The sequence below is a fragment of the Musca autumnalis genome, unplaced genomic scaffold (genome assembly GCF_047663935.1).
Source record: "Musca autumnalis isolate F117 unplaced genomic scaffold, ASM4766393v1 scaffold_1, whole genome shotgun sequence".
Taxonomy (NCBI): Eukaryota; Metazoa; Arthropoda; class Insecta; order Diptera; family Muscidae; genus Musca; species Musca autumnalis.
Window position 1 is genome coordinate 270548091 of NW_027411644.1, and position 72089 is coordinate 270620179.

The following is a 72089-nucleotide window of genomic DNA, read 5'->3' on the forward strand; positions in this document are numbered from 1 at the left end:
TTGGCCATTAAGGAAGTGTGTCTCCAGCCACTTCATATGGTGCCATAGTGGATTTTTACACCCTTCGGGCTGTTTGCGCAAGAAGTATGGACTTGTCCCTGAAAAACTTTTACCATCGTAATTGAGGCAGCGAATGCAAGTTGCTTCAACAAAAATCAAAGTGATTGGATAGCAGGTCTTAAAGTAAACTTATCCGAAATTCTGTGTGGGAGTGGATGAGTGGACAAATATAGTCCATATTTTATTTTGGTAGATATATTAGGATGTGTTAAGTATGGATCAGTTCGGCCACACCCTTCAAGATTTACCGCACGAAACATTTTTCCGAACATTTTTGAACTTTTGTGGGGGAGGTACCTGAAGGAGTAGACCGATATGGCTTATCTTCGAACAAAATATTACTAAGGCGAAATTTTGGACCGAATCGGCAGATCCGTTCTAGAGTTATCTTGCGCTCCACCTCACACGGTGTCATAGGGGTTTCTTGCAACTTTCAGGCTATTTTCTCAGGAAGTATGGACTTGCCCCTGATGAAACTTTTACCGTCGTGTAGGGGGCGGTGATTACAAGTTGCTAAAACAAACATCAAAGCGATTCGAACTTATCCGAAATTTTGTGTGGGAGGTACCTGCAGGAGTGGACCATATTGAAACTACATCTAAGTCTGGTAGACATTTCAGACATAGACCAAATCGGTTACTCCCTTCAAGAGTTATCGTACGTACAAATTTTCCGAACATTTTCGAACTTTTGTGGGGGAGGTACCGGAAGGAGTGGACCGATATAACCCATCTTCGAACTTAAACTAAGTTCGGACAAAATATTACGAAAGCCAAATTGTGGACCGAATCGGTTGATCCGTTCGAGAGTTATCATGCGCTCCAGCCAGACAGACAGACAGACGGACGGACATTGCTCAATCGACTCCAAATTGTCTGAAACACATTTCGTCCAAACATACTTGGAGTCCAAAACCATTATTTCGATGAGGCACATTTTGCCCGTATGAGTGTGTTTATACCCTCGTTAGCATAAATGCTGAGGGTATAAAAACTCGTTTTTATACCCTACAATACATTGTAAGGGGTATTATGTCTTTGTGCATTTGTATGTAACATACAAAAGGAAACGAAATAGATCCATAGTTCCTTTTGGGGATATACATATAATCACTTTCTAAGTCGATTTATGAATGGTCGTCCGTCTGTCCATGTATTTTTGTTCGCAACGTACAGGTCGCATTTTTTTGTCCGATTCATCTGAAAATTTGGTAATATAATTTTTTACGCTATTGTTTTTGGTGAAAATGAGTTCAGATTTGGATACAGCTCCCATATATATTTTCGGTCGATTTGACGTATTTTCTACATATGTACGTCCGATTTTGATGAAATTTGGAATGTGTGATTGAATTCGGTCTAAAAACAAATGTGCCAAATTGTATCGAAATCGGTTTAGATTTGGATATAGCTCCCATATATATTTTCGGCCGATTTGATGTATTTGCTGCACCAAACACGCTATATATGTCCGATTTTGATGAAATTTGGAATGTGTGACTGAATTCGGTCTAGAAATAAGTGTGCCAATTATATCGAAATCGGTTCAGATTTGGATATAGCTCCCATATATATTTTCGCCCGATCTTTCCAGAGATATATAAAACAAAAGGAAAGGAAACGGGAAGGAAAACAAGTAAAAACAGCGTTAAGTTCGGCCCGGCCGAACTTGTTATACCCTCCACCACGAATTGTATTGAAGTAAAATGGAACAATTAGTTTTCTTTGGTTTATGAATAAGACTAAATACAAAATTTCAGCAATTTCGGTAAAACGATGTGGCTAACCTTCAAAATACCAAATTTCTGGTGGAAAAAAGACTAAATACCAAATTTCCGATATTTCGGTAAGATAATGTGCCTAAAACCTTCAAAATACCGAAAATCAAGAGGTACGCTTCTATGGGGCATATAGGAAGATGTGGACCTATACTGATAATCCTCTTCTGGAATATTTTATAACCCCATTGACGTACCAACCATCAGAATTACGAAAATCGGGAGGAACCGTTCTATGGGGGCTATATGGAAACTTGTACCTATACCGACGAATTTCAATTGGAAAGGTGCTTACCTCCAATGTAGACCAAATATCAGCCATTTCGGAGGGTTGTTGGGACCACAAATTTCAAAATATAGCTCATGAAGAGAGTAACCTAATTGGCCATAACTTTGGGCATAGTAATATTTCTAAGAGACATATATCAAGTTCGAATACGGACTATATCGGCCCACTCCTTCGAGTACCTTCCACACAACATTTCTGAAAAGTGCAGTTTAAGACCTCCTCTCGAATCGTTCGTATTTTATATACATATACGTTTTTTTCAGGGGCAAGTCCTTACTTCCTGAGAAAATGGCCCGAAAGCTGTATAAACCCGCTATAGCACCATGTGTAGTGGGATGGGGGACACGACAACTCTCCAACGGAAACGGAACGGAAATTTGACAGTCGTAACATTTGGCGGAAAATAAAAACACGTTCTGAGATAGGTCATATCAGTCCACTCCTTCGGGTACCTCCCCCACAAAAGTTCAAAATTTTCTTGTCAAATGGTGCGTACGATTACTCTCGGAGGAGTAAAATACAACTAAGGCCAGCATGTGTAGTGGCTGGTGCGCAAGAAAACTCTAAAACCGAATACTGCGTTGGTCCACACTTTGCATATCGTAATATATCTTCGAATATTATATGAAATTCGAAGGTGGTGGTTATAGGTTCACTCCATCGGGTACCTCCCCACAAAAGTTCGAAAATATTCGCTAAAATAGCATGCGCGATAGATATCTCATAAACGGAGCAACCGATTTGTTTCAAACATTGGATTTCGAAATATTCAGCCCGATCATGAACGTAAGCTCCCCGTGAGTTTTGTCTCCCTGTCGTTGCAACTTAAAGCAGAAAGTGAGAAAATTCACGGGGAGTTGATATTCCTGATAGGACTGATTTTGTCCAAAATTAGGATATGTTCAAAATTGGACCACTCTTCGAAAACAAAAATTTCAACATTCAAATGTGCATATGGTTTAGGGTCTGTTCGAGAATCCTTTGGAAAATTTTACGGAAGGTACTCCTAGTGGCCCAGTTTACAGTGATATGTTTTTCGAAAGCAAGTATGTACATGTTTCCTGATATATTGATCCAAAAGTTTTAAATTATATTATGACCAACTACAATGACAGGTGGAATACTCCCAAAATAAGGCCCAGAGGAATACTCCCAAAATAAGGCCCACTTCCAAAATTGACTATGTCAACCCATCCCTTTAGGTCAAACCCGTTCGTTGGTATTGATATGGTTACGAAGTTTTTCGGCAAATCACACACACGCGACCCGAACGCAAAGTAAGAGAGCAAATGTTTTGATTTTTTTACTTCAGTCTTGTACTGAATGTCATGCAAGCAGGTTGATGCCGCTTTATTTGTTTTTTTTGGGTACACTGAAAAGATTTTATATTTATATATTTTATAATTTATTATATTTAAGTTAAGACCCTAATGTAAAAATATAAAAAAGAACGAAATCGCTATCATTATTTAACTTTTAGCAATCGCAGTTTTAATAAAAGAAACTGAAGTGGATACATTTGACTGTGATTCACTGTATATTATTTTTAATTTATTCATACAAAGCGAACGCGCCAACAATATATTTTTTCTATTTGAAAATTTTGCCTTTTTAGGCGAAGATCATTTTTAGTATTAATTTTTTTAATTTATTAATCGAGCTTTTTTATGATCTATAATGCAAATGAAAAAGGAAAGCCGACGATTCGAACCCACACACCCACCACTATGTTTGGCTCTGAACGCTAACACGCCGTGACAACTTTTTTCCTGTGTTTTTCATTTCGTACTCAATATGAAAATCATCACCCTGTTCTGTTCTGTCAGTGTAATTTTACCCACACATAAACAATTTATGCGCTCGCTCTTCTTGGTCGGCTATGCTTTAGGTGCATATCCCGCAAAACTTTTGAACTTTAATCCAAATCCATATATGGTAAAAACCAAAAATGTTTTACAATCGATAAATCCGAGTTTCACCCTTTCAGAATTCGCGAACTGTTAACATATTCGATATAGTATAACTAAAATTCTTTAAAATAAAGTATTTTAGGAGGGATCCCATAATGTCGGCCATTAAAATTAATATTCGTGGAAGCTGTGTTGGCAGCAATGTAGAAAAATGGGTTCAAACCAACAAGTTATGCTCCCTTCCGATTTCTGACTTAACCTTACATTTTATAGACCTATGCCCAAAGAAAGACACAAAGAACACTTCATGGACAACATGGCACTAGTGTATGATTTTTTGATATATCCACTGCATCCATCTAAAATGTATGCTGACTTTTTGAAGCCGGAATTTCGGATTTTTTTTTAATTTTTTCAATAATCCGGACGCGCAACAATATAATATTCAAAACTCGTAGTAGGATTATAGAGCTCGTGATTTTACGTCGTTTAATGTATATCTCATGACTGTGCTCCTTACAGTATCCTAGTAATTGGAGTCTAAAGCCCAAAATTTGATGCGTGAATTTTCCTAAAAAACATATTTTTTGGGTTTAAAATTTACAAGTGTCATTCCATTTCCTTTGAACCCAGCGTGAATTTATTTTTTTTCCGTGATTCCGCGATTGAATTCATCCACTAAAACCGCTGATGTAGATACCTTGGAAATAGGAAAATCAGCAAAAATATATTTTGACAAATCCGCGTACTAAATCGCGATTTTCTTTAAAAAATTTTACATAAATGGAAAAACGCGTGTCATAAATTACAGAGATACGCAAGTAATATGGGTCTTTTACGCATAATAGAATGTGGAGGCACATTGCGCTAATTTTTACCCACTTTAAGGTTTTTGGCATTGTGAGAAGCAAATGACAGCACACAATGGCAGCTGAGTGAAACATCGAAATATGCATAGATATTGAAAGAGATTGATTCGCTGTATCCAAAATCGGATGCGCATCTACGGACTTAAACTAATTCGCGAATAACAGGCTTTTTAATTTTCATATTGTTTGAATGATTGTAATTTCAATATTACACTTAATTTTCTATCCTTATAAGTTATCACATTAAGCAGTTAAGCTTTCGCGATGGTAAACCATATTTCTTGATGAAGTTTTAGCGGTATACATTAATTGTATTGTATGGGATTTTAGTTGGAGAACTCCCAAATATTTTTTTCTAATTTTTCGAATCAAACCAAAAAATATATTTGCAACAATATTTTCCAACAATGAGTTGTTTCTCTTTTGTTGTTGTTATAATATGCAATTTATAAAGCCAATTTTTATAATTTTGGTTTCATATTTTTTACGCCTTGTCTAGATTCTGTACTTTTTAATTTATTTTTAGAGGTTTATACGGACTCTGAGGTAATTTTGATTTGCTCCCAGTTTTTTTTTTTAATTTTTTTGATATTCCGCGAAAATAAAAACAAATTTTAGAAATTTTGGTACATCTACGGGTGAATATCATATCGTGTTACTGATATATGCATACATTTTCTCAATACAACAAATAAGAAATTTTAAAACATTTTTTCTTTATAAGAGACTAAAAACCGCTATAACTTTTACGCGCATCGGCCAACTTTGTGAACGCGAACAGATATAACAACAAGTAAAAAAGTATCAGTCGGCTTTGCCGACAGAGATATACCCTCAGCCTGAATATATTGAAACTTTTTTCCCAAAAAACGTATGTATTTAGGGGGTTTTAAAAATTTTGGGCGTTTGAACCGACAAAAATGTTGATTATGATTAAAGATCAAACGTTTTGCGGAGGAGATACAAAAAGGAATGGATCGACATTGACCATTATGGAAGTGGATCTCCAGCCACTACATATGGTGCCATAGGGGGTTTTTACACCCTTCGGGCTGTTTGCTCAAGAAGTATGGACTTGCCCCTGAAACAACTTTTACCATCGCAATTGAGGCATCGAGGCAAGTTGCTTCAACAAAAATCAAAGTGATTCGAAAGCAGGTCTTAAAGTGAACATGTATCCGAAATTTTGTGTGGGAGGTACCGGATGGAGTGGACAAATATAGTCCATATTTGAACCTGATCTATATCTGGTAGATATATTAGGATGTGTAAAGTATGGTCCAATTCGGCCACTCTCTTCAAGAGTTATCGTACGCACAATTTTTCCGAACATTTTTGAACTTTTGTGGGGGAGGTACCAGAAGGAGTGGACCGATATGGCTTATCTTCGAACTTAAACTATGTTTGGACAAAATATTACTAAGGCCAAACTTTGGACGGAATCGGCAGACCTGTTCGAGAGTTATTTTGCCCTCCAACCTCCTCACACGGTGTCATAGGGGTTTTTTGCAACTTTCAGGCTATTTTCTCAGGAAGTATGGACTTGCCCCTGATGAAACTTATACCGTCGTATGGAGGGCAGTGAATACAAGTAGCTAAAGCAAAAATCAAAGCGATTCGAGAGATGGTCCTAAACTGAACTTTTCCAAATTTTTGTGTGGGAGGTACCCGACGGAGTGGACCGATTGAGTCCATATAAAAACCTGATCTAAGTCTGGTACACGCTCCACGATGGGCAAAGTATGGACCAAATCGGTTAGTCCCTTCAAGAGTTATCGTGCGCACAAATTTTCCGAACATTTCCGAACTTTTGTGGGGGAGGTACCGGAAGGAGTGGACCGATATAGCTCATCTTCGAACTTAAACTAAGTTTGGGCAAAATATTACGAAAGCCAAAATTTGAACCGAATCGGTTCATCCGTTCGAGAGTTATCGTGCGCTCCAGCCAGCCAGACAGACAGACAGACAGACGGACGGACATTGCTCAATCGACTCAAAATTGTCTGAAACACATTTCGTCCAAACATACTTGGGGTCTAAAACCATTATTTCGATGAGGCACATTTTGCCCGTATGAAAGTGTATATACCCTTCATAGCCTAAAGGCTGAGGGTATAAAAATCGTAGTTGTGCTCGCAAAAAAAAATTTTTATTTTTTTTTTTCAAATGGAATTGTAAAGGAAATTTGGTTTTTACCATATACCCTCGTTAGCATTAATGCTGAGGGTATAAAAATATTAATTTTACGAATCCCATTTACAAATAGGACTTAACATTTTTGTAATTAGACTTCTTTGGGGGTACAAAACTTTTCACCTAGAATTTGTCGGTATGGGTCAACGCCTTCATATAGCCCCTACAACATTTTAGTTAGTTCCATTTTGGTAGGGTTTGCGGTAGAGCCAATAATGAAGGCCCAATAAAGACCAAAAATGTAGATAAAAACTTTAAGATATGCAGGCTATACCAAAACGAGGACCTACATATGGGGTAGAAATGTTTTTTTAGACCCTCGAAATCCCGAATTACAACAAAGCGTCACTATATGGTGGCTATACCAAAACGTGGACCAATACCCATTTTCTGTACCGAAAGTAAAAACTTGTTATACCCTCCACCACAAAATATTCTGAACTAAAATGAAATAAATATATTTCTTTCCTGTCCACAATTTCAATGATAACCTAATTGCCTACATTAGGTCAACAATCCATCCAAAAATGTTTGCAATCTATGGAGAACCAATTTTTGGTGGAGAAGTTTTGTGGCCACTGGGAAGCTCAAATTTCAAATTGTTACTGTTATATGTGGGATATACCAAAAAATGGACCTATGCTGAGAATTTATCGTGGGGACGTTTTGTAACCACTAACGTAGTATGCGGTTAGCCCACATAGATCTCTGTTGCCAATTTTTGGTGGAGAAGTTTTGCGACCACTGCGAATCTCAAATGTCAAATTATCGCTGGTTTGGTTAAAAATTCTAGTTCATACTCTCGGAATACTAAAAATCCCGAGGGGCTACACCAAAATATTGACCTATGTAAACTATTTTTGAAGGAGAAGTATCGTGTCTGCAGGGAACATCAAATGACAAACAACAGGTAGTTCGGTAAAAAATATCGCTGAAATCCTCAAAATACCTGAAATCGGGAGGTAAAGTTATATGGGTGATATACGAAAAAAATTACCTATGTTGAAAAATTTTGATGGAGAAGGGACCATAGCACATAGGTTTCAATCAGGATATTTTTGGCCAAAACCCTATTTTTGAAATTGCGAAATTTTAATTTTTTTTTTTTTTTTTTTTTGCACTGAATAATAAAAAACACATCAAGTCATCTGAAAATAATTAGTTTTTGTAAATAATGTTAGTATTCGTTGATTGGTGCAGTACCAAAGTTAACACATTCTTATGTAAAAACAAAACAGACTTTGTGCTGTAAAATATACAATTTTTGATGTATTGCGTCGCTGCATAAATATACAGAAGTGAGACCAAAGTTATTATAAATCGGGAAGCTGTTAATGAGTACTTTTATAATATTTACAAAAAGAACGATGAAATTTGTAAAATTACCGTAATAAAATCAATGTTTTTATATACATTAAAAATAATATTTTACAAATATTTTTTAAATATCTTTAAACTTTTAAAAAATGTCCAAATATGTCCACCTCCAAATCGAATTTGGAAGATAGCAGGGGGTCTGTACTAATAACTTCAGAAGTCAAATCGTGCTCAAATTTGCCACAGTTAAAATAAAGTGGATTTTTCTATTTTAAGATGGCAGAATTTTTTGTAAATACCTGTTGTGACTGTACGTAGTATCCAATTTAAATAGAACGGTAATGCCCACATCTATCAACCGATTTTGCTTAAAATTCATATTTTAGGGTTTCAGAGTGTAGAAAACAAGTATGTATAATTTTTTTGAAAATAGGTCAATTTTTTGTCATAGCCCCCACATAAAAGTACCGTCCGATTTTAGATATTTTGTGGATTTTAGCGAAACTTTACGACCGATTCGGCTGAAATTTGTTATTTTGACCTCTTGGAAGATATGAATCCTTCGTACCAAAAATTATTAACATAGGTCTATATTTTGGTTTAGTCCCCACACAACGGGACCACCCTGTTCAACAAATTTTGGCAGTATTTGGTCATTTTGGTCGATAAAACGTAAGAATTGCTGTTTGTACACATTTATTATAAATAATAATTAATTTTAATACAAAATGGAAATAGTTTTGGCCAGAAAATTTGGATTTGGGACCATTGTGCATAGGAACCTTGAATGTCAAGTTTCAGGTAGTCCGACCAAAAGATGTAGCTAAAATGCTCAAAGTACCGAAAATCGAGGAACGGTCATATGTGGGAGCTATTCCAAAACATGGACCTATTTAGACAATTTTGGGGGAAAATTGTTGTGATGAAAGTGAACCACTAAAGGCAATTTACAACTAGTTTGCGTACAAATTGTGGCTAAAATCCTCAAAATACCGAGTTTTCGTTATATGGGGGCTATACCAAAACATGGACCTATGTTGACAATTTTAGGGAAAAAATTTGTATGTCCACTGGGAATCTGAAAAGTCAAATCAATTCAGGTGGTTCGGTAAGAAATTTATTAAGATTATCAAAAATATGGAAAATTGGAAATAATTAATAAGAAAGTCCCCTACAATTCTCAGGGGGTAGAGTATTAGCTTAATTCAATAGCAACACCCCAAAAGATAAACAAAACAACAAAACAATGTCGCTCTCCTACATTGACTTCCATAAGTTCTACTTAACAAAATATGCAACAAACCCAAAGAAGCCCCTCCACACCGAAAGCAACAGAAGAAAAAAAAAACATTTTTCTTCATACCTACTAACAACTTGATATATATCTCTGCCCTTTCCCCAAATTCATATTTTCCTCCCCGCCCCCTACTTTTAATACTTGTACCTGTGACTAAAACTATAACTAACAGAAATAGTTTTTCAGAACTAATATATTACCATAACTAAGTATTGGGCGAACAGAAATTTCAACTAGGTTCTAGTAACTATCATAAAACTATCACAAAATCGGATTCTTCTTTAAATGGCACGCCACGAGTGACACACACGTTGCTTTCAAGTGTGTGCGTAGTATCCACATGTGTTCACTTGGGGGAGGGGGGAAGGGGAATCTCCACGTTTGTTTACTGCAAATGTTATTATTTTCTTCTTCCTTTATCCGTGGACTTTTATATTTTCCATCCCCATAACGTGCACATGTGTGGGGTATTTTTATGGTATCTATCTGGCCAGTTGAAAGAGAAAGTATTGTGCGCGCGTCCTTATATGGGATAGAAAACTCACTCCCATTTTATTGTGGATACAATCACACAAACCCAAAATCATTTTTGTACAGGCAAGGAGTTAAGGAAAGCAGGCGTATTTGCAAAGGAGAACTATGAATATTTTCTTATAGTTTATTTTGTCCTCTTCATGTCCTTTCTCCAAGTATTCTGTAAAAAATTTTTGTTCTATTCTCAAGGCATTTGTGGTTTTCTATAAGAAAACCTTGTTGTCTTCTATAAGAAAACCTTGTTGTCTTCTATAAGAAGACCTTGTGGTCTTCTATAAGAAGACCTTGTGGTCTTCTATAAGAAGACCTTGTGGTCTTCTATAAGAAGACCTTGTGGTCTTCTATAAGAAGACCTTGTGGTCTTCTATAAGAAGACCTTGTGGTCTTCTATAAGAAGACCTTGTGGTCTTCTATACGAAGCCTTTGTGGTCTTCAATAAGAAGACCTGGTGGTATTCTATAAGAAGAACTTGTGGTCTACTATGAGAAGACCTCGTGGTCTATAAGAAGACCTTGTGGTCGTCTATAAGAAGACTTTGAGGTCTTCTATAAGAAGACCTTGTGGTCTTCTATAAGAAGACCTTGTGGTCTTCTATAAGAAGACCTTGTGGTCTTCTATAAGAAGACCTTGTGGTCTTCTATAAGAAGACCTTGTGGTCTTCTATAAGAAGACCTTGTGGTCTTCTATAAGAAGACCTTGTGGTCTTCTATAAGAAGACCTTGTGGTCTTCTATAAGAAGACCTTGTGGTCTTCTATAAGAAGGCCTTGTGTTCTTCTATAAGAAGACTTTGTGGTCTTCTACAAGAAGACCTTTTGGTCTTCTATAAGAAGAACTTGTGGTCTTCTACAAGAAGACCTTGTGGTCTTCCATAAGAAAACCTTGTAGTCTTCTATAAGAAGACCTTGTGGTCTACTATAAGACGACCATGTGGTATTCTATAAGAAGACCTTGTTGTATTCTATAAGAAGACCTACTGGTATTCCATAAGAAGACCTTGTGGTCTTCCAAAAGAAGACCTTGTGGTCTTCTATAAGAAGAACTTGTGGTCTTCTATAAGACCTTGTGGTTTTCTATAAGAAGACCTTGTGGTCTTCTATAAGAAGACCTTTTGGTATTCTATAAGAAGACCTTGTTGTCTTCTATAAAAGGACCTTGTGGTCTTCTATAAGAAGACCTTGTGGTCTTCTAAAAGAAGACCTTGTGGTCTTCTATAAGAAGACCTTGTGGTCTTCTAAAAGAAGACCTTGTGGTCTTCTATTAGAAGACCTTGTGGTCTTCTATTAGAAGACCTTGTGGTCTTCTATAAGAAGACCTTGTGGTCTTCTATAAGAAGACCTTGTGGTCTTCTAAAAGAAGACCTTGTGGTCTTCTATAAGAAGACCTCTTCTATAAGAAGACCTTGTGGTCTTCTATAAGAAGACCTCTTCTATAAGAAGACCTTGTGGTCTTCTATAAGAAGACCTTGTGGTCTTCTATAAGAAGACCTTGTGGTCTTCTAAAAGAAGACCTTGTGGTCTTCTATAAGAAGACCTTGTGGTCTTCTATAAAAGGACCTTGTGGTCTTCTATAAGAAGACCTTGTGGTCTTCTATAAGAAGACCTTGTGGTCTTCTATAAGAAGACCTTGTGGTCTTCTATAAGAAGACCTTGTGGTCTTCTATAAAAGGACCTTGTGGTCTTCTATAAGAAGACCTTGTGGTCTTCTATAAGAAGACCTTGTGGTCTTCTATAAGAAGACCTTGTGGTCTTCTATAAGCAGACCATGTGGTCCTCTAAAAGAAGACCTTGTGGTCTTCTATAAGAAGACCTTGTGGTCTTCTATAGGAAGACCTTGTGGTCTTCTATAAGAAGACTTTGTGGTCTTCTACAAGAAGACCTTTTGGTCTTCTATAAGAAGAACTTGTGGTCTTCTACAAGAAGACCTTGTGGTCTTCTGTAAGAAGACCTTGTGGTCTTCCATAAGAAAACCTTGTAGTCTTCTATAAGAAGACCTTGTGGTCTACTATAAGAAGACCTTGTGGTATTCTATAAGAAGACCTTGTTGTATTCTATAAGAAGACCTACTGGTATTCCATAAGAAGACCTTGTGGACTTCCAAAAGAAGACCTTGTGGTCTTCTATAAGAAGAACTTGTGGTCTTCTATAAGACCTTGTGGTCTTCTGGAAGAAGACCTTGTGGTTTTCTATAAGAAGACCTTGTGGTCTTCTATAAGAAGACCTTTTGGTATTCTATAAGAAGACCTTGTGGTCTTCTGTAAGAAGACCTTGTTGTCTTCTATAAAAGGACCTTGTGGTCGTCTATAAGAAGACCTCGTGGTCTTCCAAAAGAAGACCTTGTGGCCTTCCAAAAGAAGACCTTGTGGCCTTCTAAACGAAGACCTTGTATTCTATAACAAGAACTTGCGGTCTTCTTTAAGAAGAACTTGTTGTCTTCTATAAGAAGAACTTGTGGTCTTCTATAAGAAGACCTTGTGGTCTTCTATATAAAGACCGTGTGGTCTTTATATGAGAAGACCTTGTGATCCTATATATGAAGACCTTGTGGTCTCTTATATGAAGACCTTGTGGTCTCTTATATGAAAACCTTGTGGACATCTATAAGAAGGCCTTGTGGACTTCTATAAGAAGACCTGTGGTCTTCTATAAGAAGAACTTATGGTCTTCTATAAGAGGAACTTATGGACTTCTATAAGAAGACCTTGCGGTCTTCTATAAGAAGACCTTGTGGTCTTCTATAAGAAGACCTTGTGGTCTTCTATAAGAAGACTTTGTGGTCTTCTATAAGAAGACCTTGTGGTCTTCTATAAGAAGACTTTGTGTTCTTCTATAAGAAGGCCTTGTGGTCTTCTATAAGAAGGCCTTGTGGTCTTCTATAAGAAGACCTTGTGGTCTTCTATAAAAAGACCTTGTGGTCTTCTATAAAAAGACCTTGTGGTCTTCTATAAAAAGACTTTGTGGTCTTCTATAAGAAGACCTTGTGGTCCTCTATAAGAAGACCTTGTGTTCTTCTATAAGAAGACCTTGTGTTCTTCTATAAGAAGACCTTGTGGACTTCCATAAGAATAATTTGCGGTATTCAGTAAGAAGACCTGTGGTCTTCTATAAAAAGAACTTGAGGTCTTCTATAAAAATAACTTGTGGTCTTCTATAAGAGGAACATGTGGTCTTCTGTAAAAAGATCATGTGGTCGTCTATAAGAAGATTTATGGTGTTGTATATGAAGAGCTTGTTGTATTCAATAAAAAAAGGACTTGAAGTCTTCTATAAGAATACCTTTTGGTCTTCTATATGAAGGATTTGTGGTATTTTATAAGAAGACATTAGAATATTGCAGAATTCCCCATTTTAGGAAGGCTTTTTAGCGTTGCATAAAGGACAACACCATATCTCCTCCATATAGAAAGCCTCTCCTATCTTCCTTTGATTTTTTTCCATTCCCATCTGTTTGATTTCCTTTCATAATAGAATTCATAGTCTCAAATATCTTTCAACAAATAAATATTTTTAATGGGCTCTTAACTTTTAATTTTTCTACCAATTTAAGAAAACATCCGGTCTTTTTCTTACTTCGTCCCTAGAATGAATGGTAAATCTGAATACCCTAACAAGGTGGTTATAAAAAACCACGTACACAATGAGTCCATTAACATGTCCTCCCAACCATATTCCAATGAGGGTAACCACAAGGTATCTTTTTTTTTTTGGGCGGGGGGACACAAATACATTTTAAGTACCCAAACGAACAAAAAACTCGATACCACATGCCATCAGAATGGAACCCAAACAAAAAGGAAGTCCTTAAAAAATCATGCATATGCGCAAAAAATGAGGCACCCTCAGCAATTCAAATTTTCTTATGGTTTTTTCTTCTTCGAAGATCATCATAAGCAAATGAAAACAAAACAAAAAACAACAGGCTCATAAAAAGAGAAAACATTTCCGCGATAATATCAACATATGTATGCATGCATAAAAAAGTTAAACCACTACCACTCTGGAGAAATCCTTATGAAATACCAGAAAAAAATCCTAAACAAAAGAACAAAGAAACTAACCACAAAAAAAAACGAAATTAAAGAACAGATCCTTTCACTTTCGACAGCTTGTGCCACGAGCTCTTCTTTCACTTCTACTTTGGTCAGAGATACTCCTCCAACAATGCAACACACCACCGTCACACCATTCATTGATCAGATGTTGCACAAGACATTCATGGCATCATAGTTAGGGGTGCTTTTTTGTAGAGGGAACATAAGTAGAAACCATCAAACAGGCGCTCCCTTCTCATCGGCATAAAAAAATCAACTGACGTCCTCACATTTTCACTTTCATTCATTACGATTAAAGACAAAGGACAGACAGCCTTACAGATCGTTTGTCCATCACAAAAGATTAGAAACAGAAACCTGAAGAAAAAAAACAAATCATTGTCGACCCAAACGCCAACAACACTCATTTGAAAGTGAAACGGAAGAAAGGCGAGTTCGTCGCCTTATTTTTTATGGATATAATTTTTTATGCATCTTTTAATTGTATCGTGCCAGAGCGGATTATAAAAAAAACATTCATGAGCATTTCCATTTATTCCTAGCATGAATATGTGGTAGCACACAAAAAAATGTTGAAAGCTGTCATGCGTCATTTGGATCGTTTCAGCGATTTTGGGATTTTTTTTAATGTTTTTTTTTTTTTCAAATATAATTCAAACTGTGGGTGTTTTTCAAAAACTAGCACGAGCTAAAATAAGACATTTGGTGCAAAATTCGGTCATATTTTGGGTTGTTTACGTAGTGTATGAATTTTTAATAAGTCAACATATTGAGACAAAATATTGATCAAATGGATTGGGAAATGTGTTACAACAAATATATATTATAGCTGCCATGAAATAAAGCATGCATTTGGTCGGGGTCTCCAGCTTCACCCCAGTGAATGAAAGACATGCAACAATTTGGATAAAAGTTAATTTGTTCAACGACAGCTTTATTTGCGCTCATGCTCCCCAAAGATATATTTTACGAGCGCTTAGGAGAAACATATGACCGTAGCCCTGCTAATGACATTAAAATTATTCTACGCGATTTAATGTCAAAATTGGAAAGGGGAGTATCTTTGGTCCAACAGTCGGAAAAATTAGTCTCCACCGTGAAACGTCTGACAATGACATCAGGCTGATAGACTTCGCTGCGGTAAAAAAAAACATTGTAGTTATGGCAATATCACACCATATGTATGTTGTCACTTTGGGTATACTAAAAAAAATCATATGGTGTGATATAGCCATTAGCAGTACCAGATATAAGGATCTCGACATTCATAAGGGTACCTGGTTGTCTCCAGATTAAAGAACAAGAAATCAAATTGATAACGTTGTGATATATGCATGCTGCTCTTGAACCAACTTTAAATGGAAGGTGCCTTACACCTGAGAAGTTTTTGCGGATTCTAAAACTACAATGTTCATAGACGAGAAAAAACAAAAAAATCGCCGGAGCGCTTTTTAAATAAATGGTGATTGATTCAAGTTTACATTTTTAGGTTTTCATGATTTTGATTGGATACGGTAGTCCTGTCAAAAATGGGACTAAACAAGTAGAAAATTATCAGTCGGCTTTGCCGACAGAGATATACCCTCAGCCTGTGTGAATTGAAACGTCCATCTATTGACAATATCGAATCTACGGATTATGCATTTTGTAGCTCTTTTTTAAATTTGCCGACAAACAAGTAAAAAAGTATCAGTCGGCTTTGCCGACAGAGATATACCCTCAGCCTTTGCAAATTGAAACACTTTTTTTCACAAAAAACTTATGTATTTAGGGGGTTTCAAAATTTTGGTCTAGTATGAACCGACAAAAATGTTGATTAGGATTTAAGTTAAAAAATTTTGCTGAAAAGGTACTTAAAGGAATGGACCGACATAGACCATGGGTTGCCATACACGCAGAGAAAAAATATTTTTCGGTTTTGTTGGAACAAAAATATCTATTTTGGTTCCCAAAATGTGTTTGTTTTGTACAAACATTGTAATCCAAATCCAAAAATACCATATTTTGTTCCGAACATAGAAAACTAAAACAACTTTCGAATTTCCGCAATATTGTAAAAATCGTTAACAATACTGATTGTAGGAACAATCATAATCTACATTTTTTACAAAACATATTGTCAGCCCTGAAAACCAGATACTAAATTTTTTGATTTAAGTGTATATACTTCTCATATACACTTTCCACACAACTTTGATATAAATATCGGGTATAATATTACGAGCATTGATGAACGCAATACATGATTTGCTACTTTAGCTGCCAACAAAGACAAACAAAAAGCCGCAAGCAGCCACAACAACATAAGGAATAATTAAACACTATAACAAACATGAAAAGGAAAGAAGAATGAAATAAAGAAGAAGAATGAAACAAAACAGAAACAAATAAAAACAAAAATCTCATTGTTGGTATACATACACACAAAAACAAAGATAAAGGCAGCATGTCATACAAACACCACAACTCACCAAAATTGTTTTTTCAACACGGCATCGAATAGCGAGAGAAGAGAAAAAATTTTTCGAAGAAAAGAGAGAAATATTGTTCAGTTGACACAAACTATTTTTGGATTTAACAAAAACGATTGTTGGATTCACAATACTACATAAGGAATCCAACAATATGTTAACAATACATATTTTGCTCTTGGAGTATTGTTGGATCAAACATATTTTTTTCTCTGCGTGTAGGGGGTTTTTACACCCTTCGGGCTGTTTTCTCAAGAAGTATGGACTTGCTCCTGAAACAACTTTTACCATCGTAATTGAGGCAGCGAATGTAAGTTGCTTCAACAAGAATCAAAGTGATTCAACAGCAGGTCTTAAAGTGAACTTATCCAAAATTTTGTGTGGGAGGTACGGGATGGAGTGGACAAATATAGTCCATATTCGAACCTGATCTATATCTGGTAGATATTATGAGAATGTATGGACCAAATCGGTCACTCCCATCAAGAGTTATCGCGCACACAATTTTTCCGAATATTTTTGAACTTTTGTGGGGTAGGTACCTGAAGGAGTGGACCGATATGGCTTATCTACGAACTTAAACTAAGTTTGGAAACAATATTACGAAGGCCAAATTTTGGCCGGAACTGGCATTTCCGTTCGAGAATTATCTCGCGCTTCCACCCATAAACATGGTGTCATAGGGTTTGTTTTTCAACTTTCAGGCTATTTTTTCAGGAAGTATGGACTTGCCCCTGAGGAAACTTGTACCTTCGTATAGGGGGCAGTGAATACAAGATGGTACAACAAAAACCAAGACGATTCGAGAGCAGGTCCTAAACTGAACTTTTCCGAAATTTTGTGTGGGAGGTACCTGAATGAGTTGACATATATAGTCCATATTCAAGCCTGATCTATGTCTCGTGGAAACATTACGACGTGCAAAGTATGAACCAAATTTTCCAAATATTTTCGAACTTTTGTGGGAGAAGCACCTAAAGGAATGGACCGATATGGCCCATCTTCGAACATAAATTAAGTTCGGACAAAATATTACGATGGCCACATTTTAGACCGAATCGGGAGATCCGTTCGAGAGTTATCGTGCGCTTCAACCCCTACATTTGTGCCATAGGGGATTTTTACAACTTTCTGGCTATTTTCTCAGGAAGTATGCACTTGCTCCAGATAAAACTTGTACCTTCGTAATGGGGGCAGCGAATACAAGTTTCTAAAACAAACATCAAAACGGTAGGAGAGCAGGTCCTAAACTGAACTTTTCCGAAATTTTGTTTGGGAGGTCCCAGAAGGAGTGGGCCGATAGAGTTCATATTGGAACCTCATCCAAGTCTGGTAGAAAGTTCACATCAAAACGGTAGGAGAGCAGGTCCTAAACTGAACTTTTCCGAAATTTTGTTTGGGAGGTCCCAGAAGGAGTGGGCCGATAGAGTTCATATTGGAACCTCATCCAAGTCTGGTAGAAAGTTCACGATGTGCAAGGTATGGACCAAATCGGTTACTCGTTTCCTTACATTTTGGAACTTTTGTGGAGGAGGTACCTGAAGGAGTAGACCAGTATGGGCCATCTTCGAACTTAAACTAAGTTTGGACAAAATATTACGAAAGCCAAATTTTGGACAGAATCGGGAGATCCGCTCGAGAGTTATTTGCGCTCAAACTATTACATATGGTGTCATAGGGGTTTTTTTTGCACCTTTCAGGTTATTTTCTCAGGAAATATGGACTTCCTCCAGATGAAACTTGCATAGAGGGTGCTGAATATAAGTTGCTACAACCAAAATCAAAACGACTCGAGACCAGGCCCTAAACCGAACTTTTCCGAAATTTTGTGTGGGAGGTACCCGAAGGAGTGGACCTATTGAGACCATATTGGAACAAAGTATGAACCAAATCGGTCACTCCCTTCAAGAGTAATCGTGCGCACAAACTTTCCGAACATTTTCGAACTTTTGTAGGGGAGGTACCGGAAGGAGTGGACCGATGTAGCTCATCTTCGAACTTAAACTAAGTTTGGGCAAAGGCAAAGCCAGCAGGACAGACAGACAGACGGACGGACATGGCTAGATCGACTTCAAATTGTCTGAAACACATTTCGTCCAAACATACTTGGGGTCTAAAACCATTATTTCGATGAGGCACATTTTCATCGTATCAAAGTGTATATACCCTCTTTAGCCTAAAGGCTGAGGGTATAAAAATGTTGTAGCTATGACTAATACTAAAATGTGGTAGCTATGAAAATTCTCTACAAGATTCGCATTAATGGTATTTTCGTAGGTTTTACCATTTTTGAGATATAGAAGTTCAAATTGGGACAGTAAACTGACGGTATCGCCTCCTTATATTACAATGTTATGCACGGTGCACCTTAAGTAACTTTAAATGAAAACCGTTTAGTTCTTGCGGATTCTGAAACAGCAATGTTCATAGATGAGAAAAATCCAAAAGCAAGTAAAATCGCTGAAGGAATTTTTAAATAAATCGCGATCAGAGTCCACATTTTGAGGGTTTTTTAGGTTTTCATGATTTTGCTTGGAAACCGCAAGCCGAAATAGGAGTAAAGAAGATGTTGTAGCAGTGAAAATTATCTACAACATTTTTTTTAGTCCCATTTCGATGGGAATTGCGATTTCAGAGCAAAATTCTGAAAACTTAAAAATGTGAACGTTGTCCGCGATTTATTTAAAAATCACTTTAGCGATTTTTTTTTGTTGTTTTTGTTAAAAATTGATAGATTAATCATAATCATATTTTGTTATTTAATCATCAATATTTCGCAATTGCATTGAATTGCTTCATCATACGCAATCATTTATTATTAACACCGAGGTATACATCATATTGCAAAAACAACTAACATACCATGTTCGCAAAATATGTAAAAACGAACTTAAAAAATATTTACTTATAACTAGAGTAGAATCACCACCATCGTCATGTGAGGATTATTCTCATCTATGAACATTGTTGCTTCAGAATTCGCAAAAACTTCCCTGGGGTAAGCGGATTTCATTTAAAGCAAAATTGTGAAAACCTAAAAAACGCCAAAAAACGTCAACTTGAATCGCGATTTTTTTTTTATTTTTCTCATCTATGAACATTGTATATTAAGAGTCCGCAAAAATTTCCCGGATGTAAAAACCTTCCATTTAAAGTTGGTTCAAGATGTGAAGTAAAGACAGCAATAAACCGGCTGTAGAATAATGACGCAGCAGAATAATGCATCAGCTGCTTAGCACCATCTGGCAGGAAGAACGCGTACCTGACGATTGGAACCTGACATCCTGTGTCCCGTCCACAAGAAAGTAGATAAGACTGTATGCCCTAACTATAAGGGCATAAGTCTTCTCTCTATGGTCATACCAATGCGGCTTTAGACCTGGCAAATCCACCACTGACCACATATTTACTCTGCGGCAAATCCTGGATAAGACCCAAGAGATGCAGATCGACACCTACCACCTTTTTGTCGACTATAAAGTAGCCTTCGACAGCTCCCTACGTTCAAAGGTATTCCAAGCAAAGCTCATTCGGTTTTGTAAAATGACTTTAACTGATACCCAGTCTTCAATATAAGTAGGAAAGAGCCCAGACAAAAGGGGGAAATAGCAAAAATTCCCACAAAGCTGAATTTTGGTGGAGAGATAGGGTTTACCATTAGAATCAACGTCCTAAAAGTCCCCATCGGTCCCATGTGTGCAAAAAAAGTTATTCGGGATCAAAGGTCATTTTTGGAGGCATTATTCAGTTTTTTTTTTTCAGTTTTCTCAAAAACGGTGCGACTTTGAAAAAGCCCGCTAAAGTAAAAGTTTTAGATTTAACAATTGTCTACAAGAATGGTCTTTATGATTTTTAAAAAGTCTTACCATTTTCGAGATATTGCGATCTAAAAGTGAGAACACAGTCAGCTCTTAGCTTAATTTTCCTGCTTAGCTTATTTCTTCACTAGGCCGCTTATTTCTTGGCATCACACATCGAAGCGTAAAATTCATGGGCGCTAATTAATTATAATTATTTCAATATATCAAATAAAATTCAATTTTTTAATATGACTTCTTCGTAAATAATTATTACCGAACATAAAAATTACAGCCAAATTCTATTTATCAGATTGAACACGTGTTTATATCAAATTGAATGTCGAAACGAAATGTCAAAAATGAAGCCAGGCGAAGAATTCAAAAGTTTGTGGCCTGAAGCCTCGCTTCGTTGTGGTCTGTCCTATTGAAAACAGTACAATTTTACGTTTGCGCTTTGAAGCGAGGCAGAAAAAATAAGCAACAAAAATCAATTGTATTCTCGCCTTAAAGGTCAAATTAAAAATTTGGCGCGTAGGTACATTATGAGGCCAACCGGTTACAATAACCACACTATGTGTTAGGTATTTCCATAACCTTCAAACAATATTCACTTTGCAGCAATCGGTTCAGTATAACCGGGTCTTACACGGGTTTTAAATCTGGCCCTTCGGGTCGAATAACCGGCGAACCGGATCCGCCGCCCATGAAAATTATATTTTTCCATAATCAGCGCAACAAACCCTACCTTCGGACAAAATCTTAAAAAATCGGAGAGTTTTCATTGGGGTCGTTCCCGTTGGGCTTTCGATTACACATGTGGAATAAATGGGCTATTTTTGCATAAAATTACTCAAACATTGAATAACTCTACTAAACACGTTCCGATTTTGTTGGATATTTTTTTAAAGATAGGTATAATTTCGCTCTTCAAGGAAACATATATTTTTTGGGGGGGACTGACCCGGTTACCACGGTTATTTGAGCCGGTTCGTCTGAATATGTGCATATTTTCCTTATATGTGCACAAACACTATGTGTTCTTAAAACAGCTACATATATCTCACGAATGGTTCTTTCTAGGAAAAAAAAATAAAGACCAAACTTGTAGACAATTTTGTCTACATTATTTACTTTAGTCACTTTTTGATTAGATCAACCGTTTTCAAAAATAAATCCGAAACCCTAAAAGACCCTAAAAATATGACCTTTGACCCCGAATAACTTTTTTGCACACATGGGATCGATGGGGACTTTTAGAACTTTGCTTCTAATGGCAAACCCTAGCTCTCCACCAAAATTCAGGTTTGTGGGTATTTTTGCTATTTCAATGTCTGTTTTGACTGGGAGACCAAAAAATCGATCTCATAGAGAGAAGTTTACTTAGTTAACTCGAACAGCCTACAAATTTTGAAAAGTCTTTTTAATTAAAAGTAAATTGATTATTCTACAAATGTTGAATGCCCATAGGCTAGCACCATTTAAAAGTGACCTAAAAGCGTCTAAAATTGATTAAAATTATTTTTTCAAAAAATTTACTTTTTTACCCACCTTTCCAAACACATTTTTTGCTGAACCTATCAGCAAAGTGTTTTAGTGTTTGATTTCAACAGATTGACATATAAGTCATAACGATTCTTCCCGATTATTCACACTGAATTAGTAATAATGGATTTGGATTAATATCTTCGGTGACAGCTTCAATTACCCGTAGTATAATTATATGCCGCCAATTTAGTTTTAATATTTTAATTTAATTTTTAATATTTAATATTTAATTTTTTATATTTTACTTTTTTATTTTTAAAAATATTGCCTTGCCGAAACCCGGGATTGAACCGGGGACCTTTAGATCTTCAGTCTAACGCTCTCCCAACTGAGCTATTTCGGCTGCGTATTGCTAGTTGCCTGCCTGTCTTGTTGCTATTTTTAACCACACAATCGCTACAACAAAACTATAGTATTTTTGCTTTGGTGATAAGATTATCTATCACTCGTCCGCACAACTTTGAGCTCTGTGTGTTTTATAAATAAAATAATTTATGTACAAAAACAAATGTACCGTCTGCTGCTGCTTGCATATAAATATCTAAAGTTTTTGGGGTCTAATATTTAGATTACTTGTGGTTGATAATACGCTAGTTGTTGTTTCTACAGTGACAATCAAAACAAAATGAGCAGCAAAAATTAATTGTATTCCGAGTTTTTCATACATAACGACATATGTGCAGTATCGGCCAAAACTAAAGCACCCCCTCAGTACATTTCTTTTAAATTATAATTTTTTTATGAAAACTAAATTAAAAATTTATTTTTTATTTTTCTTTTTATTTATTTATATCTTTACAAATACAAATACAAAAATAAGGAGATCAGAATTTAATAAACAATTATTAAAATTCAAAAAAACATTTTTGGTCGCAATAAAAGCGGACAAAACTAAAGCACCCCCCATTTGAGGTACAACAAAAACTATTGAAATCAATATTTCGTTGCGCATCCTCTATTCTGGATGACACAATCACATCTTTTAGGCATAGAGGATACTAAATTATTAATAACTGCAGGCGAAATAATTGATTTTCGGAAAATTTCGCTTAAATCCTCAAAATACTGAAAATCGGAAGTTACCGTTATATGGGGGCTATACCCAAACGTGGACCCAGGTCCACGATTTTTGGGGGATATGTTTTGTGACCACTAGGAACCCTAAGTTCCAAAATACAGCTAATTTAGTAGGAAAATGTGGCTTAAATATCCTAAATACCGAAAATCGGAAGGGGGCTATACCAAAACATTAGCCGATATTGTTCATATTCATCCAAAAATGATGCTACAGCATTCTCTGGTCAAATACAAAATCGCTAAGGTTTAAAAATTAGCAAAAGAAGGAATTGCAGAACAACGATAGACGCCGGCTTATTCAGTCACAAAACATATCCACCAAAAATAGTGGACCTGGGTCCACGTTTGGGTATAGCCCCCATATAACGGTAACTTCTGATTTTTAGTATTTTGAGGATTTAAGCTAAATTTTCCGAAAATCAATTTTTTCGCCAGCAATAATTAATAATTTAGTATCCTCTATGCCTAAAAGATGTGATTGTGTCATCCAGAATAGAGGATACGCAACGAAATATTGATTTCAATAGTTTTTGTTGTACCTCAATTTGGGGGGTGCTTTAGTTTTGTCCGCTTATATTTGCGACCTAAAATGTTTTTTGAATTTTAACTTTTGTTTATTAAATTCTGAATTTCTTATTTTTGTATTTTCCAATTATAAGGATATAAATAAATAAAAAGAAAAATAAAAAAAAAATTTAAAATTTAGCTTTCATAAAAAAAATTATCATTTAAAAAAATGTACTGAGGGGGTGCTTTAGTTTTGGCCGATACTGTATGTATGTCTAAACAGCTTGACTGCTGCAAAGCTTCAAAAAGTATCACAAAAGGTATCATTTCTAAAAAAAGTGGCACATGTCTTTCGAAAAAGTTGCACAAGGAAGGATGGATCTGGTTTTTTCTTTATAGTATGTTGGCTCAGACCCAAAGCAATAAACATCACCTGATATTTTAACGATCAACTTATCTTAATGTCAACATTGGACCACATTATGGAAAAGGAGTCATAGGAATTTGACGTTTCGCGAAGAACTGTAACCAAATTTCAGTAGAAATTCAAGTTTATGTTGCACCTCAACTCAAATTATTAAAGAATGTGCTATTTTGGTGAAACTCTTCAAACCGCAAAAATGTTGGGCTTTTTGAAAGAAAATTATAAAAGTATATATCCGGACTTTATCGAAGCAACACATGGTAGAATAAGAAAAGGTAGCAGCAATACACAGCTGACTGAACTGGGTTGTAACGTTAGTGTCAAATTTCACATGACATTTTATACATTTATTTCTATTTCGATGTACATTAGGGACATATATTTCTTGAGAAAAAAAATATATCATTCGGAAAAAACCATTTCCCAGAAAGACTTCTTCATATCAATGATATGTAACATCCTCCAAGTTCGAACGATAAGCCGCACAGTAAATTCCCTCTTGTAGAGGCGATACAACGTTTGTTAATATGTGAGGTATTTTGTTAAAATTTAAAAAAAATAAAGCCCTAATAAAGATGTGCTTCTTTGATTTCTAAAACAAAACATTGAAACAGCTTCTCCTTCTTCTATGAATTTCCAGCGACCCCAAACTTTTCTGCAAGAATTCTACTTTCTGCGAGAATTTATGCATTTAGTGGAATGATGTGGAAACATAAAAATTGAAAATGTAACGAATTTTCATTCATGTTTTCCAAAATATTCAACCAAATGTGAAAAATTATTAGTTTTTTAAATTCCAATAATTTATAGACATTTCCTTGTTTTGTTTACAAATACAAGTGGCAGTAACGTTACAAACAAAAACAAATTCCTTTGTGGTTGTTGTTCGAGTTGTATTTGTTGTAGTATTAACTTTACCTACCATGGAAGCAACACAAGATATACAAACATATCCCAGGATATTCAACTATTGTCAAATAAAATGAAGTAGCAAATAAAAATTTGAAATGTGCTATTGAAATGAAACGGAGTGTATAAGCAATGCTGTAGTATACTCTGAAATTTTCGGGAAGATCTGTTCAGCGGTTTTTGAGTCCATACATTTCCAACAAACAAACATTTTTCAATTTTATAGATACAGATGTATTCTGCAACACTTTCCTAAAAATTCATATTTCTTTCTTTCTTCAGAAATTTACCAAAAATATCTTTTATTCAAAAATAACACAAATCATTTGTCTATAAGATCACACCTTCTAATCTTGTGATCAATATTTAGCTACCTTAGTTGTAGGGAATTTACTCGTTGATTTTGTGCCAAACATAGAAAACAAAAACAACTTTCGAATTTTCGCAATATTGTAAAAATCGTTAACAATACCGATTGTAGGAACCATCATAATCTAATTTTGTTTACAAAAAGTATTGCCCGTCCGTCTGTCTGTCCTGCTGGCTGGAGCGCACGAGAACTCTCGAACGGATGAACCGATTCGGTTCAAATTTTGGCTTTCGTAATATTTTGCCCAAACTTAGTTTAAGTTCGAAGATGTGCTACATCGGTCCACTCCTTCCGGTACCTCCCCCACTAAAGATCGAAAATTTTTGAAAAGTTTGTGCTCAGGTTAACTCTTGAAGGAAGTAACCGATTTGGTCCATACTTAGCACATCGTGAAATTTCTACCAGACTTAGATGAGGTTCCAATATGGACTCAATCGGTCCATTCCTTCGGGTACCTCCCACACAAAATTTCGGAAAATTTCAGTTTAGGACCTGTTCACGAATCGCTTTGATTTTTGTTGCAGTAACTTCTATTCACTGTCGTCTATACGACAGTACAAGCTTCATCAGGGGCAAGTCCATACTTCCTGAGAAAATAGCCTGAAAGTTACGAAACACCACTATGATACCGTGTATAGTGGTTGGAGCACAAGATAACTCTTGAACGGATCTGCCGATTCGTCTAAAATTTGGCCTTCGTAATATTTTGTCCAAACTTAGTTTAAGTTTGAAGATAAGCCATATCAGTCTACTCCTTCAGGTACTTCCCCCAAGAGTTCAAAAATGTTCTGAAAAATTCTGCGCATGATAACTCTTGATGGTAGCGACCGATTTGGTCCATACTTTATCCATCCCAGTATATCTACCAAATATATATCAGGTTCGAATATGGACTACATTTGTCCACTCCTTCGGGTGCCTCCCAAACAATATTTTGAATAAGTTAACTTTAAGAACTGCTCTGGAGTCAATTTGATTTTTGTTGAAGCAACTTTCATTCAATGCCTCAGTTAGGACGGTTAAAGTTTTTTCATGGGCAAGTCGGTACTTCTTGAGAAAACAACCCTAAAAGTGGCACCATGTAGTGGCTGGAGAGCACGACAACTCCCGAACCAAATACTGAGTTGATCCACACTTTGCATATCGTAATATTTATTGGAATATTAGATGAAATTCGAAGGTGGTGCTTGTAGGTCCAATCCTTCCGGTACCTCCCGCACCAAAAACCGACAATATTAGCTAAAATAGTACACGCCATATTTGTCGGTTCATACGCTTAAAATTGTCAAAACCCCTTAAATATATGTATACGTTTTTGGAAAAAAAGTGTTTCAATTCACACAGGCTGAGGATATATCTCTTTCGGCAAAGCCGACTGATCCTTTTTTACTTGTTTTTTTTTTTGCCAAAGTCTGTGCACAATCGGAATATGTTAGTAATTTGTATTGGGCCAAAGGTAAATTTTCACGAAATTGCTTTGAAATCCACATTTATTGTCCAATCGATAAAAAAATGCTACCAGTTCATCGCTGTGGCTAGAAAAAAATCCTACAAATATTTATGTAAATCAGGTAAGATTTTGATATCGCTCCAATAGTATATTTGGCCAATTGGGGCCCATAATATACTCTTATGTTAAATTCCAACAGATTTAGGATTACTTGTTTAGCCACAGAAATGAACTGGAAACATTTTCCCTTCGATTGGACAATAAATTTCATGAAATTTCAGCTTTGGTCCCATACAAATTACTATGGAAACTTTGAGGCCCCAGTGGCACGTGTTAACATATTCCGATTGTGCTCAAACTTTGTGAATCTTAAAATCTAACGAAACTAAACACTTTAGAGGGATGTCACATAAAAAAATACCACATCATTTTTGTCCTTTGAGTTAAACCACTATATATATAACCACTATAAGATTCGATCAGTAAAATTCATTTTTAAATCACTATAAGGCTTTTAGGAATAACTCCTAAAATAAAGTATATGTTATACCTATAACATTTTATTTATTCTAGCAATGTTATTAGCATACTCACACAATTTTGTTAAGGCACACCCCCCCCAAATACCAGCGAAAAGTGGTAAGAATAGCTTTGTTCCAGAACAAAAAAGTTTTTACAATTTCTACCACTTTTACACATTTTACCACAAAAGACGTTCCACACAAATAATTGTAAAATGGTAATTTCTCTTCAAACAAAAATGACGCTGAATGACGCTCTCTTTAAAAACTTTCACACGAAAAATTTTTCCGAGCAAAAAATAGTTACATGTTTGTCGACGTCTGATTGGCTGTAGCGCCGACTTTGATATTTGTTCCAGTTTTATGGTTTTTTTTCATTTTTCCGTTCCCGAACTATTTCAAAAAACGTTTGTGTGAGAAAAAATTTTTACAGTGTTCTCTTTTACAAGTTATACTATTAAAAAGTACGGGAACAAAGCTAATAATTCTGGAGATATTTAGGAGTAATAGCAAAAGATTCAATTTCGGAGGACATGTCTTTGACTGAACCATATGAAGTTAAAATATTTTGTACTGCCGAAACCCGGGATTGAACCGGGGACCTTTAGATCTTCAGTCTAACGCTCTCCCAACTGAGCTATTTCGGCACATATGAAGCGAGGCCAGAACAAAGCCATTGGAAAATACGAGTAAAATCTCCAAATTTGTAATAACTTTAAAAAATTAGGTAAAACATCTGTAATATCCGAAATCATAACCCCACTTTTTCACAAAGCATGGATCACCAATTGCTGTATACAAAAATTGGTGGCGTATATTCTATTTCAATTCAATGAGCCAAATTATGGCTGTACTCGTCTTATAACAAATTTAGCCTCTAATTTGAGAAATCAATGCTTAAAGAACGAGCGGACTTCAGATCCGTAGTGAAATTCTGTAGCTCGTTTTTGTTGGTTACGGACAAATATCGGGCGCTTTGTCAAAATTACAATTTCTTTCCCAAAATTCCTTAATGCCACATTTTAAACATATATTTTTTCGGTTTATATCCAATCGAATCTAAACAGTTTCCATTACGTACCTGTAACACGAAAAGTTTGGAACAATCCACGATGGGGCCAATGACAGGTTTTTGAGGCAAAAAGTCATTTTTTCAAGTCAGCGATTGAAATCAAATAATAACGGAATTATATTCTTAACACTTTCAAACCTCCAAAACCAAAAAATTACAATCTGGCAACGACCCACGGCGACATGCCAAGCTGTCAAAGATGTCATAATTATGATTCCGTTTATTTCTGACATTCAGTCGTAATTAAACAATTTAAGTATTTTGGCGCCAAAACCTGATCTGTTGATATTATCTATTTTTTAAAAATGGAAAATACGGGTAATGGTATGTAAATTAAGATTATTATTAAAAGTGTAAATGTAATATTAGATGTGGTCAATAATTTGTTGTGTCAGTAAGTGATGGTTTTTTATGTAGTCTGTGGTATCGTCCATGTGTTCTTTGGAGTAGAACTTTCGACTTCAGGGTGCTTTCTCGTAAAAATATGTATCTGGTGAAAGGTGACAATGTCGGCTAACAGATTTTGAAAATAATTTTTGCGTATACTTGCGAAAAAAAAATTATCAACTTCCAGATTTCGTAAAACTTAAAAACTTCGATATTTTTAATTTTTGGTTTGAAAATCAGCGAAAACCTAAACTCCTTATGGAATGGATTTCTGCAAAATTTAATCGAGGTGTCAAAGACAACTTCATGACGGAAGTTAAAAAGCAAATTTATAATATTTGTGCACGCCTTAACCAAAAATGGATAAAAAATTGGAGGTCAAAAAGTCGTGTATTACAATTTGAAAACTTATGGTTAGCTAGCGACACAGTATTTACTCTAGAACAAGGTAATGATAAAAAGAAGAGAGGGCGCCCTAATGTGGATTGTGAAGGAAGAAAACTTGCTTCGGAAGTCTGCTATGAACACGGCAACAGTACCAAGCCCTTGATTCATGCCGCCTCTGTTTCGGCCAATTTGTCAAAAGAAAAATATTTAAACTATGTTCTCAAGGAAGTTCGGTATCAACCAACTAAATTGAGAAAACAATTAACTTCGACAGAGAAAATTTATGAACGATATATCCAAATCTGAACCGATTTCAATATGATGTCTCAATAATGTTTTCTAGACCAAATTCCGTCACACACTTTAAATGTCATCACAATTGGACATATATAGCGAAATATCTAAAATCGGGTGAAAATATATATGGGAGCTACATCCAAATCTGAACCGATTTCGATATAATTCAGCATAGTTTTTTTTTCTAGACGTAATTTCGTCACACATTTTAAATTTCATCGAAATTGGACAGAATTTGCGTGTTTGTTGCACCAAATACCTAAAATCGGGTGAAAATATATATGGGACCTATATTCAAATCTGAACCGATTTCAATATAATTTAGCAACCATATTTCTAGACCAAATCCTGACACACGTTTCAAATTTCTTCGAAATTGGACAGAAATTGCGTCTTTGTTGCACGAAATACCTCAAATCGGGCGAAAATATATAAGGGAGCTATATCCAAATCTGAACCGATTTCAAAATAACTTGACAAACTTATTTCCAGTCCGAATTCCTCAACATATTACAAATATCATCATAATTGGACAGAATTTTCGTGTTTGGTCCATCAATTACTCGAAATCGGGCGAACATATATATGAGAGCTATATCTATATATGAACCGATATCAACCAAATTTGGCAGATTAGCTTCTAGGCCGATTATAAACGTCTGCACGAAATTTTGAAGGTCTAGCTTGCCCCTGTGATTTTTTGCCTCAAAAACATATCATCGGCCCCATCGTGCAATCGTTGGAATGTAGCATTTTCATCAAAATTATTTTGAGGATGCAGATGAGAATTATATACAACTGATATAAAAACTTCACCAAATTTTCTGCCTTTGCTATTAATTAATAAATTTTAACGTTATGACCCAGACTGAGTAAAAATAACACTGCTCAGCAAAATTGAAAAAGTTGAATGTTTCAGACGAAGTTGCAGTTGTTTCTAGATGAAATCGGCGAGTTATTTTCAAATCCGGTCCCGGTTTTTCTCCATCAGCTCTTGTTTTTGAGATATAGCTCAAAATCGGTTTTTACGAGTTTAACCCAGACTTTCGTTATTTTCGGATTCAAACAAATATTTTGTTGTGGGTTTTTCGACATTAATATATTAAGGAGATGTTGTACGCTCGATACAAATCGTTTTCATATGGCAATGCGGATATGCTTAGGGTGTCTACTACTACTTTAAATATATAATATAAAGTTCATAGCGCCCATGATTCGGCCATAACCTAAAAATCATCATGAAGACCGCCATTGAAAAGTAAATGGCTTATGTGGTAATGATATCACTGGTAAATTATTTCCCTTTAGCAGTCTTCATGGCGATTTTTAGGTTATGGCCGAATCATGGTGGCTATGAACTTTATATTATACATTTGAATACTGGATTATATAGTAGACACCCTAAGCATATCCGGAGTACCATATGAAGATCCTAGGACTTCCCCCGATGACGTAATTACAGCTTAAAGTACTCAAAATATGCAATTTTTACAAGGTCCGTCGTATATTTTCTATATTTTTTTGATATATACTCACCATAACTATTGCAAAAACGATTTGTATCGAGCGTACAACATCTCCTTAATATATTAATGTCGAAAAACCCGCAACAAAATATTTGTTTGTATCCGAAAATAACGAAAGTCTGGGTTAAACACGTAAAACCCGATTTTGAGCTATATCTCAAAAACAAGAGCTGATGGAGAAAAACCGGGACCGGATTTGAAAATAACTCGCCGATTTCATCTAGAAACAACTGCAACTTCGGTTGAAACAAAAGTCCTGTTGACCAGTGTAATTGATAATTTTCCTACGTTGCAAATTCGAAGATCCCCAAAACCTTGCGTTTGTCAGTGCAGTGTGGAAGAAATCTGTGAAATGCGAATACTGCTCTTTCGTATTTCTTTCTTCTATTATATATTTGAAAAACTTTTAAAAAAGTGTAACAAAAAACAACATTGCCGAAACCCGGGATTGAACCGGGGACCTTTAGATCTTCAGTCTAACGCTCTCCCAACTGAGCTATTTCGGCACGTAAATAACGGTATATGGGAACAGTTCCAGATACAGTTGCGGTCGAATAAATAGTAGTGCCCATATTAATATATATTGAATTACATTTTTCTGGAGCGCGAATGATTGAACTTTTGCTTATTAATGACTAAAATAACATTTATTCCACACAGAATGCCACGCTCAAACCACTTTTAATTGATGTGTTCTTATTTTTTAATCATTTTGTGTTTGAGGTGTTTTATCGAATCACTCACGGGGATACGAGGTTGTAAAAAGTTATCACCCTATTAAATGTTATAAATTAATTTAAGTTTAACAGTGCTACACTAAAATTATTCTGATGCACCAATTCGGTTTTGTTGTTCTTTGGGTCACTTGTTTTTTTTTTTTTTTTTTTTTGATTTTATATGTGTTCCCGTACTTTTTATACCCTCTTTCTTTAGACAAACGCCGTTACTCCCGTTATTTTAGTCGCTTCACCTGAATATGTGCTTATTTCCCTTATAAGTACTTATAACTGATGTGTTTTTTAGAACCGCTATTTATCAAGAATGGTTCCTCCTAGGAAAAAAATTATAGAGACCAAACTTGTAGAGAATTTTTCTGTCTACAATATTTGGCATAGTCACTTTTTGCTTCTAATGGCAAACCCTAGCTCTCCACCAAAATTCAGCTTTGAGAGAATTTTTCCTATTTCAATGTCTGTTTTGACTGGACTTAGGTAATACGTAGAATAACCCTAGAAGGGAGAAACCGATTTGGTCCAAACGTTGTACATGGTATTATTTCTAATAGCCTCGAAGAAATAATACGAATATCGACTACATCGGATCACTCTTTCGGGTAACTCCCACACAATGTTTAGAAATAGTGCAGTTTAGGGACTCGTCTGGGATAGTTTATAAATTTTTGGCAACATGTTTTGTACCCGGACCAAGTTGAGACGCTACAAAAACTCAAAACCCCCATAAAATTAATTATTATTAAATTGATTAATTATTATTAAATTCTTCAAATTAATAAGTTTTTGACCGCAACTACTTGTCGCTTATTGAAACAAATTATATTGATTATTTTAAATGCCTATCTGCATAAACAATTGTTTAACTAATTTTATTCACGCTCATGCGCGTTGAATATATTATGAAGGTAATTCATTATTCATTATATATTATCATGTTAGACTAAAAAGTACGTGTTTGCCGAAACCCGGGATTGAACCGGGGACCTTTAGATCTTCAGTCTAACGCTCTCCCAACTGAGCTATTTCGGCGCATAAAACGTATAACTAAAATTTAACTATAAAAATTGCTATTATTAGTTATCAATTGTTTTAAAAACATGTTTTCAGACCCTAAAACGGAGGTTCCCAAAATGGCAATATCAGAGGACCAAGCCAGCCTTGAATTATGAATAGCATTTTATAATTTAATTGTTGTTTCTTAAGTAATTAAATTAAAATATACCGTTTGCCGAAACCCGGGATTGAACCGGGGACCTTTAGATCTTCAGTCTAACGCTCTCCCAACTGAGCTATTTCGGCAGATTCGCACAGTTAATTTTATTTTTAGTAGTTGTTTCGTCTTTGTTGAAAAGTTTTGACATTCTATGAATTCAACATAAAAAACATTTGCCGAAACCCGGGATTGAACCGGGGACCTTTAGATCTTCAGTCTAACGCTCTCCCAACTGAGCTATTTCGGCAGATTCGCACAACTAATTTTATTTTTAGTAGTTGTTTCGTCTTTGTTGAAAAGTTTTGAAATTCTATGAATTCAACATAAAAAAAAACATTTGCCGAAACCCGGGATTGAACCGGGGACCTTTAGATCTTCAGTCTAACGCTCTCCCAACTGAGCTATTTCGGCGGATAAAAGTAACGGTGACAATATTTTTCTGAAAAATTGTAAAAATAAAATATGTAATAAAAAATGAAAAGTACAGTTTGGCTTTGATTATGTTTAATCGCACAATGAATATGTACATATGTTCCCACAGACATCTCTGAAGAGACAAGGGACCCCCCTTGTCACCCATGAACAGAGACTTCTCTCATATCAATGAGTGCACCCCGATTCATATTTGCTCACTGATATGGGACCTGTTTTGTACAAAACACATGTAGGGTATATTTTTTTATTCACAAGCAAAAAATAGAATTTTATTTTCTTCGGTTATCCAATAAATTCTCTATTATAGGGGATTATTATATGTATGTACATACACTCCGGTTCATCTGAATAGAACCAACCAATATTTGTCTACAAATACCGTTATATCAGACGAATGGAGAGGAATTGTAAATTATAATTTTGTGGACATGTAGAGTATATAGTAGACGATATATTCAATACCTAACATGTTTCACATATGCGTCATAACGGTACTTTTTACTCGCTTTATTAAAAAATGTCAAAATATTAGCATGTTTTAATGGTTCACCAGGATAGAACCACCCTAAGAATTTACACAAATCCTTTGTTAGATGTGGTAAACTTTAACAAAAAAACTATTTATAATTATAAATAAATTCCGTTAGTGTTGATTGCCAACAAATATTGTGCAAAAATTTGTATTAGGGTCTTGAAATTTGATGAAAATCGAGGCTTAGAGCTCGAAAAAATATTTTTATGAAGAAAACGGTAGAAATAATTTATAAAGTCAAAATTTTATACTGAATTATGTTCAAAATTTTCTATACTACAATAAAATTACAAAAAGTCACATTTGACAGGTTTATGAGTCCGAAACAGAGGAAATATGGTAAATATAACTCAAATTTCTACCTTTCCAATCCAAAAATTTATATTTTATCTCAGGAAAGTGAATGCAAATCGATGGGTTCCACGCAGTTTCGTTGGCTGTAGACATCTACAGATCCAAAAAATAAAGAAAATCCCACCGCCGAACGCTTCATGTCACCATCAAGTCCTTGGAATTTCAAAAGGTTCTAAGACATTTGTGTGAAGAAACAGTTTAGCGATAAGGGAAGGCAGACGTTAATTTTTTCGAAAGGAAGGGGTTTAAATTTGATGGTTATGATGTTCACACATCTTTGCCTCATAGTATAAGTACCGAAAAAATATTTCTGATCCGTTATTATACAAAAAAGAGCGCCTATGTTTCTGTGCTTTCCATGTCATGCGATATTTTCTAAATCAAACCTTGATGTTGACATGAAGAGTTAGGCGGTGGAATTTTCTTTATTTTTTGGACCTGTAGATGTCCACAGCCAACGAAACTGGGAGGAACCTATCGATATGCATTCACTTTCATGAGATAATATATCAAATTTTGGATTGAAAAGGTAGAAATATGAGTTACCTTTACCCTATTTCCTCTGTTTCGGTCTCTTAAACCTATCAAATGGGACTTTTTTGTAATTTCATTGTAGTATCGAAAATTTTGAACATAATTCAGTATAAAATGTTGTCTTTATAAATTGTTTCTACCGATTTCTTCATAAAAATATTTTTTGGAGCTCTAAGCATCGATTTTCATCAAATTTCAATACCCTAATACAAATTTTTGCACAATATTTGATAGCAATTAACACTCACGGCATTTATTTATAATTATAAATAGTTTTTTGTTAAAGTTTACCACATCTAACAAAGTATTTGTGTAAATTCTTAGGGTGGTTCTATCCTGGTGAACCATTAAAAAATGCTAATATTTTGACATTTTTTAATAAAGCGAGTAAAAAGTACCGTTATGACGAATATGTGAAACATGTTAGGTATTGAATATATCGTCTACTATATACTCTACATGTCCACAAAATTATAATTTACAATTCCTCTCCATTCGTCAGATATAACGGTATTTGTAGACAAATATTGGCTGGTTCTATTCAGATGAACCGGAGTGTATATCCATCCGATCACTTCTCAATAAGCTATGTACATGTCAGTATGTATTTCAAGCAGGACGAAAATCGAAATAATTTGGCATTTTGGTCCACTATGGTCTCAAATCCAAATTTTCTGGCCAAAATTATTTTAACATCCATTTACAATTGAATTAGATTATTATTTGGGTGAATATTGCGAAAATTCTAGTTTCTGTGTCCCGAGGCATTTAGGGTTACAAATATTGAAAAAATTAAATATTTAGAAACGGAATAAGTAAAACAAATTGTCCTTTAACGAGGTCCAAGAAACAAAATAAAATATTTTACATATGTATTTATATGCAAAAAATTGGTCGCAAGGTGCAAAACGTCATTGCCGTGCCTGTCCCCAACCGTTTTGTGTTCAAAAAAACACTGATATTCATTAATTAATTAAAATATTTTATACGTATAAATGAAGTACGCCGAGTTATTCTAGAAGAATGAACCAAGTCAATTTTGGTTTCATAAATATAATTTTATTTTTTAAATTATGTTTTTGAGACATTTTAGTCGTGTCCCAATTTTTTCGTCATTCCCGTGGGCCAATGTGTTTATTAAGAACAAAATTATAAATGCCGGTGTTTTGTTTATGTGTAACCTGCCAAAGTAACGACAATTCCCGTTGGTTTTAATGATAATCGACAGAAGTGAAAAATGTAGTCAGTTGTGTTAGAGCTGTTGAAGTGTTTAGTGTTTTTTGTGCATGTTCCACAAATTTCGTCATTCCCGTGGTGGTGAGTATTTTTTCCGTTGTTTATGTTATAATTTCCAATTTAATGGTATGTGTATGTTAATCTTTTTAGTCTGTATTTAATTATTTTAAATTTTATAAAAAAATAACATTTGCACATTTTAATCCAAGAATACTCATGTTTCCATCATTACCGTGCGTAATTAATGTACATTCGAGATTATTCCATCTATGATAATTATTAAATAAATTTATCATAGGATTTATAAACAAACCATCAAATACAACATGGAACCATAAATGAAAAGTAGAAATGCAGAGAAAAAATAAATAGTCAATAAGAATGGGATAACGTCGACCGGGCCCGACTATATGATACCCTACACCACTGTGAAAATATTAAATTGTATTTGGGAGCTATATCCAAATAGACCAATTTCAAAGTCAAGGCTGTAGTTAATTAAAACAATGAAAGGACAAATGAATCTTACAAAATTTACTATTTAAATATCATTCCCTTGCGACTACCGTCATCCCTGTGCTTTGAAAAATTCCTTAAAATCCATAAATACACATGCCACCCCGCTAATTAATGCATAAAATAGTCTTATACAACAGTATCAAAATAGTTATTAAAAGCCATTTTCGCACTTTGCCGTTTTCGACCCCAAAAACTAGTCTTTTCGCAATATTCACCTATTTATAATAAATGTGTAAAATAGGGTTATGACTTTTTTACAACCTCATATCCCTGTATCATAGCGTGATGAGTTTTGCCATAAGATTACATAAAATCTTAATTATAAGGTGATTCGGTGAAAAAACCTCACGCACAAAATGATTTTAAAATTTGAATTTATCAAAATTATGGAAAATTTTTTGAAGTCACTGAAAGCAGATATATAATTGAAAATAAACGTTGGAGCCACATGAGATAATTAAAATGACTTAAAATGTATTTCCCACTAATTTTCTTCAATTCTGAGAATCGTAAAAATGCCGTAAACGCTTTTATTCAAAAATATAATTTTTTAACAAAAAACAAAAAATTTTAAATTTTTTTCAAAGTGACTTTTTTCGCGACTTTTTTAATATTTGAATAATATAAACGTTATTAGTAGGCTTATATTTATTCATTCGTGCAACAAAAAAAAATTTTTTGAAAAAATTTTTTTTTCATTTCATATATTTTTTCAAAAAATTATTTATTTTAAAATCGATTTGTGCGTGAACTTTTTTTTATATTTCAATGGAATAAACGATAGCATAGTGATTAATAGGCAAAAGTTCATTCATCCCTGCTACAGGAAATAATTTTTGAGGAAAAATGCCAAAAAGTCATAACCCTAGTGTAAAAACAGCAATTCCAATTTTTTTTTCGCCCATAATTACCGAAAATGGTCAAAAATTTTTTGAACAAGGTGGTCCCGTTGTATGGTTTCTAAACCAAAACATTGACTTATTTTAATAATTTTTGGTACGAGGGATTCTTACCTTCCAAAACGTCGAAGTACCAAATTATAGCCGAATCGGTTATAAAGTGTCGCCAAAATATCTAAAATCGGGCGGTACGGTTATATGGGGGCTATGACAAAAAGTGGACTTATTTTCAAAAAATATATATTTATATATAAAAAAATAGGTAAAAAAAACTTTTTAAGTTAAACGGTGTTATGTTAAACATACATTGCAATGTTTAAGATAAATGTACTAAAAACCAAAAAATAATAAAATAGATACAGTCGTGGGAATTATAAACATATGCAAAGACTAGACTAAAATAAAACCGTGGGGCACCCGAGGGTCTTTTTTCCATAGGCAGGTCAAGTTCGAAGATGGGCTATATCGGTCCACTCTTTGGTATAGCCCCCATATAACGGTACCTCCGGATTTCAGGTATTTTGACGTTCTTCGCCACATTTGAAGACCGAATTAGCTATAACTTGGCACATAGGGTTCCTAGTGATCAATAAACTTATATCCCATAGGTCCATGTTTTGGTATAGTCCCCATATAACGGTACCTCCCGATTTTCGGTATTTTGAGAATTTTAGCTACAATTTTTAACCGAACTAGTTGTAATTTGCCATTTGAGGTTCTCAGTGGTCATGAAATATCTCCTCCAATCATCGTCAACATAGGTCCATGTTTTGGTATATCCCCCATATAACGGTACCTCCCGATTTTCGGTATTTTGAGAATTTTAGCCACAATTTTTAACCGAACTATCTGCAATTTGACATTTGAGGTTCTCAGTGGTCATGAAACACCAAACATCGTCAACATAGGTCCATGTTTTGGTATAGCCCCCATATAACGGTACCTCCCGATTTTCGGTATTTTGAGAATTTTAGCTACAGTTTTCAACCGAACTAGCTGTAATTTGCCATTTGAGGTTCTCAGTGGTCATGAAATATCTCCTCCAAACATCGTCAACATAGGTCCATGTTTTGGTATAGCCCCCTTCTAACCGTACCTCCCGATTTTTGGTATTTTGAGCATTTTAGTTACAATTTTTAACCGAACTAGCTGTATTTTGCCATTTGAGGTTCTCAGTGGTCATGAAAGTCTCCACCAAACATCGTCAACATAGGTCTATGTTTTGGTATAGCCTCCATATAACGGTACCTCCCAATTTTCGGTATTTTGAGAATTTTAGCTACAGTTTTTAACCGAAATAGGTGTAATTTGACATTTGAAGTTCTCAGTGGTCATAAATTATCACCAACGAAACATCGTCAACATAGGTCAATGTTATGGTATAGCCCCCATACAACGGTATCTCCCTATTTTCGGTATTTTGAGAATTTTAGCTGCAAATTTTAATCGATGTAATGATCGGTATTTTGAGAATATTAGCCACAATTTTGTCTTTCAAAAATAATCGTCAATATAGGTCCATGTTTTGGTATATCCCCCCATATAACTGTACCTCCCGATTTTCGGGAATTTTCAGTGGTCACGAAATTTCTTTACTAAAATTCGTCAACATGGGTCCATTTTTGAGGGTCTACATTGTTTTGATGAAACTACCCTCAATTTGACTCTTGAAGTTCCCTGCAGCTATAAAACTTTTCCGCAAAAAAATTTAAAGATAGGTTGACTCTTTGATATAGCCCCGTAGGTGGTAACTTTCACCTAGCTGAACGCATTTTTTTAGATTAGATTAAATAACACTGTGCAACAAAATGGAGGTGAAAGTCTGGGGCACGGAAAATTCCTCTTGGGGAAGAAAGGCCTTGGTGAGTATATTATGAACCCCGAAGGACAGATCCGCCGTGAGTCGAACTTCCGCGTTATGGCGTGATGAAATTTTTGTTAGAGACCCTGTGGGTCATCAAGAATTAGAGTTATATCTTTGTTCACTGTTGCTTAAGTGCTCTACAAAAACAATAAACAAAGATATAATGCTAATTCATGATGGCTTACAGGGTCTCTTGCAAAAACTTCATCACGCCATAACGCGGAAGTTCGACTCACGGCGCATCTGTCCTTCCGGGTTTTTAATATACACACACACATCAAAGGCTTTCATCTCCAAAAGATATTATCTCTGCCCCCAACATTTGTGTTCACACTGTAATTTAAGCAATGGTGGGAGGCAGTAGGAGTCTATCCATTGTCGAAAAGTTGTTCCACCTAAAATTGTGAAAGGACCCTAATTATTCCATTTTAATTAAGACTATTTTATGGTGGAGGGTATAAAAAGTTCGGCCCGGCAGAACTTAACGACTTTTTACTTGTTTTAGCTCGTTTTGCTTTATACTTTTCTTTCGCTTTTTGAAGCCTTCGTTTACGTTGTGTTGCAGTTTCTGTTTTATTTGTGTTTGTATTTTTTATATTTTTTTTACCATTTTGTTCCCACGAGTAATGGACATTTAAACGGTCGACCCCCCCAGAGGTCCAATAAAGGGGCAAGGCTATGTACAACAAGATGCGCCTGAGTCTTGAGGGGAAAACGCTAACGACATATCATTTTTATCCACCCTAATGCCATACAGTTCTCGGCGCGTTTTAACCTTTCACCTTAACTTGGGTGGTGTACCGCTAACGACGTATCATTTTTTGCCACCCTAACGCCACACAGTCCTCAACACGATAAAAAATCTTGACTTAGGTGGTGGATTCAGGCTGGATTAATCAGATACCTAAATTACAGATTCAATTTCTAAATTTAAATCTTAATTATACGCAATTTAGTGGCTGCGCCCATCTTAAATATTGAGGTTGTATAGTGCACTGTATTCTTCTTGTCAAGCCCTTTTATTTGATACCCATATTGGTGGGATTGATAAAAAATTGTTATCAGCCATTTGGTAGCGGCGGCGGCCATCTTAGATTTCAATTTTGCATAGTAAATTGTATTCTACTTGTTGAGACCTTTCGTTTGATACCCATGTTGATGGGATTAATAAAACCTAAGTTATCCGCCATTTTGTAGAGGCCGCCATCTTGGATTTTAATTTTATATAGTACATTGTATTCTACTGGTTGAGCACTTTCATTTGATACCCATATTGATGGGATTGATAAAACCTACGTTATCCGTCATTTTGTAGCGGCCGCCATCTTGGATTTCAATTTTTTTATAGTATATTGTATTCTGCTTGTTGAGCCCTTTCATTTGATACCCATATTGATGGGATTGATAAAACCTACGTTATACGCCATTTTGTAGCGGCGGCCATCTTGAATTTATAATGATAATGAATAAACATAATTGTATTGTCACCAAAATCCAAAGTGTATACAAAATTTCAGATTAATCGGTTGACAGGAAGAGGGTCAAATTTGAATTATTAAATTTGACCCAAGAATAAATAATAAAACAAACGGGGTGAGCTAAATAAAACCATTTAAAAATATTTAGTTTTAGTTAGACTTAATCCCATAGTCGTTTTTTAATATTATTTTATTAAAACAACTTTAATTTATTAGTGGGAAAATTGGAGATCCGAAACTATAGTCTTCCCTGCCTTACCCCTTGGTAAACATCGCCAATTTTTCCCACTAATAAATTAAAATTGTTTTAATAAAATATTAAAACAACGACTATGGGATTAAGCCTGACTATTTTGAAAAACAAAATATATGTAAGTCTTCATCCCAAATAAAAAAATGACAACCCTCATAAAAATATTTATATATAGACTTGTTCAATAGATATTGTTTATATATTGACTTGTTTTTTTCACATTATCATTTAAACTGACTACAAATAGGCTAACAAAAGTTAGTTTATAATCAGCTGAATAGTGATCTAACGATGGACAATACTGACTACTTAGGCACTCGTCGCCTTGTAAAAGTAGTCAGTTGGCATAAGAGAAAATAATCGATAAAAAGTCACTCATGTTTACAAAAAAGCTAGTTTTAAGTAAACATTAAATCAGTTTCAGTGCCTACAGGGTTATTACACTCTCAACCCCTGTATAAAAAAAGTTTATTTTGCCGAAACCCGGGATTGAACCGGGGACCTTTAGATCTTCAGTCTAACGCTCTCCCAACTGAGCTATTTCGGCACATATCCACGTGTGTAAGCTCTTTGGTGACTGTCCCTACCAGATGTTTATTCACTGATCCATATGCCAAACTGAATTGCTTTGGCCTTTGGGGTTTCTGGTCACATCAATTAATTATTGCCAAGTCCCCTTCAGTGTCGTTACATTTTACTCAAATAGTTTCCAATTAAATAATACATTACCTTGCTGGCACGCTACATACACGTGTCTAAGGTAAAATCTCGTCCATTGTCCACAAATAATCCCCGTGCAATATTAATCAGACATAATGAAAAGAAACACATGGCCAATTTAAATATGGATTAAAGTCCCTTAAGATAGGAGAAACAATCAAATATAGAATACAATAAGTGATTGTCGTCATTTATGGTCACCAAAGAAAAAAAATACACAAAAGGCAGGTATGTCAATGCCAATCAGAGTTTACATGTGAAACATCCATCCAAAGCCTTAAATATGCACTCATACGCATCAAATCTCTGCTTGGCCTTAGCGGTGGTATTGTAAATACTTCTCAATCAATTTCCTGAATTAAGACATTTTAAATGTTAATAGGCTCATTCAAATGTCCGTCCATCCACACTTAACTCTGCTACCAGAAATATGTATAGCACATGGCCAAAAAATAATACCTATAATTATTGTTCTGTTGACCACCACCTTGATACACGTATTGTTTGTTCTGTTTGTTCACTAGAATGCCCAAAAGGACACATATACATATGTACATACCATTTCCAGTAGGACAGTGTTTCATAGTGTGCCTTATTCAAGACACTTTTAATGCGGTTGGTGCACACATTCTTCATTGAATCAATAGCAGTGTATTGAGAAAGCAGGTAAATAAATCTCAACATCCTTTAGAAATTTCTAAAAAGTGCAATCAATGCATTGGCTTTTTTGTTCATGCATATCAACGGATGTACGTATGTATGCATGCATGTTCCTGTGGACACACGCCTCAATATTCCACTTATAGAAGATTTTTAATACCTTTGTTATGTTTAAGCTGTAAAAGGTGCGAATGTTTATCCGTCCATCCTGTCCATTAAGAACTACATACAATACATGGTCAATCATAATCATGACAATTGATGTATTAGCCAAAATGTGTTTGTTTCATTACAGCCATGTGCAAAATGCGCATGTATTCATTTGTCCAATGGGATTATTCTAAAAATTAGTTACGGATTTCCTTATTAGATGTAAAATATGTGAATTTGCCGAAACCCGGGATTGAACCGGGGACCTTTAGATCTTCAGTCTAACGCTCTCCCAACTGAGCTATTTCGGCTATATAGAACCGATATGGTCAGATTATTGGAAGTGTTATTGCGTCCCTTTATCTGCAAGTGGCAAAAATGTGAAATTATTAAGGAACAAATTGTTCAAGACCCGACCCGCTTGAAACGATAATTTTTATATCATCAGCCCTTAGGCTAACGAGGGTATGTGTATTAGGGTGACCCAAAAAATAAAATATCAAAATCCGACCTGATTTTTAAATTTTCTTGTAGAAACCGTTGTTTAGGCACAATAATCGATCGGACCATAATTGTGGCATTTAGAGAATTTTGTTGAAAATGCGCCTTTGGCCCCATACAAATTACTATGGAAAAAAAAATCGATAGGTTGGCACGGGTTAACGTTAACCGATCGCCATAAAATTTAATATATGGGTGAATATTGCAAAAAGACTTGTTTCTGTGTTCCAACGCATTTAGGGTTAAAAATATTGAACAAATTTAAATTCTTAGAAACGGAATAAGTAAAACAAAATGTTCTTTAACGAGGCTCGAAAATCAAAATAAAACATTCTAAATATTTATATGAAAAAAAAAATTGAATGGTGCAAATACTCATTACCGTGGCGTGTCCCTAGTCGTTTTGTCCTCAAAAGCAGTGATATTCATTAATATTTTTGAATATATTATATAAATGAAGAACGCTCAGTTATTCTAGAAGAATGAACAAAGTCTATTTCTAATTTCATAAATATAATTAGATTTTTTTTAAATTGGTTTTAGACCCTAAGTAAGTTTGTACGATATCCGTTTCAGACAATTTTGAGTAGATCTAGCAATGTCCGTCTGTCTGACTGGCTGGCTGGTGCGCACGATAACTCTCGAACGGATCAATCGATTCGGTTTAAATTTTGGGTATCGAAATATTTTGTCCAGATTTTATTTAAGTTCGAAGATGGGCCAAATAGGTCCACTCCTTCAGGTACTTCCCCCACGAATGTTCAAAAATTGTCGCAAAACTTGTGCGCACGATAACTCTCGAAGGGAGAAACCGAATTGAATCAAACTTTGCATATGGTAATACTACATCTAGGCATACATACATCAGGTTCGAATATGGATTATATCGGTCCACTCCTTCAGGTACTTCCCACACAAAATTTGAAATAAGTGCAGTTTAGTGACACCTCACGAATCGTTATGAAATTTTTTGTAACAGGATGTTCGTGCTGCCCCCGTTAAGTCATTGTAATTTTTTTTGAGGGCAAGTCCATAGTTCCCGAGATAATGGCGTATAACCTCAAAAAAACGCTGCACTATGTCGCGAGTTCAAATAAACGGTGGCCAAATATAAAAGGAGTTGGCGTTGGCAGATGAATTTCGGTATAAATATTTATAGTTCACTGACAATGTCGAGAGCAAAAAATTGGGAAGGTCGGTCCACGTTTTGGGATAGTCCCCATGCAACGGTACTTCTTATGTTTCGGTATTTTGAATATTTTAGCTAAACTTATCAACCAAATTTGTTGAATTTTGAAATGCGGGGTTATATAGACCCCATATATAGACCCCATATAACGGTACCTCCCGATTTTCGGAATTTTGAAGATTTCACATATGTTTCACGCCCAAATATTCCGAAATTTTGCATTGAGGGTTCATTGAGGGACCAAAAAACTTTTCTGATAAAAATTATGTACATAGGTCCACGTTTTGATATAGCTTTAATAGAACGGTATCGCCCGATTTTCGGTATTTTCAAGGTTTTAGCCACATTAAACAACCAGTATAGCTGATATTTATACCCACAGCATTTATGCTAACGAGGGTATATACACTTTCATACGGGCAAAATGTGTCTCATCGAAATAATGGTTTTGGACCCCAAGTACGTTTGGACGAAATGTGTTTCAGACAATTTTGAGTCAATTTAGCAATGTCCGTCTGTCTGTCTGGCTGGCTGGTGCGCACGATAACTCTGGAACGGATGAACCGATTTGGTCCAAAATTTGGCTTTCGCAATATTTTGTCCACTCCTTCCTGTACCTCCCCCACAAAAGTTCGGAAATATTCGGAAAATTTGCGCACGATAACTCTTAATTGAAGTAACCGATTTGGTCCATACATTGCAAATCGTGAAATTTCTACCAGACTTAGATTAGGTTCTAATATGGACTCAATCGGTCCATTCCTTCGGGTACCTCCCACAGAAAATTTCGAAAAAGTTCAGTTTAGGAACAGTTCACGATTCGCTTTGATTTTTGTTGAAGCAACTTGCATTCGCTGCCTCAATTACGGCAGTAAAAGTTTTTTCAGGAGAAATTCCATACTTCTTGAGAAAACAGCCCGAAAGTTGTAAAAAATCCCTATGATACCATATGTAGTGTCTGGAGGGCTCGAACCGAATATATAGGTATATTATGTTTTTCGCAGGCTAGTGTGATAAAAAAAGCCCTATCTATCGATATCCCCGCAAATTTTTGAGCTTTAATCCTATCCATACTTTTGTTGGTGCATACGGCCAAAATGTTGAAAACCCCCTTAATACATAAGTTTTTTTTTTTGGGGGAAAAAAGTATATCAATCCACAGAGGCTGAGGATATATCTCTGTCGGCAAAACCGACTGATACTTTTTTACTTGTTTTTTTCTAAACTTAATGCAAACTTTCTTTATAAGTGGAATTAGAATATCTAAATGTTTAATTATACTATTCTAATGTGTTTTCTTTCCTATTTGGTGTATGTGTTTGTTTTCATCAAGCGAAGGATTAAGAGCCCGTGAACGATTCTGATCCTAATGATTGAAGTGGATAGTGAACTATGAACTAGATTACCCGCTTGCGCGATGGGCTAGTTCGTCATCGGAAACTCGTCGATTCTCAGCGTTACAGTAACTAGTTCCACTTCTGACCCCTCATAGTGCAATCAACTTTAAACTTTAACATGGTGATGTCATAGGAGGTAACCAATTGACACTCTATGCATTACCTGTAGGTGGTATTGTACTAGTTCCAGGTTTACAGTAATATTTTTTTTATAAAAAAAGGTGGTGGGAAATAGTCACAACTGACGCTTCGTCGTTTACTTGGGGATATATAGGTGTCAATTGGTTCCCTTCGCATTAGTTATCGGTCAACTGTGAACTAGTACCACTTACCTCTAGTTTAGGACTATTTAAATTGCGACAATTGGAATGCTAGCGGGTAGAGAGAAGAATAGGGCGATTTGCAGCAAATTTCCTTCGTATTCCTTTTTTATACCACAACAATATGAATAATATGTACGAAGATATTCAGTCCATCAACACTAGCTTCTGTTATTGGATGCTTCATTTATATTAAAGTTATGAAGAAAATGTAAATGTGAATTATTTATACAACTTGTCGTTTAAGTTAAGTTAATTAAGTCGCAACTGACGCCTCCTCGTTTACTTGGGGATAAAAAGGTGACAATTGGTTCCCTTCGCATTACTTAGGGGCCAATATTTGTACTAGTACTGATTAGAACTAGTTCTGGACTACTTAAATTGCGACAATTGGAATTTTCGTCGCAAGCGGGTACTGAACTAGTTCAGTTAAAAGAGCTGAGCTATTGGGCTAGATCTTTCAAATGAACTAGATTGTACAACTGTATTGTGAATACAACTTTTATAAAATCGAATCTTGCCGAAACCCGGGATTGAACCGGGGACCTTTAGATCTTCAGTCTAACGCTCTCCCAACTGAGCTATTTCGGCGCATGAAACGTCTGAGTAAAATTTAAGTATAAAAATTGCTATTATTAGTTATCAATTATTTTAAAAACATGTTTTCAGACCCTTAAAATGGGGTTCCCAAAATAGCAATATCAGAGGACCAACCCAGCTTTGAATTATAAATAGCATTTTATAATTTAATTGTTGTTTCCTAAGTAATTAAATTAAAATATATTATTTGCCGAAACCCGGGATTGAACCGGGGACCTTTAGATCTTCAGTCTAACGCTCTCCCAACTGAGCTATTTCGGCGGATAAAAGTAACGGTGACGATATTTTTCAAAATATATCCTTAAAATTGTCCTTATAAACAACATATATACAGTTTCGGTGAAATCTAAAGCACCCCCCAATTCGAGGTACATATAACAAAAACTATTTAAATCAGAGTGAGGCAGAGAACATTTTTGGGTCTCTCTTGTGCTCTCAATGAGCGTAAATTTGTTGTTGTTCACAACGTGTTAGCATCTACACAGGCTGTGAGCGATAACAAATTTACGCTCACTTAGAGCACATGGGCTCTCTTGTGAGTCACAATGCCTCCTCCTGATTTAAATCAATATTTCGTTGATTATCCTTTATTCTGGATGACACACGCACATCTGGTAGGCATAGAGGATATTCAATTATTTCAGGCTAAATAATTAATTTTCGGAAAATACTGAAAATACCAACATTTTAGCCGATGTTCTTCATATTCGATCAATTATTATCCGCAAACACAGACTGAGTTTGTGCATAATTTCAGACACATATCTCAATTCGTTAGTGATTTCCAACACTGATGGCGTGATTGGCTCAAAACTTTTGTAATGTTCAAGTGAAAATAATACACATATGTACATATTCGTATATTTGAGACACAATGTTCACCGTACCTCAATTTCGGATTTCGAATTTTACATTTCAAAGTTCGAAAATCAGTGTCGTAATGAGAAAGTACCCAGCAAACCAAACCACCTCTGAATAATTTCGGAAGCAAATTGTTCAGATTTCGTTCCGAATTCTAAGGGGTCGATCATCGATAACAATTATCGTTGAGTGGCGTTGCCAGTTGTCAAAATTGATCTACGTATGGCAACTCTCAACTGAAGTTGCGAATCTCAGTTGACGAGTCGGCTGTTTTTCAGCAACCACCAATTTTCAGTTGCAGTGAACATTTTCGAAGAAACAAGAAGTGAAATAGAAGGAAAAATAAACATTTTGTTAACAATTATTGATTCTTTGCATCATTAATTAATTTTGTGTATCAATATGGTGAAAATAACGACAAAGCAACAGTTCGAAATATTAATTGATAAACTGAGTGAAAATCCAAACTTAGCCCGAGGAGTTCGGGAGTTTAGGCGAAACCAAAGCCACAGCGGATGAAGCGTGGAGGTCCATTTCGGACAGTTTAAACAGCCATGAACCTCCAACACGAACACCTGAAGAGTGGCAGAGTCTGGATTCACTTTAAAGCAAAGTTGAAAAAGAAAATGCCTCAAAATAAAATAAACTTCAACGACACTGGAGGTGGTCCATCACAATAAGTGAATTTATCGCCTTTGGAGCGGACAGCAGCAAATCTTTTGCAAATGAATTTGGTGACAAATACAGTAGGTTCAGTTTAATTACAAATGACGAACATCCTCCATTGGACCCCCATAATGTGCGCATGTGCTCCATCTATATAGCCAACTACACCAGGGAATTTCGTTTTTGAATAAAAATGGTTTTTATTTTGCCTTTTTTTCCTGCTCTGTCAACTTCGAAACACACAATTTGTCCTCTATCAAGGGGACAACTTCCTTCAATACTCTCGACAATGTAGATTGAGCCATGCAATTGTTGAAATCATTGCCATGGGACTTTTGGAAACTTCCGTTCTCAAAGAATCGCAACGCTGCGCACACTTTTAAAAGTGGGGGTATTGCTGTTGATCTGTAACTTACTTTGAACCCATCCATCTTTGAATCCATCCACGGCATCCTTTGGCAATCGAAAATACGCCTTAAACCTGAAAAAATTTACTGATTATACAGATCTTTCCACATGATCATCAGCTTACAGGGCAGATGGCAATTCCAATGGATTCGACTTGTCCCTCAAATTTCTTCTAATAGATGCAATGTCCTGTACATTTTCTTCATCATCAAAAAATAATTCCACCGAACTTATCATTTTTTAGGACAGCAAATAAAACTTGACGATCAATGACCATGGGCAGGTTATATTCCAATCTTGGGTTATTTTCCAAATTTGCTCGAAAACTCAGCCAAAATATTAAAATATTGTCCAGAATACACAAAAGAGTTATTATTTTTAAAATGTTTTTTTTTGGCGAATAGAGGTCTTACTTACTTACTTAGTTGGCCCATTACAGAACATTTGTTCCATAGACCGAACTAAGAAAAGATCTTCATTCCTCTCTGTTTTTCGCTTGACTTTTTGGAATACCGCGCCTTTCCATTTCTTCATCCACTTGTGTGCTCCATCGAAGCTTAGGCCTGCCTATTCTGCGTGCACCGCCATGTGGCATGTATTCATACGCCTTTTTAGCGGGTTCATCATCGCTCATTCTCATGATATGGCCTAGCCAACGCAATCGTTGCATCTCGATACGTTTAACTATATGCATGTCTTTGTATAGCTTATATAGCTCGTGGTTCATACGACGTCGATATTCACCGTCAACGCAAATCGGCCCGTGGATCTTTCGAAGAATTTTCCTCTCAAACACACCAAGCACTGCCTTATCTGCTTGCGCAAGTACCCATGCTTCGGAGCCATACATTAGCACGGGTAGTATCAGCGTTTTGTATAGTGTTATTTTTGTTTGACGAGATGTGGCTTTGTTTTTAAATTGCTTACTTAATCCATAGTAGCATCTGTTGGCCAATACAATTCTTCTTCTTATTTCACAACTGATGCTGTTTGTTGTGTTTATGGCAGTGCCGAGGTAGACGAAGTCTTTAACTACCTCAAAATTGTAGGTACCAACTTCTACGGTTGGTCCGAGCTCTATGGACGCTTTGCGCGTCGACACCATCAATTTGGTCTTTTCGCCGTTTACCGCCAGACCCACTTTCGCAGATTCTGCTTCGACCTTCCTAAAGGTATCAGTTACTTCCTTTACTGATCGTCCCATGATGTCTATGTCATCAGCATAGGCAAGTAACATGTGGGTATTGGTGTAAATTGTGCCATTTCTTTTGACATTTGCATCTCGTATTACCTTTTCCAGCAAAATGTTGAATAGGTCACACGAAAGGCTGTCTCCTTGTCTGAAACCTCTTTTGGTACAAAATTCTTCGGAGAGGTTCTTTCCAATTTTAACTGAGGACCTAGTATCAGTTAGAGTCATCTTACAAAGCCGGATGAGCTTTGCGGGAATACCAAATTCAGACATTGCATGGAATACCTTTGATCGGAGGGGACTGTCGAATGCTGCTTTATAATCGACAAAAAGGTGAAATGTGTCGATCTGCATCTCTTGGGTCTTCTCTAGGATTTGCCGCAGGGTAAATATCTGGTTAATGGTGGACTAGCCAGGTCTAAAGCCACATTGGTATGGTCCAATTATTTCGTTGACCATTGGCTTTAGTCGTTCGCACAATATCCCTGACACTATCTTATAGGCAATAGGGAGAAGACTTATGCCCCTATAGTTGGAGCATACAGTATTATCTCCTTTCTTGTGGACGGGACATAGGATGCTCAGGTTCCAATCGTCGGGTACGCGTTCTTCCTGCCAGATGGTGCTAACTAGCTGATGCATACACCTTATCAGCGCGTCGCTTCCGGTTTTAAACAGCTCGGCTGGTAAGCCATCGGCTCCTGCTGCTTTATTATTCTTCAGCCGGTTGATTGCTGTTTTTACCTCATCTTGGCCGGGTGGTACACATTCTATACCATCTTCTGGGATTGGATCTGCGGTATCATCGTCTTCGCCACTATTGGATACCAGCAGATTGGAGAAATGTTCCTTCCATATCCTGAGCACGCTATCTGTATCTGTTACCAGATTACCTTGCTGGTCTCTACAGGAGGATGTGCCTGTACCAAAGCCATCTGTTTGATGTTTCACTCTTTGGTAGAATTTTCGGACTTCATTCTGGCTCCTGTACATCTCGATTTTTTCACACTCCCGCTTTTCCATTTCTCTCTTTTTCTTGCGGAAAAGACGTTTCTCTTCTCTCCTTTTCTCCCGATATCTCTCTCGTGCGCTACGCGTTGCTACTGATTGTAAAGTAGCTCTATATGCCGCATTTTTATCTTCGGTAGCAGCACGACACTCCTGGTCATATCATGAATTCCTTTGTGGAGGTCTCTGGAATCCAAGTATGGATTTTGCGGCTGTTTGCATGGAGTGGGCAATATTTTGCCATTGTGTTGTTATGTTATCGGGACAAGGAGTGCTCGCGTTAAGCAATTGGGCTAGTTGAGTGGAATATGCTGTGGCTATCTGTTGTGTTTGCAGCCTATCGATGTCCAACTTCCGCGTTGTGTCTGTTCGCACTTTGTTTGCTACGTTTAATCTGGTACGTACCTTTGCCGCAACAAGGTAGTGGTCCGAGTCTATGTTTGCACCTCGGAACGATCGTACATCCAACACACTTGATGCATGTCTTCCATCTATCACAACGTGATCAATTTGATTTCTTGTTTTCTGATCTGGCGACAGCCAGGTGCCCTTATGAATATCGAGACGATTAAATCTGGTACTGCTAACTACCATGTTTTTTGCAGCTGCAAAGTCTATCAGCCTCATACCATTGTCAGATGTTTCACTATGTAGACTGAATTTCCCAACTGTTGGGCCAAAGATATTCTCCTTTCCAATTTTGGCATTAAAATCGCCTAGAATGATTTTAATGTCATGGGCAGGGCAACGGTCATATGTTTCTTCTAAGCGCTCGTAAAATATATCTTTGGTCTGTTCGTCCTTTTCTTCAGTGGGAGCATGAGCGCAAATAAAGCTGATGTTGAAGAATTTAGCTTTTATTCGAATTGCAGCAAGTCTTTCATTCACTGGGGTGAAGCTGGATACCAGATGTTTTAGTCTCCGACTAACTACGAATCCGCAACCAAACTCATGCTTTACGTCGTGGCAGCTATAATACAGTGCGTCACCTTTAGGTGTTGTTGTGACGCCTTTCCCAATCCATCGTATTTCCTGTATGGCAGTAATATCGGCCTTGTACTTTTCAAGTACGTCTGCCAATGCGAAGCCTGCACCTTCTCTATAAAGAGTGCGAACATTCCAGGTGCAGATTCGCAGATAATGGTCCTTAAAACGTTTGCGGGGTTCGTCAACTTTAGAGGGGGTTGTTTTTCTTTTCTTTCGTTTTTTCATAGTAGGCTGTTTTTTTCTAGGGGAGGGTTACTAACCCGACGCCCAAACCCAAGTTTTTAACGTTCTTATGGGTGAACGCGCGGCAAATGTTAGCTCACTACCTTTAACGGGTGTTAAAGGCAGTTCCCCAGGTGACACCACGGGGAGGTCAGTGTCCACTTGAGATGAAAGAGGGACCAAGATAAATCCTGGACTTTGCCATGTTAAAACCGGTCAGGACCGTTCCTTGGTATCTTCCATCCCCTACGTCACCCAACAATAGAATAGAGGTCACATGTTTGAAAAAACACTGATCGATAACATGTTTATCGACCACCCAGTTGAGTTGACATTAATGGTACAACATTTCGTCTCAGTCGCGCAGACAACTGACAACGCAACTCAAGTTTAGTGGCAATACAAGATAGACCCATAAACGATTTTTCGTAGGGGATTTCGTTCAAATTGGCGGAAATAAATGTGCCAATCTTTTTCCTTCCGTTTTCGGTACGGGTTCGGAGTGAAATGTCCGAAACAAATTTCCCTTTGCACAACAATAATAAACCAGAAGTGGATGGTTTCGTTTTAGTTTCTTGTCGCACAAACAAAGTGATTGATCATAAAGTTCGCATATACAATTTTTATTATTTTTTTTAATATAAATACAACTTATAATAACTTGAACAATTTCTGAAAGTGTTATCAATTTAGTAAACGAAGTTAACGTTGTTCTACTATAAATACAAAATGATACAACAGTGAAAATCATTAGAAACGTTTGAAATTACAATATTCCAATAAAAAACATAACAAAGTAAAATATGTCAATAAAAAATGCACAAAAGAAATTTTTACTGCGATATTCATACGGCATTACTTGCGAAATCGCTCGGAAATCTGTACGAAAATTCGGAAGGTTCATCAGTTTTTCATACGACATTATTTGCGAAATCTTTCAAAAATCTGTACAAAGCTTGGGAAGAAAAAAATATTCCTTCCGAATTTCCCAAGGATTTTCTTCCGAGTTCGTTTTGAAATCTATCTGATTTCGTTCCGAAATTATGTCAACCACTTCATACAACTTTCGTTTAGATATCGTTACGATTTCGGATGCGACATCGGTCGTAGTGTCCGAATTTCGCGTACCGATTTCTTTACGATGTCGGTACGATTGGTTTTATATACATTAAGAAAAACAACATGGTATGTCACAATATCGGAACTTGCATTAACAACTTGTGTACTTGTTTCGAATGTAGTATTTATAAAATCTAACTCTGCCGAAACCCGGGATTGAACCGGGGACCTTTAGATCTTCAGTCTAACGCTCTCCCAACTGAGCTATTTCGGCACATATAAAGCAATTGTAAATACTCTAAAGATAAGTTTTTAATTCAATAATATTTTAAAATATATTCATATGCATGCAGTTATCGTTCCACATTTGACTTTTGACCCATGCAAGCTTATCTCATGCACAAATATTTTTTTTTTTTTGAAGTGTGCGCATTTCACTCGACCATGTATTCAAAATTGCACATAAGAGATCGTAAAAGTAGGAGAAGGATGTGACATCATTGAAGATACCTAAACCAGTAAGGAAAGAATCACTGTCGGACGGGGCCGACTATGTGATACCCTACACCACTGTAAATATGTAAAATATATATGGTGGAAATATACATATGTATATATATAAATCTGAACTGATTTCGATATAATATGATACAATTATTATTAGACAAAATTCCGTCACCTATTACAAACTTCATCCAACTTGGACAGATATAGGGTCTTTGGTGCAGCAAGTACATCAAATCGGTTGAAAATATATTTATATGGGAGCTATATCCAAATCTGAACCGATTTAGATATAATTTGGCACATTTTTTTCTAGACGGAATTCAGCCACACATCCCAAATTTCATCGAAATCAGATACAGATACATAGTGTGTTTGGTGCAGCAAATACGTGAAATCGGCCGCAAAAAATATATATGCGACCTATATCCAAATCTGAACCGATTTCGATATAATTTGGGACACTTATTTTTACACCGAATTCAGTCACATATTTCACCGGTATCAAACATATAGCGTGTTTGCTGCAGCAAATACGTGAAATCGGCCGAAAATATATACGGGAGCTATATCCAAATCTGAACCGATTTCAATATAATTTAATACATTTGTTTCTAGACCGAATTCAGTCACTTACTCCAAAATTTGTCAATAAAAACAAAACCACTCGCTAAAGTTGGTTTTTTGAATTTCTCAGAAGAAACCAGTATTTTTTTGCTTTCTGAAAGGCGCTCCCCGCTAGGAATGAAGATTCGAATTGTTTCAATTTAATTAGTCCTGAATTAGTTCTAAGTGGTACTAGTACACAATTGACCGCTACGTAATGCGAAGGGAACTAATTGAAACCTTTATTTCACCAAGTAAACTACGAGTTGTATAAATAATTCACATTTGCATGTTTTTATACCCTCAGCATTTATGCTAACGAGGGCATATACACTTTCATACGGGCAAAATGTGCCTCATCGAAATAATGGTTTTAGACCCCAAGTATGTTTTGGCGAAATGTGTTTCAGACAATTTGGAGTCGATTGAGCAATGTCCGTCCGTCTGTCTGTCTGGAGCGCACGATAACTCTCGAACGGATCAACCGATTCGATCCAACATTTGGCTTTCGTAATATTTTGTCCAAACTTAGTTTAAGTTCGAAGATGGGATATATCGGTCCACTCCTTCCGGTACCTCCCCCACAAAAATTCCAAAATGTTCGGAAAATTTGAGCGCACGATAACTCTTGAAGGAAGTAACCAATTTGATCCATACTTTGCACATCGTGAAATTTCTACTAAACTTAGATGAGGTTCCAAAATGGACTCAATCGGTCCACTCCTTCGGGTACCTCCCACACAAATTTTCGGATAAGTTCAGATTAGGACCTGCTCTCGAATCGCTTTGATTTTTGTTGCAATAACTTGTATTCATTGCCCCCCGTACGATGGTACAAGTTTCATCAGGGGCAAGTCCATACTTCCTGAGAAAATAGCCTGAAAGATGCAAAACGCCCCTATAACACCGTGTGAAGTGGATGGAGCGCAAGATAACTCTCGAACGGATCTGCCGATTCGGTCCAAAATTTGGCCTTCGTAATATTTTGCCCAAACATAGTTTAGGTTCGAAGATAAACCATATCGGTCCACTCCTTCAGGTACCTCCTCTACAAAAGTTCAAAAATGTCCGAAAAATTTGTGTGCACGATAACTCTTGAAGGGAGTGACCGATGTAATCCATACTTTGCACATCTTAATATATCTACCAGATATCGATCAGGTTCGAATATGGACTAAGTTTATCTACTCCTTCTGGTACCTCTCACACAAAATTTCGGATAAGTTCACTTTAAGACCTGCTCTCGAATCACTTCGATTTTTGTTGAAGCGATTTGCATTCGCTACCTCCATTACGACGGTAAAAGTTTTTTCAGGGGCAAGTCCATATTTCTTAGGAAAACAGCCCGAAAGGTGTAAAAAATGCATATGTCACCATATGTCACTGTCGGAGAGCACGATAACTCTCGCACTGTTCAACCGATTTGGTCCAACATTTGGTCTTCGTCACATTATATCCAAACTTAGTTTCATGGGGCAATACCGGTCCACAACTTCCAGTACATCTCCCCAATATTTAAAAAATGTCACTAAAATGCTAGGACAATATCACTTGAATGGGGCAACCAATATGGTCCAAACTTTGAATCTACTAATATTTTGTCAAAATTTTGTTTAATTTCTAAAATGGACCATATCGGTCCTCCCTAAGGGTACCCCCACAAAGGTTCAACATTTGTGTCTTAGTGCAGTTAATTCCTAATCCATAATTATCGGCAAGTTCAAATGTACAAAAAGGGCCACAAAATTCTGAAGAGACCTTAAATACATCGATCAGTCTGTAGGTGAAAGTTTCTCTTCACACTGGCTGAGGGTATATATCTGTCGGCAAAGCCGACTGACACTTTTTTACTTATTTTTAATAACTCACATATAAATGCAGCATCCAATAACGGAAGCTAGTTTTGACAAACTGAACATATTCCTACATATTATTCATATTGTTCTGGTATAAAAGAGGAATACGAAGGAAATATACAAATTGCCTGCCTGCCCTGCCCTCTTCTTTTCTCTACCCGCTAGCAACGAAAATTCCAATTGTCTCAATTTTTTTTTACTCTAAAATAAAATCCACCACTTTTTAAACAACAAGAGAAGGGAGGAATTATAAACATACTAGTATATGACTGTAAACTTGAAACTAGTACAATACAATCTACAGGTAATGCATATAGGGTCAATTGGTTACGTCCTATGACTTCCCCATGTTGAAGTTTACAGTGAGCACTGTGAGGGGTCTAACGTAGAACTACCCGCTTGGGCGATGGGCTAGTTCGGCATCGGAAACTCGTCGATTCTCAGCGTTACAGTAACTAGTTCCACTTCTGACCCCTCACAGTGCAATCAACTGTAAACTTTAACATGGGGATGTCATAGGAGGTAACCAATTGACACTCTATGCATTACCTGTAGGTGGTATTGTACTAGTTCCAGGTTTACAGTCATATACCAGTTTATTTATAAAAAAAAGTGGTGGGAAATAGTCACACAACTGACGCATCGTCGTTTACTTGGGGATATATAGGTGTCAATTGGTTCCCTTCGCATTACTTATGGGTCAATTGTGAACTAGTACCACTTACCTCTAGTTTAGGACTATTTAAATTGCGACAATTGGAATTGCTAGCGGGTAGAGAGAAGAAGAGGGCGATTTGCATATTTCCGTCGTATTCCTTTTTTATACCAGCACGCAGAGAAAAAATATTTTTCGGTTTTGTTGGAACAAAAATATCTATTTTGGTTCCAAAAATGTGTTTGTTTTGTACAAACACTGTAATCCAAATCCAAAAATACCATCTTTTGTTCCGAACATAGAAAACAAAAACAACTTTCGAATTTCCGCAATATTGTAAAAATCGTTAACAATACCGATTGTAGGAACAATTATAATCTAAATTTTTTACACAACATTGTCAGCCCTGAAAACCAGATACTAATTTTTTTGATTTGATTGCATATACTTCTCATATACACTTTCCACACAACTTTGATATAAATATCGCGTATAATATTACGAGCATTGATGAACGCAATACATGGTTTGCTACTTTAGCTGACAACAAAGACAAACAAAAAGCCACAAGCAGCCACCACAACATAAGGAATAATTAAACACCATAACAAGCATGAAAAGGAAAGAAGAATGAAACAAAATAGAAACAAATAAAAACAAGAGTCTCATTGTTGGTATACATAAACACAAAAACAAAGATAAAGGCAACATGTCATACAAACCCCACAACTCACCAAAATTGTTTTTTCAACACGGCATCGAATAGCGAGAGAAGAGAAAAAAATGTTCGAAGCAAAGAGAGAAATATTGTTCAGTTGACACAAACTATTTTTGGATTGAACAAAAACGATTGTTGGATTCACAATACTACATAAGGAATCCAACAATATGTTAACAATACATATTTTGCTCTTGGAATATTGTTGGATCAAACATATTTTTTTCTCTGCGTGAGAACAATATGAATAATATGAACGAAGATATTCATTCCATCAACACTAGCTTCTGTTATTGGATGCTTCATTTATATTAAAGTTATGAAGAAAATGTAAATGTGAATTATTTATACAACTCGTCGTTTAAGTTAAGTTAATTAAGTCGCAACTGACGCCTCCTCGTTTACTTGGGGATAAAAAGGTGACAATTGGTTCCCTTCGCATTACTTAGGGGCCAATATTTGTACTAGTACTGATTAGAACTAGTTCTGGACTACTTAAATTGCGACAATTGGAATTTTCGTCCCCACAGGGTAGTTTGTGTTACCCAGAGAATCGACGAGTTTCCAATATGTTATGAAATGCAGAAATTTGAACCTTGGCAAGACTTTATGAACACAATTTCTAAATTGCAGTAATTTTTTTCTGTGTATTTATAAAAAAAACTTCCTATATTGAAATAGAAAAATCCACTTTATTTTAACTGTGGCAAATTTGAGCAAGATTTGACTTCTGAATTTATTAGTACAGAACCCCTGCTAGCTTCCAAATGCGATTTGGATTGGACATATTTGGACATTTTTTTAAAGTTTAAATATATTTAAAAAACTATTTGTAAACAATAACCCAGCAAAATTTGAAGGAAGGGTTTCCATGCGATGACGTGATTTCATGGCATCTTTTGCATTGGTTCAATCGAAGCCGTGAAAGATCCAAAGGAAGTGGTGAAAGATCCGATCTTTTCATCAGCATTTGAACCTATTCCATCGATCCAATAGAGATGAATTTTGTGTTTTTATTTATACACATTTTCTAAATATATACGATTAATTATTTACAATAGGCTTGATGTTGTCGGAGACTCGAAATCACAACCAACGTTGTTAAAACTCTCGTTGTAATGTTAATGTCATTGCAAAGGGTTGGTGAAAATGACATGCGAAACAAAAGTATGAATTTTTTTACTAATTCCGTTCATAATTTTGTTGTCCATAATTTGAACGTACCTTTTTTAAAGTGAATGGACACATTTTTTTACTCATGCACACAATACTATTTTTGCAAAAGTATGAATGCTTTTCTAAAATACAGAAATAAATTTCATAGTTTCTCCTACGTTAACCACTATTTTCTGGCAAAACCGGTTTTTGTGCTTTGCCTACAAAGATATGGTGGATTTGTTTCCATTGTTTTTGTCTTTCCTCCTCTCCATCGTATCTACACGCACATTGAATGCGTGTCAACAAAGCACAACAGCCTAAATAACCACCACTACTCACCGCTACCACACTAACTAACCACCATAGATTTCGTTTGTTTTCGGAAGACACTCACCATATCAATAGCATTAATTCGCAAATACAATTTTTGAATTACTTTAATATAAATGCAACATCTATAGATTCAAGCTAGTGCTGATGGACTCAGTATGTATGTACGTATGGTTCACATTGTTCTGATTTACAAGATACATAATTAATTAGGAAAATCAATTAGAAGAGAGAACCCTTTAAAAGAACAGGAATTACAAAATTAAATAAAAAACAACTAATTTGAAAATAAAATAAAAAAATAATGTTTGTTTTGTTTATTGTTGAAGTTCAATCTCATTTTCGATAGTTTGAGCGGAGTATTCCCCCATTGGCTCAACTTCATTTATTACCCTCTATTACAGAGAGTAATGTTTTTCAAAACGAACTGACAGTGTTGCAAAATTTTACTGATCGCTACCAATATCATGATTTCATCCCGGCGAAGGGAATTATCAATTGGCTTCTCAGTTTTTGAAATGATGCCTTTTTAGCGAAAAACCGAACTCTTTAAGTGTCTAGTATTCTCATATGAATGAGAATCACACTCACTTTTCGGCTTTTCCAAAGAAACACCAAAATATTTTGCAACATGTCAGCACGTATCAACTAAGAATTCTTCGAATTCTGTGAGTTGAAAAGAACACCAACACAGTTGCCTGTGAGGTTGTTTATTGGAATTTTGTTTTTTTTTGTTTTTAACAAAGCTCCAATTCGCCCGTGCCTCGGCTGTTTTTTGTTTGTTTTGTTTATTGTTGAAGTTCAATCTCATCTCAAGTTGAGCCAATGGGGGAATACTCCACTCAAACAATCGAAAATGAGATTGAACTTCAACAATAAACAAAACAAACAAAAAACAGCCGAGGCACGGGCGAATTGGAGCTTTGTTAAAAACAAAAAAAACAAAATATTAGTCGACTATAGAGACTTGAATTCTCAATGGGTGGAAGAGCTCCACAAAGAAAATGATCAATATAGGTTCATGTTTTGGTATATATGAAGCTACCTATATCCAGATTTTTTAAATATCCAGCAATTTGCATATATGAAAGTTTTAATCTTGGAAGCAAAGTGTGAATTTTGCATTTTTAGTTTCAAATAATTTTTTTCAACGTGTGGAACTAGAGTATTTGAAATGGTACTGAATTGGTCGCGGGGGTACTTCGGTACTTTTTATAGTGAAATGGTACTGAAAAAAGTACTATTGTACTGAATTTTCCATCCCTGATAGAGGGTAATAAATGAAGTTGAGCCAATGGGGGAATACTCCACTCAAACAATCGAAAATACAAAAATAATTTCAAAATAAAATAAAAAAAAAAAACAAAAATTTGTATAGAAAAAATAAATTTTTGAAAAATATAAAAAGAGTTTTGGAATATAAGCAATTTTTTTTCTTTAAAGAAGATTATTTTGAAATAAATGAATTTGTTCATATTTTGCAAAATAGAATACATATATTACATGTTTATGATTCATTCAAAAAAGAAACCGGTATTTATTGCTTTATGAACTAGGTTCATAAAATACAAAAATCTGAACATTGGAAAATTTTTTTGAACACTATTCATATATTGAATGAATTTTTTTTCTGTGTACATATGTATATATGCAACGACAGAACAAAAAATATATATTTTACATCACAAAGTCTGTTTTATTTTTATACAAAAAAGTGTCACCTTTGGCACTGCGCCAACTAACGAAATTTACAAAGACTAATAATTTTCGGTTGATTTGAAGTGTCTTTTATTATTCTGCGCAAAAACAAATAAAAATTTGAAACTTCAAAAAATAGTTCCTGATTGAAACCATAGTGCAATGGTCAACTAAACCGACTGGTGGTGCGAAGGATATCTATCGAACTAATTGACGGACATTGGTGATATTTTTCTTAATCTGAAGTCAAGCTCAATGAGATATATCTTACAACTCCTTCTGGGCGTCGATATTGATCCGAATATTCCAAATCCTCTGCCCAAATGGTATTCTTGGATATAGGAAGGACTAGATTTTTTGTGTAAACTGTGTTAATTTGGTTCTGGAATGTTCGTGTAATATTTAGGTTCACAGCTTCCCTGCGAGACTTTTCTCAACCGGTTGAAAAATAGTTAGTTTTAAATGCATTATTCTACAACTAAGATAAAAACCTAAAAATTTGAACTAAACCTCTATATCTCAAAAATGATAAAACCTCCGAAAAAAACCTAAAGGTCAGTCTTGTAGAGAATTTTCACAGCTACAACATTTTCTTTAGACTCATTTCGATACGACTTGCGGTTTCCAAGCAAAATCGTGAAAACCTAAAAAAAACCCTAAAATTGTGAATTTTGATCGCGGTTTATTTAAAAATCCCTCCGGCGTTTTTTCCCGCTTCTTTTATTTTTCTTATCTATGAGCATTGCTGTTTCAGAATCCGCGAAATCTTCCCACGCGTAAGCGGTTTTCATACGTTGGAAAAATAATTGTAATAATAAACAAATTAAAAGAATAATAACAAAAAAAGTAAAAACATATTTTTTCGTCATTTCAAATTTTATCGCTAAAATAACATTTTAAGAGACACGATATCGACTTTCACAAGTAGTATCTTGGCCGTGATTCACACTTCTTCCCGCACGGTTAGCCTTCATCGATAAGGATGCGAGCTCGCAGACGAGTGTTTCTATCAAATGGTAGTGACTACATCGGGCGATGTGTGATAGAAAATGCTTGCTGGGATAAGAATAATATTAACGAATATGTTCACTCCATCAACACTGGCTTCCATTATTGGATGCTGCATTTATACGAAAAATATTAAGAAAAAGCAAATGTGAATTATTTACACATTTTTGCCTTATTTTTCGACAAACACAAATACTATGCAGAAGGTACATGTTTTTGTTTTCAGAGTGGTTGATCTCTAGATGACTTTCAGCCAATTTAAAGTTAGTTGAAAAGTAGTGCAGAAATGGACAATTGTCGAAATTTTTTTTGTGTTCAAAGTGGTTGATCTCCAGATGAATTTTCAACCACTTTATAGTCAGTCTACAAATAATAGATTTATTATCAAACATTTTAACAACTGGTTGATAAAATCCCGACTGGGAAATCAATGACATATACCAAACATTTTAAGTAACCACACTTCTTCATTGGAATAAATTGTTAAAAAACTTTTAGAGTATGTGCCGGCATTGTTTTGGAGCTTTTGGACCATTATCTCAGGAAGTATGGATTTACGCCGGGGAAAAAATGTGCCGTTGTAAATGAGGCGGCTCGAACAATATACTGAAAACGATGCGAGAGGTGCTCTTAAACTTCACTTTATCCGAATTTTGTGTGGGAGATACCCGAAGGCATGGACCGATATAGTCCATACTCTAACCTGATACATGACTGGATGAAATAATACGATGTGCAAAGTCTGCACCAATCAAAAACTCCCTGCGAGAATAATCTTGTGAATTTGCCATTTTGGTTGGTGCCGTCAGGGTGTCTTGGAACTTTTAAGCCAATATCTCAGGAAGTATGGACTTGCGCAAGAAAAAAGTTGTACCGTCGGAAAGAGAGCCGCATGGACAATATACTGAACAAAATTTCAAACCGATCCGAGAGAAGCTCTTAAACTTCACTTTATCCGAATTTTGTGTGGGACGTCCCCGAAGGAGTGGCCCGATATAGTCCATATTCTATCCCGATCTATATCTTGAAGGCATAACACGATGTGTAAAGTTTGGACCAACTCGATTGCTCCCTTCATGAGTTATCGTTCACATCATTTTTCAGAAAATTTTTGAACTTTTGTGGGGGAGGTACCCCAAGGAGTGGTGGACCGATATGGCGCATCTTCGAACTTAAACTAAGTTTGGACAAATATTACTATACCCAAAATTTAGTTCGAATCGGTTGATCCGTTCGAGAGTTATCGTGTGCACCAGCCAGACAGACAGACGGACGGACATGGCTAAATCGACTCTAAATTGGCTGAAATGAATTTCGTCCAAACATACTTGAAACTGAATCAACCGAAACGATGACGACCTTTAGCAAACGAAACCGGATAAGAGTAGGACAATGGAACGTTCGTACGTTAAGGGAACCCTCAAGGCTTGCCCAACTTGAGGCGCAGACAAAAAAGTACAACATTGCCGTATTGGGTATAAGCGAAATGCGTTGGCCTGGGAATGGAGAGATGATATCTGCTAATGAAAACCTTGTACTGTTCAGCGGAACTGAAACAAGAAGCGAATACGGCGTAGGCTTTATAATAAGCAAGGAATTGCGCAAAACCCTCTATTCGTGGAGCCCAATTTCCGAACGCATTATAATGGCCCGTTTCTACAGCGATGTCAAAAAGTATGTTACTATTGTGCAATGCTATGCACCCACGGAGGATGCAGAAGAAGAAATTAACTGCCACTATTCATAAGGTAGCGGAGCGCGACATATTACTTCTGACAGGGGATTTCAATGCAAAAATAGGTTCCAACGCGTTAAGAGACTGTGTACCGTCGACAAACACAACATGGGAATACACATATAAAGCAATCATAAATATAGCGAAGGATAAAATTGGTTACAACGAGAAAACGGAACGGAAAGTATGGATGTCAGAAAACACATGGAATTTAATCAACGAGCGTAATAACATGAAAATTCAAAAAAATACCAACCCCACTTTTCAATCAAGTTACTCATCTTTAGCGAAAAGAGTTAAAAGAGCTGCGAGAAATGACAAAAGGAAATATTTGGAGTTAATGGCTAGCGATGCAGAAGCAGCGGCAGGTGCAAATAATATGAAAGAATTGCATCAAATTATTAATCATATTTCCAATAAAACCGGAAGCCGATCCCATGCCATAAAAGACAAAAATGGTAATCTTCTGACAGACAGTGCTGAACAAACACGCAGATGGAGACAACACTTTATGGAAATAAGTAACTGTGGAAACGCGAATAATGCAGAAGCCCCTACGTCGCCAAGCGAGGACGCTATAGTGGATAATCGAATATCAACAGAACATCCGAGCGTAGAAGAGATCGCTAGTGTAATAACAAAGTTAAAAACTAACAAATCGCCAGGGGAAGATGGGATACCCCCGGAACTTCTACAGACCAACCCAATCGCTTCGGCTGAATTATTATTCCCTCATATACTCGAGGCATGGTCCAACGAAACATTTCCCAGCCAGTGGACAAACGGCGCCATTATAAAACTGCACAAAAAAAAATGACCGCAAAGACTGTAACAATTGGAGAGGCATCACGCTGCTTAATACAGTCTACAAAATAGTAGCCACAATCATAAACAACAGGCTACACCGGGTGGAAGAATCGCTACGCGACGAACAAGCTGGGTTCAGACCACATCGTAATTGTGTGGACCAGACAAATACATTGCACATTATTATTGAACAGTCGGTTGAATGGAGATCCCATCTTTATTTGGTATTCGTCGACTTCAAAAAAGCATTTGACTCTTTACGGCGAAGTGCAATTTGGTCGGCATTAAAGAAAAAGAGGGTACCACAGAAAATAATAAACATTATACAAGCGGTGTATACAAACAACAAACTACATGTGCGTCACAACGGAACCACAAGTGATATATTTGAAACAAATACAGGTGTTAAACAAGGTTGTCCGTTATCCCCACTCCTATTCGCCGCACAGTGGTTCAGAATCGTTTTTTCCTGGTCAAAATTCTGTAACTTTTGAACGGATAGAGATATATTCATAGTTCTTTTTTTGTTAGACAGATAACACAATCAGCTTTCAGACGAATTATAAACGGTCAAATTAGGTAGTTGCAGAGAAATTCAAGGTCAAAGTTGAACTTTTGAGTTTTTTAACTATTTTTCATCAAAATATGAGTGTTTTTGTGGTTTTTATATCTTCCTATGTATTAAAGATGGTCAAACACCAACAAATAAACAAAATAATTACCAAAAAAAAAACTAAAAAAAAAATTCAAAAAAATGTCGAAAAAAATTGTACAAAAAATTTTTACAAAAAAAATTTAATTTTTTTCAAAAATTAAAAAAATTCTCCTTGGGTTTTAATAAAACTTATATAACTCGTATAAAAACTCATATACTCAAAAAAGTTGTAATTTGTGCCAAAAACTGAAATTCATATGGAAACAGTATAGAAAAACAGATATTTTTACACATGTAATTTTAATAAATTGAAAAAAGTGTTAAACGGACGGAACGGGACGGGTACAAAAGTATATATGGTCTGGAAGAGGAGACTTTCGGGCATCTTTCTGTGAAAACAGAACTTTGTTCCATGTTGTTCCACAAAAGTTCTAGTCCACTAAATTTGGAATTTCATAAAATTTAGTACCCGAGGAAAAATAAAATAGATCATGTTGTGTAAACGCTACGGTAATTTACTAAAACGATTTTTAAAGGCCACATCCCTACCAACCTTACAGAGAAACAATGAATACAGTAACTGTTATAGTTTCAGAGAAATAGCTTCGTCTTTCTCAGAAATTTGCAAAAATTACGTATTTCCCAAAAATGGGGAAAATGCTCGTTTTTAGGGGCACGCCACGTCCACACCTTCCAATATTTGGGCCTAATTTTTTGGTTTCCTTAGTTTTAATATGTTTACTATCGAATCCCATATAGAAATTAAATATCTTTGACAAAACAAAATTTTGATTTTTGGCCAGGAAAATCGATTCCTGAACCATTGTGCGCCGTAACATTGGATCAAATTATGCTACAACTTGAAACGAAGAAAAGGGGAATCGTCTGGAATTTGCACCGAAAATTAGAGGATCTTGACTTCGCAGATGACATCTGCTTATTATCGCACAAATTCACCGATATGCAAGAAAAACTCAATGAGCTCGTCGAACTGGCCAAAAATGTGGGTCTAGAAATCAACATAGACAAGACAAAAGCAATGCGGGTAAATAACACCATAAATATGCTTATTCACATTGAAAACCAACAAATTGAATGCGTATCGGTTTTTTGTTACCTTGGTAGCGTAATGGCAGAGGATGGAGGAATCGATGATGATTTTAAAAAACCGACTCAACAAAGCGCGCGCCGCTTTCGGTCGGCTAAAGAAAATATGGCGATCAACACAAATTTCAATGAAGACCAAATTACGATTTTTTAACGCGTGTGTAAAATCCACCCTACTTTATGGTAGCGAAACGTGGAAGACTACGTCACATATAATCCAAAGACTTCAGACATTCGTGAACAGATGCCTTCGTATAATTTGTCGCATATTCTGGCCAAACCGAATCACAAACACTGATCTATGGATAATGACAAACGAGGAACCCATAATCCGCCAAATAACAAGAAGAAAATGGAAATGGATAGGCCATACACTACGGAAGCCACAGAACAGCATAGCTAGAATGGCCTTGGAATGGAACCCACAAGGTAGCAGACGTCCTGGGCGACCAAGAAACACGTGGCGAAGAACGGTCCTGCATGAAATTGAAAAGCAAAATACAAACTTAGATAATTTAAAACATATTTGTAACGATAAAGTAAGATGGAATTCTTTTGTAGAAGCCCTATGTTCCCAAGTGGAATAAAAAAAGGATAAAAAAAATACTTGGGGTCTAAAACCGTGGTCGTATCAAAGTGTATATACTCTTTCTAGTCTAAAGGCTGAGGGTAAAAAAATTAAAATTTTCGTATAGACCAAAACGAGGAAGTAACATGTATTCTAGCGTTGGCATAGAGTGAAACTGAAAAAGTAAAAAAGTATCAGTCGGCTTTGTCGACAGAGATATACCCTCAGCCTGTGTGGATTGAAATAATTGTTTTTCCCAAAAAAAAAAAAACTTCTGTATATATGTAGGCTGGTTTTCACAATTTTGGGCGTATGCACCGACAAAAGTATGGATAGGATTGAAGCCCAAAAATTTGCGAGGATATCGATAGATAGGACTTTTTTTATCACACTAGCCTACGAAAAACATAATATCGCTGTAAACAGGGCCCCTACGAAAAAAGTTATTCGAGAGCAGGTCTTAAAGTGAATTTATCCAATATTTTGTGTGGGAGGTACCCGAAGGAGTGGACAAATATAGTCCATATGGAGAAAAGGCCAACGTTTTATTTCAAAGGTAATATCTCTCTTCTGTCTCTATCGAAAGCAAAACCTGGCAAGGAAAGTAGAAAATATCACCTTTACAACGATGTGAAGTAGGTTGTCATAGGTGGTCAAACAACAGAGATATCGCAATAGTCGGTAATGCATCCCTTTTTCCATTTTTTGTGCAATCACGCTGCGAAATTTTGATCGGATTCTCACGAAATTTTGGGGGTTGATAGGGGTCTAACAGAGAAAGAAGCCTATATATGGTTGGCGTACATCACACTTTTCCATTTTTTTTTTATTTGGGTTGTACTGACGATGCACTTAAATGCGTTTAAACAAAATTGACCTGTGTTAATGAAGACATTCAGAGCAAAGGCGCTAAGCTATCCCAATTTTAATATTTTGAATTTTACCAGTCAGAAGCTTATGAACAGGGGTAGTGGCGTAGGGTATCACAAAGTCGGCCCCGACCCGACTATAGCCTTGGCTCACTTGTTTGGAATGTGTAAAGTATGGACCAAATCGGTCACTCCCATCAAGAGTTATCGTACGCATAATTTTTCCGAACATTTTTGAACTTTTGTGAAGGATGTACCTGAAGGAGTGGACCGATCTGGCTTATCTTCGAACTTAAACTAAGTTTGCACAAAATATTACGAAGACGAAATTTTGAACCGAATCGGCAGATCCGTTCGAGAGTTATAATGCGCTCCAACCACTATACACGGTGTCATAGGGCTTTTTTATCTTTCAGACTATTTTCTGAGGAAGTATGGACTTGTCCCTGATGAAACTTATACCGTTATATGGAGGGCAGTGAATACAAGTTACTACAATAAAAATCAAAGCGATTCGAGAACAGGTCCTAATCTGCACTTTTCCTAAATTTTGTGTGGTAGGTACCCGAAGGAGTGGACCGATTGAGTCCATATTGGAACCTCATCTAAGTCTGGTAGAAATTTCACGATATGCAAAGTATGGACCAAATCGGTTACTTTCTTCAAGAGTTATCGTGCGCACAAATTTTCCGAACATTTCCGAACTTTTGTGGGGGGAGGTACCGGAAGGAGTGCACCGATATAGCACATCTTCGAACTTAAACTAAGTTTGTACAAAATATTGCGAAAACCAAATTTTGGACCGAAACGGTTGATCCGTTCGAGAGTTATCGTGCGCTCCACCCAGCCAGACAGACGGACGGACATGGCCAAATCAACTCCAAATTGTCTGAAACACATTTCGTCCAAATCATTATTTCGATGAGGCACATTTTGCCCGTATGAAAGTGTATACCATCGTTAGCATAAATGCTGAGGATATAAAAACACAAAATTCATCTCTATTAGATCGATGGAATGGGTTCAAATGCTGATGAAAATGTCGGTTTTTCAGGACTTCCATTGCATGGGTTCAAATTCTGATGAAAACATCGGATCTTCACGACTTCGTTTGTGAACCAAAGCAAAAGATGCCATGAAATCACGTCATCGCATGGAACCCCTTCCTTCAAATTTTGCTGGGTAGTTCTATCTTTCAGATTCTGCATCACAACTATAATATCTACTGTCTATCAACCACTATAGTTACTTTCCCACAATTGAAAACAACATTCTACTGTTCAAAATGCCATCATCTAGCAATTGTTGTCGACCAATATCTTCTTGAGAAATATTTTTTTGAACAAAAAAGTTGTCTTATTCTAAACCCTATTAAAATCATTTGATGAGTGTCCCAAATTTGTTTCTAAACTTCTGTATGGTGTGAGTGTGAATGACGATATTTTTCAACTTCTACGGTGGTTGGTGTCTAGATTTGGAATTGTTACTCATTATATAAGTATTTTATGATGTAATCTACCGTATTTTTAAGAATATTTCTTATTTTAGAAAATTTGTAATAAGCTTCCAATGGGGCTCGATTTAAATTGACCGTGTGGCCTAATGGATAAGGCGTCGGACTTCGGATCCGAAGATTGCAGGTTCGAGTCCTGTCACGGTCGCAGAATGAGTGAAACATCTCCTATCTAAGCTTGCTCATACATACATACATACTTGAAACAGTTTGTGTATGACTTTGCAAAGTTTTTGAAAAGAAATGGTACAAATTCATGTACATATATAAATAAATCCAGAATATAAATATAAAGGATAACGGAGGATGTTGGGTGAGGGTGACAAACAACATTTGTTGCAAACATCATTTACCCTTCAATCAGTCGACATTATATCCTTGATGAGAATTGTTGGCCCACGTTCGATTCTTCTTTTTTTTTTTTTGCTTTTTTATTTTCAGAGCATGATAGCTTAACACTGAAAAACTCCAAACACAAAGGACAGCTTTATTATAAATCACCCAACTATACACAAACTATCGTATTATTTTCTGCTTATGAACAGGACACCGATACCGTTTTTCAGGTATTCAGGTCTTCAATGCTCAAGTAGCAGGGAACATAGAAGATCAAAAGATCAAATGCTTATGTATCTTACTCGTACTATGTCTCAATTCATATGGAAATACATAATCCCGGAGATTAAGAATCGTTATTAGAAAACTTTCCAATTAAACACCAACCTCTAGAAAGCATCGTGATAACACCTGGTGAAGTTCAGCTCCCACATGATAAAATAAACGACGAGGAGCATCCATGTGCTTATATTTATTACGGAGTTATACATATTCATATTTATTAAGAAACATACAGAATTATTATAAGATTGGACCAACTTCCACATACATAGTTAGTTGGCGTAATGCAAAATAATCGAAAAACAAGTAAAAAAGTATCAGCCGGCTTTGCCGACAGAGATATACCCTCAGCCTGTGTATATTGAAACAATTTTTTCCCGAAATACGTATGTATTTCTTCTTCTTCTTCTTTATTTGCCGATCCGCATTCGGATTTTGGCGATCATACAATAACAAATTAAGTATTTTAGCTGTATATATAGATATATGTTTATGAATATGTTGTGGTAAATTATTCAGCAATGGTGATCTCTCTATTCCTCGCAGCGTTGATAAGGCTTCTTTCATTTGGTTGATTTGTCCACTCCAAAATGTTTGTTATCCAGGATATTTCTCTTCTTCCTCTTGGCCTTTTTCCCTCAATTTGACATTTAATTATGCTCTGGATGACAGAATACTTTTCGTTTCTCATTATGTGTCCCATATAGGATATCTTCCTACTTTTTATGATATCAAGAAGTTGTCGTTTAGTGTTCATTCTTCTCAGGACTTCTTCATTTGGTACTCGGTCAGTCCAAGGAATTTTCAGTGTTCTGCGATAAATCCATATTTCAAATGCGTTCAATTTTTGTTCGTCTATTGACTTAATTGTCCATGTCTCGGCAGCATATAGTAGAGTGGACCATACATAGCATTTTATGAAGCGCATTTTTGTTGTGATGTTGACGTCATGACTTGTTAATATTTTGCGATGGTTAAAAAAGGATTGACTAGCTACTTCTATTCGGCATTTTATCTCTCTCGAGGCATCCCATTGGTCATTTATAAGGACCCCAAGATATTTAAAACTCCTTACCCGTTCTATTTCGTCATTTTTTATTTTCAATGATGTGTTGTTTTGGTAAGTTTTTCTACTTATTACCATATATTTCGTTTTCTTAATGTTAATCTTAAGACCGTACAATTCGCTTTTTTGAGTAAGCGAGTTAACCAGTTTCTGTAGACCATATAGGCTAGTGGCAATTAATGTTGTGTCGTCGGCGTATCGTATATTGTTTATTAATTCAGAGTAATTCACCCTTACGCCAATTTGCTCGTTTTCAGCTGCTTCTTGAAATATTTTGTTGGAGTATAAATTAAATAATAGAGGTGATAGGATACACCCTTGTCTAACGCCTTTGGATATTGGGATATTGTCAGTGAGTTCTCCATCAACTTGAACGTTTGCAGTTTGTTGCCAATAAAGGTTTTTTATGCATCTTATTTCCTTTTCTGTTATTCCGGTATCCATCAAGATATCCATCATTTTTTCATGCCTGACTGTATCGAAAGCTTTTTCGTAGTCGACGAAACATAAGAATATATCTTTTTGAACATCTCTACATTTTTGAATAAGGACTTGGATACTTAGTAGTGCCTCTCGCGTTCCCATGCCTTCTTTGAAACCGAATTGTGTTCTCCCCATATTTGGCTCACACTTAGGGTAGATTCTTTTATGTAGTATTTTAATAAATATTTTTAGGGCATGATTCATTAGACTAATTAGTCTATAATCACCGCATTTTCGTGCATGTGCTTTTTTTGGTATAGCTATAAATGTAGATTTTAACCAGTCGTCGGGGTACTGTCCTGTATCGTAAACGTGATTGAAGAGTTTCAGCAGCAGTTGTATATTGTTTCCCTCTATTAATTTCAAAATCTCTGCGGGTATTTCATCAGGGCCGACGGTCTTCTTATCTTTCATTGACTGAATTGCCGATTTGACTTCATCTTCCGTGATCGGGTTTCCTGTTATGTCTGATTCAGTATTAGTGTTATTTTCTGGCCTTTCATCATCAGTGAATGTTGTTTTGATATATTTGTGCCAAACACTTTTTCTTTCTTTGGTCTCGAAGACAGCTTTACTGTTTTCGTCGACAAGTATGTATTTAGGGGGTTTTAAAAATGTTGGGCGTTTGAACCGACAAAAATTTTGATTAGGATTAAAGATCAAAAGTTTTGCGGAGGAGATACTAAAAGGAATGGATCGACATTGACCGTTATGGAAGTGGATCTCCAGCCACAACATATGGTGCCATAGGGGGTTTTTACACTCTTCGGGCTGTTTGCTCAAGAAGTATGGACTTGCCCCTAAAAAAACTTTTCCCATCGTAATTGAGGCAGCGAAAGCAAGTTTGTTCAACAAAAATCAAAGTGATTCGATTAAAGTGAACTTATCCGAAATTTTGTGTGGGAGGTACCGGATGGAGTGGACAAATATAGTCCATATTTGAACCTGATCTATATCTGGTAGATATATTAGGATGTGTAAAGTATAGACCAATTCGGCCACTTCCTTCAAGAGTTACCGTACGAACAATTTTTCCGAACATTTTTGAACTTTTGTGGGGGAGGTACCTGAAGAAGTCTACCGATATGGCTTATCTTCAAACTTAA

The 72089-nt window shown here is 36.0% G+C and overlaps 13 non-coding genes across 13 annotated transcripts; 1 reads left to right on the forward strand and 12 right to left on the reverse strand.

Moving 5' to 3' along the window:
* Positions 1-22381: 22381 nt before the first annotated feature.
* On the reverse strand, positions 22382-22454 carry TRNAF-GAA (transfer RNA phenylalanine (anticodon GAA)). Its single transcript has one exon. It is a non-coding gene; the product is annotated as a tRNA-Phe (tRNA).
* Positions 22455-27943: 5489 nt separating this feature from the next.
* Positions 27944-28016, reverse strand: TRNAF-GAA (transfer RNA phenylalanine (anticodon GAA)). The gene has a single exon. It is a non-coding gene; the product is annotated as a tRNA-Phe (tRNA).
* A 3455-nt stretch (positions 28017-31471) lies between these two features.
* TRNAF-GAA (transfer RNA phenylalanine (anticodon GAA)) lies at positions 31472-31544 on the reverse strand. Its single transcript has one exon. It is a non-coding gene; the product is annotated as a tRNA-Phe (tRNA).
* A 1184-nt stretch (positions 31545-32728) lies between these two features.
* TRNAF-GAA (transfer RNA phenylalanine (anticodon GAA)) lies at positions 32729-32801 on the reverse strand. The gene has a single exon. It is a non-coding gene; the product is annotated as a tRNA-Phe (tRNA).
* A 197-nt stretch (positions 32802-32998) lies between these two features.
* TRNAF-GAA (transfer RNA phenylalanine (anticodon GAA)) lies at positions 32999-33071 on the reverse strand. Its single transcript has one exon. It is a non-coding gene; the product is annotated as a tRNA-Phe (tRNA).
* An 88-nt stretch (positions 33072-33159) lies between these two features.
* Positions 33160-33232, reverse strand: TRNAF-GAA (transfer RNA phenylalanine (anticodon GAA)). The gene has a single exon. It is a non-coding gene; the product is annotated as a tRNA-Phe (tRNA).
* A 91-nt stretch (positions 33233-33323) lies between these two features.
* On the reverse strand, positions 33324-33396 carry TRNAF-GAA (transfer RNA phenylalanine (anticodon GAA)). The gene has a single exon. It is a non-coding gene; the product is annotated as a tRNA-Phe (tRNA).
* Positions 33397-41563: 8167 nt separating this feature from the next.
* On the reverse strand, positions 41564-41636 carry TRNAF-GAA (transfer RNA phenylalanine (anticodon GAA)). Its single transcript has one exon. It is a non-coding gene; the product is annotated as a tRNA-Phe (tRNA).
* A 1221-nt stretch (positions 41637-42857) lies between these two features.
* On the reverse strand, positions 42858-42930 carry TRNAF-GAA (transfer RNA phenylalanine (anticodon GAA)). The gene has a single exon. It is a non-coding gene; the product is annotated as a tRNA-Phe (tRNA).
* A 3614-nt stretch (positions 42931-46544) lies between these two features.
* TRNAF-GAA (transfer RNA phenylalanine (anticodon GAA)) lies at positions 46545-46617 on the reverse strand. The gene has a single exon. It is a non-coding gene; the product is annotated as a tRNA-Phe (tRNA).
* Positions 46618-46814: 197 nt separating this feature from the next.
* On the reverse strand, positions 46815-46887 carry TRNAF-GAA (transfer RNA phenylalanine (anticodon GAA)). The gene has a single exon. It is a non-coding gene; the product is annotated as a tRNA-Phe (tRNA).
* Positions 46888-53230: 6343 nt separating this feature from the next.
* TRNAF-GAA (transfer RNA phenylalanine (anticodon GAA)) lies at positions 53231-53303 on the reverse strand. The gene has a single exon. It is a non-coding gene; the product is annotated as a tRNA-Phe (tRNA).
* Positions 53304-68891: 15588 nt separating this feature from the next.
* Positions 68892-68964, forward strand: TRNAR-UCG (transfer RNA arginine (anticodon UCG)). The gene has a single exon. It is a non-coding gene; the product is annotated as a tRNA-Arg (tRNA).
* Positions 68965-72089: the final 3125 nt, after the last annotated feature.